At 52.3% G+C, this 57,413-nt stretch overlaps 15 non-coding genes across 15 annotated transcripts; 12 read left to right on the top strand and 3 right to left on the bottom strand.

The window, feature by feature from the left end:
• The first annotated feature begins 1,159 nt into the window (after window positions 1-1,159).
• On the top strand, window positions 1,160-1,230 carry TRNAG-GCC (transfer RNA glycine (anticodon GCC)). Its single transcript has one exon. It is a non-coding gene; the product is annotated as a tRNA-Gly (tRNA).
• Window positions 1,231-3,552: 2,322 nt separating this feature from the next.
• On the top strand, window positions 3,553-3,623 carry TRNAG-GCC (transfer RNA glycine (anticodon GCC)). Its single transcript has one exon. It is a non-coding gene; the product is annotated as a tRNA-Gly (tRNA).
• A 4,569-nt stretch (window positions 3,624-8,192) lies between these two features.
• On the top strand, window positions 8,193-8,263 carry TRNAV-GAC (transfer RNA valine (anticodon GAC)). Its single transcript has one exon. It is a non-coding gene; the product is annotated as a tRNA-Val (tRNA).
• Window positions 8,264-10,568: 2,305 nt separating this feature from the next.
• On the top strand, window positions 10,569-10,639 carry TRNAG-GCC (transfer RNA glycine (anticodon GCC)). The gene has a single exon. It is a non-coding gene; the product is annotated as a tRNA-Gly (tRNA).
• Window positions 10,640-22,415: 11,776 nt separating this feature from the next.
• TRNAN-GUU (transfer RNA asparagine (anticodon GUU)) lies at window positions 22,416-22,489 on the bottom strand. Its single transcript has one exon. It is a non-coding gene; the product is annotated as a tRNA-Asn (tRNA).
• Window positions 22,490-26,588: 4,099 nt separating this feature from the next.
• Window positions 26,589-26,659, top strand: TRNAG-GCC (transfer RNA glycine (anticodon GCC)). The gene has a single exon. It is a non-coding gene; the product is annotated as a tRNA-Gly (tRNA).
• Window positions 26,660-28,980: 2,321 nt separating this feature from the next.
• Window positions 28,981-29,051, top strand: TRNAG-GCC (transfer RNA glycine (anticodon GCC)). The gene has a single exon. It is a non-coding gene; the product is annotated as a tRNA-Gly (tRNA).
• A 5,319-nt stretch (window positions 29,052-34,370) lies between these two features.
• Window positions 34,371-34,444, bottom strand: TRNAN-GUU (transfer RNA asparagine (anticodon GUU)). The gene has a single exon. It is a non-coding gene; the product is annotated as a tRNA-Asn (tRNA).
• A 1,686-nt stretch (window positions 34,445-36,130) lies between these two features.
• On the top strand, window positions 36,131-36,201 carry TRNAG-GCC (transfer RNA glycine (anticodon GCC)). The gene has a single exon. It is a non-coding gene; the product is annotated as a tRNA-Gly (tRNA).
• Window positions 36,202-43,287: 7,086 nt separating this feature from the next.
• Window positions 43,288-43,358, top strand: TRNAG-GCC (transfer RNA glycine (anticodon GCC)). The gene has a single exon. It is a non-coding gene; the product is annotated as a tRNA-Gly (tRNA).
• Window positions 43,359-45,679: 2,321 nt separating this feature from the next.
• On the top strand, window positions 45,680-45,750 carry TRNAG-GCC (transfer RNA glycine (anticodon GCC)). The gene has a single exon. It is a non-coding gene; the product is annotated as a tRNA-Gly (tRNA).
• Window positions 45,751-45,821: 71 nt separating this feature from the next.
• Window positions 45,822-45,893, bottom strand: TRNAW-CCA (transfer RNA tryptophan (anticodon CCA)). The gene has a single exon. It is a non-coding gene; the product is annotated as a tRNA-Trp (tRNA).
• Window positions 45,894-50,443: 4,550 nt separating this feature from the next.
• TRNAG-GCC (transfer RNA glycine (anticodon GCC)) lies at window positions 50,444-50,514 on the top strand. Its single transcript has one exon. It is a non-coding gene; the product is annotated as a tRNA-Gly (tRNA).
• Window positions 50,515-52,835: 2,321 nt separating this feature from the next.
• TRNAG-GCC (transfer RNA glycine (anticodon GCC)) lies at window positions 52,836-52,906 on the top strand. The gene has a single exon. It is a non-coding gene; the product is annotated as a tRNA-Gly (tRNA).
• A 2,321-nt stretch (window positions 52,907-55,227) lies between these two features.
• On the top strand, window positions 55,228-55,298 carry TRNAD-GUC (transfer RNA aspartic acid (anticodon GUC)). Its single transcript has one exon. It is a non-coding gene; the product is annotated as a tRNA-Asp (tRNA).
• Window positions 55,299-57,413: the final 2,115 nt, after the last annotated feature.

The raw sequence follows: 57,413 nt of genomic DNA, 5'->3' as shown, positions 1-57,413 counted from the left end.
GGTTCGGTGGCTCTGATACTTGCTGCTTCTGCTGCGCGATCATCCCCATGATCTGGGCCTTTGTACGAAATGTCATGTAAGATGACTTTATTCAGCACGGCGTTTGTCATTTGCTTGGTTGTCCTGTCACTGTTGGATGTTTTCTTGCGCAGACTACTGTCTAATGGTGGGAAGGCCACGAGACACGTGACTTTTCTCTTTCCTTGTTAGCATAGTTTCCTGCCACTGTCTTGCTGTGCTGCCAGCCTGTGAGACACGTGTCTTGCCCATCTCAGCTCCACTGTGGCATGTTAGATATGTCTTTGAGCAGAGTCCCGGTCCCAGAGTTGCTGCCTTCTCTGCACTCTGGCTTGTAAGACTGCAGGCAAAGGCCCTCCCTGGCCCCTCAGCTAGATAGATACATTTACCTGCAGGGCTCAGCTTTGGTGAAAGATATTGGCGAGAGAGAGGAAAGGGGACGGCCCGTGGTGCACCCCCTATTTTGCATAGAACCACAGCCTCCTGGGAGGGCAGAGACATGAGGGTTCTCAGGGAAAGCCCTCCCAGGAGTGTTGAAGGGCAGGACGTGAAACACAGCAATCCTGGAATGGCCTGGTCTAAGATGCCTGTGCAATAGGCCTGGCCCTAGGCTTCCGGGGCTCTTCCTCGGCAGAGGCCCCAGTGGTATGAGCCTGACCAGCGCTGTGCCCGACCAGGGCTGTAGGGCGCGTTGGGAGCGCGTTAGGGACGCGAAAGAGGGCGCAGGGCGCACAACTCTGCCCGTTTCTCCCCAGGATTTTGGGGAGGACAGGGAATCTGGCCAGGTCAGTGACTAGGCTTTCCCAGAAGGAAAGTCCAGTGACAGTGGCATGTTGTGAAACACAAGATTGCTGGTGGTCTGAAGGGTGCTTTCTGTCAGCCACTTCTCCCGGGAGCAGCCAGAGAGCAGGCTGATGTCGTGCTCTGTCAAGCACAACACTGGCCCCAAACCACTGTCCTTAGCAAAAGCAGAAACATTCATAGTTTCAGTCTCCTGCATCTGATTCCTGCCATCAGCATGTGAACGTTTGGCAGTCCAAGGCTTGCCATGCAAACTTTGTTCATAGGTGTCCCATGCGAATGCATGGGCCTCATCACTACTGTCTACGGCAGGGCTCTCTGCTCAGCCTATGTAAGTGAAGCATTGGTGGTTCAGTGGTAGAATTCTCGCCTGCCACGCGGGAGGCCCGGGTTCGATTCCCGGCCAATGCAAAGCGCCCTTCTTTTGGCTTCGCTTTAGAAGTCAGATATATAGACTTGGTGGGGAAAAAAATGTCAAAGAGTGACCCCGACGTGATTTGAACACGCAACCTTCTGATCTGGAGTCAGACGCGCTACCGTTGCGCCACAAGGTCCCTGTGCATGCAGTTCTCAGCCCCGGATCAAGAAATGCTTCTGTGCCTTTTATTGGCCCTCAGTACGCCTGTGGTTAAAGTAGAAGGCTTGGTGTCCCGTTTCCAGTCCTATTGGTGGAAATGACTAGAGGTGAAGAGATGAGAGAAGATAGAAATGTTGAGATAGAGCATGTCACGCAGGCAAAGCGAGAGCTCTAAGAGCAAAGCCAGACAGCTGTGTTTTAATTCAGGACTTGATGTCCCGTTTCCAGTCCTATTGGTGGAAATGACTAGAGGTGAAGAGATGAGAGAAGATAGAAATGTTGAGATAGAGCATGTCACGCAGGCAAAGCGAGAGCTCTAAGAGCAAAGCCAGACAGCTGTGTTTTAATTCAGGACTTGATGTAGGCAAAAAGCATACGTCCCTGGGTGGGCTTGAACCACCAACCTTTCAGTTAACAGCCGAACGCGCTAACCGATTGCGCCACAGAGACCAACCACCGCAGTGAGCGTGTTGGGACTCAATATATGTTTTTACCTATGGGCTCCTGCCTGCAGCTCTAATGTCCTGGCATAAGACAGGTAGGCTTAGACTCCATTGTGACATGTCTTACTTCTCTTAGAAGAAGGTTCTGAGTTGCCAGGCAGCTTATCTTCTGCCGGGCACACTTTCCTTTGCAGGCTTTCAGGTTGTGAATCCAGCACTGCTTAGGTGTCCATGTCAGACATGAGCAGCTCATTGAGCCCCACTGTGTGTTTTTTGTGGAGATACAACTCTCAGACTAGAGGGAGCAGGCGGGAAGTGGGTGAGACTCACACAGGGTGGGTGGGGCAGTTAAAGGATGTTATCTAATAGTGTAATCGAGGAGTTGGGTTTTTTGTGCACTACACTTTAACCAGCGATTCTTTCTAAAAGGAAATCCCAGGGCAGTACCCGCAATGAGTGGCATCCCCACACCCGAGGTTGCATTGTGGTAGCTGTTCCCTGAGCCCATAGCCCCTGTCCCCATGTCGCCCTTTCTCCTCGTGTAACTCACCCCAGGTTCGGTGGCTCTGATACTTGCTGCTTCTGCTGCGCGATCATCCCCATGATCTGGGCCTTTGTACGAAATGTCATGTAAGATGACTTTATTCAGCACGGCGTTTGTCATTTGCTTGGTTGTCCTGTCACTGTTGGATGTTTTCTTGCGCAGACTACTGTCTAATGGTGGGAAGGCCACGAGACACGTGACTTTTCTCTTTCCTTGTTAGCATAGTTTCCTGCCACTGTCTTGCTGTGCTGCCAGCCTGTGAGACACGTGTCTTGCCCATCTCAGCTCCACTGTGGCATGTTAGATATGTCTTTGAGCAGAGTCCCGGTCCCAGAGTTGCTGCCTTCTCTGCACTCTGGCTTGTAAGACTGCAGGCAAAGGCCCTCCCTGGCCCCTCAGCTAGATAGATACATTTACCTGCAGGGCTCAGCTTTGGTGAAAGATATTGGCGAGAGAGAGGAAAGGGGACGGCCCGTGGTGCACCCCCTATTTTGCATAGAACCACAGCCTCCTGGGAGGGCAGAGACATGAGGGTTCTCAGGGAAAGCCCTCCCAGGAGTGTTGAAGGGCAGGACGTGAAACACAGCAATCCCGGAATGGCCTGGTCTAAGATGCCTGTGCAATAGGCCTGGCCCTAGGCTTCCGGGGCTCTTCCTCGGCAGAGGCCCCAGTGGTATGAGCCTGACCAGCGCTGTGCCCGACCAGGGCTGTAGGGCGCGTTGGGAGCGCGTTAGGGACGCGAAAGAGGGCGCAGGGCGCAGAACTCTGCCCGTTTCTCCCCAGGATTTTGGGGAGGACAGGGAATCTGGCCAGGTCAGTGACTAGGCTTTCCCAGAAGGAAAGTCCAGTGACAGTGGCATGTTGTGAAACACAAGATTGCTGGTGGTCTGAAGGGTGCTTTCTGTCAGCCACTTCTCCCGGGAGCAGCCAGAGAGCAGGCTGATGTCGTGCTCTGTCAAGCACAACACTGGCCCCAAACCACTGTCCTTAGCAAAAGCAGAAACATTCATAGTTTCAGTCTCCTGCATCTGATTCCTGCCATCAGCATGTGAACGTTTGGCAGTCCAAGGCTTGCCATGCAAACTTTGTTCATAGGTGTCCCATGCGAATGCATGGGCCTCATCACTACTGTCTACGGCAGGGCTCTCTGCTCAGCCTATGTAAGTGAAGCATTGGTGGTTCAGTGGTAGAATTCTCGCCTGCCACGCGGGAGGCCCGGGTTCGATTCCCGGCCAATGCAAAGCGCCCTTCTTTTGGCTTCGCTTTAGAAGTCAGAGATATAGACTTGGTGGGGAAAAAAATGTCAAAGAGTGACCCCGACGTGATTTGAACACGCAACCTTCTGATCTGGAGTCAGACGCGCTACCGTTGCGCCACAAGGTCCCTGTGCATGCAGTTCTCAGCCCCGGATCAAGAAATGCTTCTGTGCCTTTTATTGGCCCTCAGTACGCCTGTGGTTAAAGTAGAAGGCTTGGTGTCCCGTTTCCAGTCCTATTGGTGGAAATGACTAGAGGTGAAGAGATGAGAGAAGATAGAAATGTTGAGATAGAGCATGTCACGCAGGCAAAGCGAGAGCTCTAAGAGCAAAGCCAGACAGCTGTGTTTTAATTCAGGACTTGATGTCCCGTTTCCAGTCCTATTGGTGGAAATGACTAGAGGTGAAGAGATGAGAGAAGATAGAAATGTTGAGATAGAGCATGTCACGCAGGCAAAGCGAGAGCTCTAAGAGCAAAGCCAGACAGCTGTGTTTTAATTCAGGACTTGATGTAGGCAAAAAGCATACGTCCCTGGGTGGGCTTGAACCACCAACCTTTCAGTTAACAGCCGAACGCGCTAACCGATTGCGCCACAGAGACCAACCACCGCAGTGAGCGTGTTGGGACTCAATATATGTTTTTACCTTTGTGCTCCTGCCTGCAGCTCTAAGGTCCTGGCATAAGACAGGTAGGCTTAGACTCCATTGTGACATGTCTTACTTCTCTTAGAAGAAGGTTCTGAGTTGCCAGGCAGCTTATCTTCTGCCGGGCACTCTTTCCTTTGCAGGCTTTCAGGTTGTGAATCCAGCACTGCTTAGGTGTCCATGTCAGACATGAGCAGCTCATTGAGCCCCACTGTGTGTTTTTTGTGGAGATACAACTCTCAGACTAGAGGGAGCAGGCGGGAAGTGGGTGAGACTCACACAGGGTGGGTGGGGCAGTTAAAGGATGTTATCTAATAGTGTAATCGAGGAGTTGGGTTTTTTGTGCTCTACACTTTAACCAGCGATTCTTTCTAAAAGGAAATCCCAGGGCAGTACCCGCAATGAGTGGCATCCCCACACCCGAGGTTGCATTGCGGTAGCTGTTCCCTGAGCCCATAGCCCCTGTCCCCATGTCGCCCTTTCTCCTCGTGTAACTCACCCCAGGTTCGGTGGCTCTGATACTTGCTGCTTCTGCTGCGCGATCATCCCCATGATCTGGGCCTTTGTACGAAATGTCATGTAAGATGACTTTATTCAGCACGGCGTTTGTCATTTGCTTGGTTGTCCTGTCACTGTTGGATGTTTTCTTGCGCAGACTACTGTCTAATGGTGGGAAGGCCACGAGACACGTGACTTTTCTCTTTCCTTGTTAGCATAGTTTACTGCCACTGTCTTGGTGTGCTGCCAGCCTGTGAGACACGTGTCTTGCCCATCTCAGCTCCACTGTGGCATGTTAGATATGTCTTTGAGCAGAGTCCCGGTCCCAGAGCTGCTGCCTTCTCTGCACTCTGGCTTGTAAGACTGCAGGCAAAGGCCCTCCCTGGCCCCTCAGCCAGATAGATACATTTACCTGCAGGGCTCAGCTTTGGTGAAAGATATTGGCGAGAGAGAGGAAAGGGGACGGCCCGTGGTGCACCCCCTATTTTGCATAGAACCACAGCCTCCTGGGAGGGCAGAGACATGAGGGTTCTCAGGGAAAGCCCTCCCAGGAGTGTTGAAGGGCAGGACGTGAAACACAGCAATCCCGGAATGGCCTGGTCTAAGATGCCTGTGCAATAGGCCTGGCCCTAGGCTTCCGGGGCTCTTCCTCGGCAGAGGCCCCAGTGGTATGAGCCCGACCAGCGCTGTGCCCGACCAGGGCTGTAGGGCGCGTTGGGAGCGCGTTAGAGACGTGAAAGAGGGCGCATGGCGCAGAACTCTGCCCGTTTCTCCCCAGGATTTTGGGGAGGACAGGGAATCTGGCCAGGTCAGTGACTAAGCTTTCCCAGAAGGAAAGTCCAGTGACAGTGGCATGTTGTGAAACACAAGATTGCTGGTGGTCTGGAGGGTGCTTTCTGTCAGCCACTTCTCCCGGGAGCAGCCAGAGAGCAGGCTGATGTCGTGCTCTGTCAAGCACAACACTGGCCCCAAACCACTGTCCTTAGCAAAAGCAGAAACATTCATAGTTTCAGTCTCCTGCATCTGATTCCTGCCATCAGCATGTGAACGTTTGGCAGTCCAAGGCTTGCCATGCAAACTTTGTTCATAGGTGTCCCATGCGAATGCATGGGCCTCATCACTACTGTCTACGGCAGGGCTCTCTGCTCAGCCTATGTAAGTGAAGCATTGGTGGTTCAGTGGTAGAATTCTCGCCTGCCACGTGGGAGGCCCGGGTTCGATTCCGGCCAATGCAAAGCGCCCTTCTTTTGGCTTTGCTTTAGAAGTCAGAGATATAGACTTGGTGGGGAAAAAAATGTCAAAGAGTGACCCCGACGTGATTTGAACACGCAACCTTCTGATCTGGAGTCAGCCGCGCTACCGCTGCGCCACGAGGTCTCTGTGCATGCAGTTCTCAGCCCCGGATCAAGAAATGCTTCTGTGCCTTTTATTGGCCCTCAGTACGCCTGTGGTTAAAGTAGAAGGCTTGGTGTCCCGTTTCCAGTCCTATTGGTGGAAATGACTAGAGGTGAAGAGATGAGAGAAGATAGAAATGTTGAGATAGAGCATGTCACGCAGGCAAAGCGAGAGCTCTAAGAGCAAAGCCAGACAGCTGTGTTTTAATTCAGGACTTGATGTAGGCAAAAGCATACGTCCCTGGGTGGGCTTGAACCACCAACCTTTCGGTTAACAGCCGAACACGCTAACCGATTGCGCCACAGAGACCAACCACCGCAGTGAGCGTGTTGGGACTCAATATATGTTTTTACCTTTGTGCTCCTGCCTGCAGCTCTAAGGTCCTGGCATAAGACAGGTAGGCTTAGACTCCATTGTGACATGTCTTACTTCTCTTAGAAGAAGGTTCTGAGTTGCCAGGCAGCTTATCTTCTGCCGGGCACACTTTCCTTTTGGAGGCTTTCAGGTTGTGAATCCAGCACTGCTTAGGTGTCCATGTCAGACATGAGCAGCTCATTGAGCCCCACTGTATGTTTTTTGTGGAGATACAACTCTCAGACTAGAGGGAGCAGGCGGGAAGTGGGTGAGACTCACACAGGGTGGGTGGGGCAGTTAAAGGATGTTATCTAATAGTGTAATCGAGGAGTTGGTTTTTTTGTGCACTACACTTTAACCAGCGATTCTTTCTAAAAGGAAATCCCAGGGCAGTACCCGCAATGAGTGGCATCCCCACACCCGAGGTTGCATTGTGGTAGCTGTTCCCTGAGCCCATAGCCCCTGTCCCCATGTCGCCCTTTCTCCTCGTGTAACTCACCCCAGGTTCGGTGGCTCTGATACTTGCTGCTTCTGCTGCGCGATCATCCCCATGATCTGGGCCTTTGTACGAAATGTCATGTAAGATGACTTTATTCAGCACGGCGTTTGTCATTTGCTTGGTTGTCCTGTCACTGTTGGATGTTTTCTTGCGCAGACTACTGTCTAATGGTGGGAAGGCCACGAGACACGTGACTTTTCTCTTTCCTTGTTAGCATAGTTTCCTGCCACTGTCTTGGTGTGCTGCCAGCCTGTGAGACACGTGTCTTGCCCATCTCAGCTCCACTGTCGCATGTTAGATATGTCTTTGAGCAGAGTCCCGGTCCCAGAGTTGCTGCCTTCTCTGCACTCTGGCTTGTAAGACTGCAGGCAAAGGCCCTCCCTGGCCCCTCAGCCAGATAGATACATTTACCTGCAGGGCTCAGCTTTGGTGAAAGATATTGGCGAGAGAGAGGAAAGGGGACGGCCCGTGGTGCACCCCCTATTTTGCATAGAACCACAGCCTCCTGGGAGGGCAGAGACATGAGGGTTCTCAGGGAAAGCCCTCCCAGGAGTGTTGAAGGGCAGGACGTGAAACACAGCAATCCCGGAATGGCCTGGTCTAAGATGCCTGTGCAATAGGCCTGGCCCTAGGCTTCCGGGGCTCTTCCTCGGCAGAGGCCCCAGTGGTATGAGCCCGACCAGGGCTGTGCCCGACCAGGGCTGTAGGGCGCGTTGGGAGCGCGTTAGGGACGCGAAAGAGGGCGCAGGGCGCAGAACTCTGCCCGTTTCTCCCCAGGATTTTGGGGAGGACAGGGAATCTGGCCAGGTCAGTGACTAGGCTTTCCCAGAAGGAAAGTCCAGTGACAGTGGCATGTTGTGAAACGCAAGATTGCTGGTGGTCTGGAGGGTGCTTTCTGTCAGCCACTTCTCCCGGGAGCAGCCAGAGAGCAGGCTGATGTCGTGCTCTGTCAAGCACAACACTGGCCCCAAACCACTGTCCTTAGCAAAAGCAGAAACATTCATAGTTTCAGTCCCCTGCATCTGATTCCTGCCATCAGCATGTGAACGTTTGGCAGTCCAAGGCTTGCCATGCAAACTTTGTTCATAGGTGTCCCATGCGAATGCATGGGCCTCATCACTACTGTCTACGGCAGGGCTCTCTGCTCAGCCTATGTAAGTGAAGCATTGGTGGTTCAGTGGTAGAATTCTCGCCTGACACGCGGGAGGCCCGGGTTCGATTCCCGGCCAATGCAAAGCGCCCTTCTTTTGGCTTTGCTTTAGAAGTCAGAGATATAGACTTGGTGGGGAAAAAAATGTCAAAGAGTGACCCCGACGTGATTTGAACACGCAACCTTCTGAACTGGAGTCAGACGCGCTACCGTTGCGCCACGAGGTCCCTGTGCTTGCAGTTCTCATCCCCGGATCAAGAAATGCTTCTGTGCCTTTTATTGGCCCTCAGTACGCCTGTGGTTAAAGTAGAAGGCTTGGTGTCCCGTTTCCAGTCCTATTGGTGGAAATGACTAGAGGTGAAGAGATGGTAGAAGATAGAAATGTTGAGATAGAGCATGTCACGCAGGCAAAGCGAGAGCTCTAAGAGCAAAGCTAGACAGCTGTGTTTTAATTCAGGACTTGATGTCCCGTTTCCAGTCCTATTGGTGGAAATGACTAGAGGTGAAGAGATGAGAGAAGATAGAAATGTTGAGATAGAGCATGTCACGCAGGCAAAGCGAGAGCTCTAAGAGCAAAGCCAGACAGCTGTGTTTTAATTCAGGACTTGATGTAGGCAAAAGCATACGTCCGTGGGTGGGCTTGAGCCACCTACCTTTCAGTTAACAGCCAAACGCGCTAACCGATTGCGCCACAGAGACCAACCACCACAGTGAGCGTGTTGGGACTCAATATATGTTTTTACCTATGTGCTCCTGCCTGCAGCTCTAAGGTCCTGGCATAAGACAGGTAGGCTTAGACTCCATTGTGACATGTCTTACTTCTCTTAGAACAAGGTTCTGAATTGCCTGGCAGCTTATCTTCTGCCGGGCACACTTTCCTTTGCAGGCTTTCAGGTTGTGAATCCAGCACTGCTTAGGTGTCCATGTCAGACATGAGCAGCTCATTGAGCCCCACTGTGTGTTTTTTGTGGAGATACAACTCTCAGACTAGAGGGAGCAGGCGGGAAGTGGGTGAGACTCACACAGGGTGGGTGGGGCAGTTAAAGGATGTTATCTAATAGTGTAATCGAGGAGTTGGGTTTTTTGTGCTCTACACTTTAACCAGCGATTCTTTCTAAAAGGAAATCCCAGGGCAGTACCCGCAATGAGTGGCATCCCCACACCCGAGGTTGCATTGTGGTAGCTGTTCCCTGAGCCCATAGCCCCTGTCCCCATGTCGCCCTTTCTCCTCGTGTAACTCACCCCAGGTTCGGTGGCTCTGATACTTGCTGCTTCTGCTGCGCGATCATCCCCATGATCTGGGCCTTTGTACGAAATGTCATGTAAGATGACTTTATTCAGCACGGCGTTTGTCATTTGCTTGGTTGTCCTGTCACTGTTGGATGTTTTCTTGCGCAGACTACTGTCTAATGGTGGGAAGGCCACGAGACACGTGACTTTTCTCTTTCCTTGTTAGCATAGTTTCCTGCCACTGTCTTGGTGTGCTGCCAGCCTGTGAGACACGTGTCTTGCCCATCTCAGCTCCACTGTGGCATGTTAGATATGTCTTTGAGCAGAGTCCCGGTCCCAGAGTTGCTGCCTTCTCTGCACTCTGGCTTGTAAGACTGCAGGCAAAGGCCCTCCCTGGCCCCTCAGCAAGATAGATACATTTACCTGCAGGGCTCAGCTTTGGTGAAAGATATTGGCGAGAGAGAGGAAAGGGGACGGCCCGTGGTGCACCCCCTATTTTGCATAGAACCACAGCCTCCTGGGAGGGCAGAGACATGAGGGTTCTCAGGGAAAGCCCTCCCAGGAGTGTTGAAGGGCAGGACGTGAAACACAGCAATCCCGGAATGGCCTGGTCTAAGATGCCTGTGCAATAGGCCTGGCCCTAGGCTTCCGGGGCTCTTCCTCGGCAGAGGCCCCAGTGGTATGAGCCTGACCAGGGCTGTAGGGCGCGTTGGGAGCGCGTTAGGGACGCGAAAGAGGGCGCAGGGCGCAGAACTCTGCCCGTTTCTCCCCAGGATTTTGGGGAGGACAGGGAATCTGGCCAGGTCAGTGACTAGGCTTTCCCAGAAGGAAAGTCCAGTGACAGTGGCATGTTGTGAAACACAAGATTGCTGGTGGTCTGGAGGGTGCTTTCTGTCAGCCACTTCTCCCGGGAGCAGCCAGAGAGCAGGCTGATGTCGTGCTCTGTCAAGCACAACACTGGCCCCAAACCACTGTCCTTAGTAAAAGCAGAAACATTCATAGTTTCAGTCTCCTGCATCTGATTCCTGCCATCAGCATGTGAACGTTTGGCAGTCCAAGGCTTGCCATGCAAACTTTGTTCATAGGTGTCCCATGCGAATGCATGGGCCTCATCACTACTGTCTACGGCAGGGGTCTCTGCTCAGCCTATGTAAGTGAAGCATTGGTGGTTCAGTGGTAGAATTCTCGCCTGCCACGCGGGAGGCCCGGGTTCGATTCCCGGCCAATGCAAAGCGCCCTTCTTTTGGCTTTGCTTTAGAAGTCAGAGATATAGACTTGGTGGGGAAAAAAATGTCAAAGAGTGACCCCGACGTGATTTGAACACGCAACCTTCTGATCTGGAGTCAGACGTGCTACCGTTGCGCCACGAGGTCCCTGTGCATGCAGTTCTCAGCCCCGGATCAAGAAATGCTTCTGTGCCTTTTATTGGCCCTCAGTACGCCTGTGGTTAAAGTAGAAGGCTTGGTGTCCCGTTTCCAGTCCTATTGGTGGAAATGACTAGAGGTGAAGAGATGAGAGAAGATAGAAATGTTGAGATAGAGCATGTCACGCAGGCAAAGCGAGAGCTCTAAGAGCAAAGCCAGACAGCTGTGTTTTAATTCAGGACTTGATGTAGGCAAAAGCATACGTCCCTGGGTGGGCTTGAGCCACCAACCTTTCAGTTAACAGCCAAACGCGCTAACCGATTGCGCCACAGAGACCAACCACCACAGTGAGCGTGTTGGGACTCAATATATGTTTTTACCTATGTGCTCCTGCCTGCAGCTCTAAGGTCCTGGCATAAGACAGGTAGGCTTAGACTCCATTGTGACATGTCTTACTTCTCTTAGAAGAAGGTTCTGAGTTGCCAGGCAGCTTATCTTCTGCCGGGCACACTTTCCTTTGCAGGCTTTCAGGTTGTGAGTCCAGCACTGCTTAGGTGTCCATGTCAGACATGAGCAGCTCATTGAGCCCCACTGTGTGTTTTTTGTGGAGATACAACTCTCAGACTAGAGGGAGCAGGCGGGAAGTGGGTGAGACTCACACAGGGTGGGTGGGGCAGTTAAAGGATGTTATCTAATAGTGTAATCGAGGAGTTGGGTTTTTTGTGCTCTACACTTTAACCAGCGATTCTTTCTAAAAGGAAATCCCAGGGCAGTACCCGCAATGAGTGGCATCCCCACACCCGAGGTTGCATTGTGGTAGGTGTTCCCTGAGCCCATAGCCCCTGTCCCCATGTCGCCCTTTCTCCTCGTGTAACTCACCCCAGGTTCGGTGGCTCTGATACTTGCTGCTTCTGCTGCGCGATCATCCCCATGATCTGGGCCTTTGTACGAAATGTCATGTAAGATGACTTTATTCAGCACGGCGTTTGTCATTTGCTTGGTTGTCCTGTCACTGTTGGATGTTTTCTTGCGCAGACTACTGTCTAATGGTGGGAAGGCCACGAGACACGTGACTTTTCTCTTTCCTTGTTAGCATAGTTTCCTGCCACTGTCTTGGTGTTCTGCCAGCCTGTGAGACACGTGTCTTGCCCATCTCAGCTCCACTGTGGCATGTTAGATATGTCTTTGAGCAGAGTCCCGGTCCCAGAGTTGCTGCCTTCTCTGCACTCTGGCTTGTAAGACTGCAGGCAAAGGCCCTCCCTGGCCCCTCAGCCAGATAGATACATTTACCTGCAGGGCTCAGCTTTGGTGAAAGATATTGGCGAGAGAGAGGAAAGGGGACGGCCCGTGGTGCACCCCCTATTTTGCATAGAACCACAGCCTCCTGGGAGGGCAGAGACATGAGGGTTCTCAGGGAAAGCCCTCCCAGGAGTGTTGAAGGGCAGGACGTGAAACACAGCAATCCCGGAATGGCCTGGTCTAAGATGCCTGTGCAATAGGCCTGGCCCTAGGCTTCCGGGGCTCTTCCTCGGCAGAGGCCCCAGTGGTATGAGCCCGACCAGCGCTGTGCCCGACCAGGGCTGTAGGGCGCGTTGGGAGCGCGTTAGGGACGCGAAAGAGGGCGCAGGGCGCAGAACTCTGCCCGTTTCTCCCCAGGATTTTGGGGAGGACAGGGAATCTGGCCAGGTCAGTGACTAGGCTTTCCCAGAAGGAAAGTCCAGTGACAGTGGCATGTTGTGAAACACAAGATTGCTGGTGGTCTGGAGGGTGCTTTCTGTCAGCCACTTCTCCCGGGAGCAGCCAGAGAGCAGGCTGATGTCGTGCTCTGTCAAGCACAACACTGGCCCCAAACCACTGTCCTTAGCAAAAGCAGAAACATTCATAGTTTCAGTCTCCTGCATCTGATTCCTGCCATCAGCATGTGAACGTTTGGCAGTCCAAGGCTTGCCATGCAAACTTTGTTCATAGGTGTCCCATGTGAATGCATGGGCCTCATCACTACTGTCTACGGCAGGGCTCTCTGCTCAGCCTATGTAAGTGAAGCATTGGTGGTTCAGTGGTAGAATTCTCGCCTGCCACACGGGAGGCCCGGGTTCGATTCCCGGCCAATGCAAAGCGCCCTTCTTTTGGCTTTGCTTTAGAAGTCTGAGGTATAGACTTGGTGGGGAAAAAAATGACAAAGAGTGACCCCGACGTGATTTGAACACGCAACCTTCTGATCTGGAGTCAGCCGCGCTACCGTTGCGCCACGAGGTCCCTGTGCATGCAGTTCTCAGCCCCGGATCAAGAAATGCTTCTGTGCCTTGTATTGGCCCTCAGTACGCCTGTGGTTAAAGTAGAAGGCTTGGTGTCCCGTTTCCAGTCCTATTGGTGGAAATGACTAGAGGTGAAGAGATGAGAGAAGATAGAAATGTTGAGATAGAGCATGTCACGCAGGCAAAGCGAGAGCTCTAAGAGCAAAGCCAGACAGCTGTGTTTTAATTCAGGACTTGATGTAGGCAAAAGCATACGTCCCTGGGTGGGCTTGAGCCACCAACCTTTCAGTTAACAGCCAAACGCGCTAACCGATTGCGCCACAGAGACCAACCACCACAGTGAGCGTGTTGGGACTCAATATATGTTTTTACCTATGTGCTCCTGCCTGCAGCTCTAAGGTCCTGGCATAAGACAGGTAGGCTTAGACTCCATTGTGACATGTCTTACTTCTCTTAGAAGAAGGTTCTGAGTTGCCAGGCAGCTTATCTTCTGCCGGGCACACTTTCCTTTGCAGGCTTTCAGGTTGTGAATCCAGCACTGCTTAGGTGTCCATGTCAGACATGAGCAGCTCATTGAGCCCCACTGTGTGTTTTTTGTGGAGATACAACTCTCAGACTAGAGGGAGCAGGCGGGAAGTGGGTGAGACTCACACAGGGTGGGTGGGGCAGTTAAAGGATGTTATCTAATAGTGTAATCGAGGAGTTGGTTTTTTTGTGCACTACACTTTAACCAGCGATTCTTTCTAAAAGGAAATCCCAGGGCAGTACCCGCAATGAGTGGCATCCCCACACCCGAGGTTGCATTGTGGTAGCTGTTCCCTGAGCCCATAGACCCTGTCCCCATGTCGCCCTTTCTCCTCGTGTAACTCACCCCAGGTTCGGTGGCTCTGATACTTGCTGCTTCTGCTGCGCGATCATCCCCATGATCTGGGCCTTTGTACGAAATGTCATGTAAGATGACTTTATTCAGCACAGCGTTTGTCATTTGCTTGGTTGTCCTGTCACTGTTGGATGTTTTCTTGCGCAGACTACTGTCTAATGGTGGGAAGGCCACGAGACACGTGACTTTTCTCTTTCCTTGTTAGCATAGTTTCCTGCCACTGTCTTGGTGTGCTGCCAGCCTGTGAGACACGTGTCTTGCCCATCTCAGCTCCACTGTGGCATGTTAGATATGTCTTTGAGCAGAGTCCCGGTCCCAGAGTTGCTGCCTTCTCTGCACTCTGGCTTGTAAGACTGCAGGCAAAGGCCCTCCCTGGCCCCTCAGCCAGATAGATACATTTACCTGCAGGGCTCAGCTTTGGTGAAAGATATTGGCGAGAGAGAGGAAAGGGGACGGCCCGTGGTGCACCCCCTATTTTGCATAGAACCACAGCCTCCTGGGAGGGCAGAGACATGAGGGTTCTCAGGGAAAGCCCTCCCAGGAGTGTTGAAGGGCAGGACGTGAAACACAGCAATCCCGGAATGGCCTGGTCTAAGATGCCTGTGCAATAGGCCTGGCCCTAGGCTTCCGGGGCTCTTCCTCGGCAGAGGCCCCAGTGGTATGAGCCCGACCAGCGCTGTGCCCGACCAGGGCTGTAGGGCGCGTTGGGAGCGCGTTAGGGACGCGAAAGAGGGCGCAGGGCGCAGAACTCTGCCCGTTTCTCCCCAGGATTTTGGGGAGGACAGGGAATCTGGCCAGGTCAGTGACTAGGCTTTCCCAGAAGGAAAGTCCAGTGACAGTGGCATGTTGTGAAACACAAGATTGCTGGTGGTCTGGAGGGTGCTTTCTGTCAGCCACTTCTCCCGGGAGCAGCCAGAGAGCAGGCTGATGTCGTGCTCTGTCAAGCACAACACTGGCCCCAAACCACTGTCCTTAGCAAAAGCAGAATCATTCATAGTTTCAGTCTCCTGCATCTGATTCCTGCCATCAGCATGTGAACGTTTGGCAGTCCAAGGCTTGCATGCAAACTTTGTTCATAGGTGTCCCATGCGAATGCATGGGCCTCATCACTACTGTCTACGGCAGGGCTCTCTGCTCAGCCTATGTAAGTGAAGCATTGGTGGTTCAGTGGTAGAATTCTTGCCTGCCACGCGGGAGGCCCGGGTTCGATTCCCGGCCAATGCAAAGCGCCCTTCTTTTGGCTTTGCTTTAGAAGTCAGAGGTATAGACTTGGTTGGGAAAAAAATGTCAAAGAGTGACCCCGCCGTGATTTGAACACGCAATCTTCTGATCTAGAGTCAGCCGCGCTACCGTTGCGCCACGAGGTCCCTGTACATGCAGTTCTCAGCCCTGAATCAAGAAATGCTTCTGTGCCTTGTATTGGCCCTCAGTACGCCTGTGGTTAAAGTAGAAGGCTTGGTGTCCCATTTCCAGTCCTATTGGTGGAAATGACTAGAGGTGAAGAGATGAGAGAAGATAGAAATGTTGAGATAGAGCATGTCACGCAGGCAAAGCGAGAGCTCTAAGAGCAAAGCCAGACAGCTGTGTTTTAATTCAGGACTTGATGTCCCGTTTCCAGTCCTATTGGTGGAAATGACTAGAGGTGAAGAGATGAGAGAAGATAGAAATGTTGAGATAGAGCATGTCACGCAGGCAAAGCGAGAGCTCTAAGAGCAAAGCCAGACAGCTGTGTTTTAATTCAGGACTTGATGTAGGCAAAAGCATACGTCCCTGGGTGGGCTTGAACCACCAACCTTTCAGTTAACAGCCAAAACGCGCTAGCCGATTGCGCCACAGAGACCAACCACTGCAGTGAGTGTGTTGGGACTCAATATATGTTTTTACCTTTGTGCTCCTGCCTGCAGCTCTAAGGTCCTGGCATAAGACAGGTAGGCTTAGACTCCATTGTGACATGTCTTACTTCTCTTAGAAGAAGGTTCTGAGTTGCCAGGCAGCTTATCTTCTGCCGGGCACACTTTCCTTTGCAGGCTTTCAGGTTGTGAATCCAGCACGGCTTAGGTGTCCATGTCAGACATGAGCAGCTCATTGAGCCCCATTGTGTGTTTTTTGTGGAGATACAACTCTCAGACTAGAGGGAGCAAGCGGGAAGTGGGTGAGACTCACACAGGGTGGGTGGGGCAGTTAAAGGATGTTATCTAATAGTGTAATCGAGGAGTAGGGTTTTTTGTGCTCTACACTTTAACCAGCGATTCTTTCTAAAAGGAAATCCCAGGGCAGTACCCGCAATGAGTGGCATCCCCACACCCGAGGTTGCATTGTGGTAGCTGTTCCCTGAGCCCATAGCCCCTGTCCCCATGTCGCCCTTTCTCCTCGTGTAACTCACCCCAGGTTCGGTGGCTCTGATACTTGCTGCTTCTGCTGCGCGATCATCCCCATGATCTGGGCCTTTGTACGAAATGTCATGTAAGATGACTTTATTCAGCACGGCGTTTGTCATTTGCTTGGTTGTCCTGTCACTGTTGGATGTTTTCTTGCGCAGACTACTGTCTAATGGTGGGAAGGCCACGAGACACGTGACTTTTCTCTTTCCTTGTTAGCATAGTTTCCTGCCACTGTCTTGGTGTGCTGCCAGCCTGTGAGACACGTGTCTTGCCCATCTCAGCTCCACTGTGGCATGTTAGATATGTCTTTGAGCAGAGTCCCGGTCCCAGAGTTGCTGCCTTCTCTGCACTCTGGCTTGTAAGACTGCAGGCAAAGGCCCTCCCTGGCCCCTCAGCCAGATAGATACATTTACCTGCAGGGCTCAGCTTTGGTGAAAGATATTGGCGAGAGAGAGGAAAGGGGACGGCCCGTGGTGCACCCCCTATTTTGCATAGAACCACAGCCTCCTGGGAGGGCAGAGACATGAGGGTTCTCAGGGAAAGCCCTCCCAGGAGTGTTGAAGGGCAGGACGTGAAACACAGCAATCCCGGAATGGCCTGGTCTAAGATGCCTGTGCAATAGGCCTGGCCCTAGGCTTCCGGGGCTCTTCCTCGGCAGAGGCCCCAGTGGTATGAGCCCGACCAGGGCTGTGCCCGACCAGGGCTGTAGGGCGCGTTGGGAGCGCGTTAGGGACGCGAAAGAGGGCGCAGGGCGCAGAACTCTGCCCGTTTCTCCCCAGGATTTTGGGGAGGACAGGGAATCTGGCCAGGTCAGTGACTAGGCTTTCCCAGAAGGAAAGTCCAGTGACAGTGGCATGTTGTGAAACACAAGATTGCTGGTGGTCTGGAGGGTGCTTTCTGTCAGCCACTTCTCCCGGGAGCAGCCAGAGAGCAGGCTGATGTCGTGCTCTGTCAAGCACTACACTGGCCCCAAACCACTGTCCTTAGCAAAAGCAGAAACATTCATAGTTTCAGTCTCCTGCATCTGATTCCTGCCATCAGCATGTGAACGTTTGGCAGTCCAAGGCTTGCCATGCAAACTTTGTTCATAGGTGTCCCATGCGAATGCATGGGCCTCATCACTACTGTCTACGGCAGGGCTCTCTGCTCAGCCTATGTAAGTGAAGCATTGGTGGTTCAGTGGTAGAATTCTCGCCTGCCACGCGGGAGGCCTGGGTTCGATTCCCGGCCAATGCAAAGCGCCCTTCTTTTGGCTTTGCTTTAGAAGTCAGAGATATAGACTTGGTGGGGAAAAAAATGTCAAAGAGTGACCTCGACGTTATTTGAACACGCAAACTTCTGATCTGGAGTCAGACGCGCTACCGTTGCGCCACGAGGTCCCTGTGCATGCAGTTCTCAGCCCCGGATCAAGAAATGCTTCTGTGCCTTTTATTGGCCCTCAGTACGCCTGTGGTTAAAGTAGAAGGCTTGGTGTCCCGTTTCCAGTCCTATTGGTGGAAATGACTAGAGGTGAAGAGATGAGAGAAGATAGAAATGTTGAGATAGAGCATGTCACGCAGGCAAAGCGAGAGCTCTAAGAGCAAAGCCAGACAGCTGTGTTTTAATTCAGGACTTGATGTAGGCAAAAGCATACGTCGCTGGGTGGGCTTGAACCACCAACCTTTCGGTTAACAGCCAAACACGCTAACCAATTGCGCCACAGACACCAACCTCCGCAGTGAGCGTGTTGGGACTCAATATATGTTTTTACCTTTGTGCTCCTGCCTGCAGCTCTAAGGTCCTGGCATAAGACAGGTAGGCTTAGACTCCATTGTGACATGTCTTACTTCTCTTAGAAGAAGGTTCTGAGTTGCCAGGCAGCTTATCTTCTGCCGGGCACACTTTCCTTTGCAGGCTTTCAGGTTGTGAGTCCAGCACTGCTTAGGTGTCCATGTCAGACATGAGCAGCTCATTGAGCCCCACTGTGTGTTTTTTGTGGAGATACAACTCTCAGACTAGAGGGAGCAGGCGGGAAGTGGGTGAGACTCACACAGGGTGGGTGGGGCAGTTAAAGGATGTTATCTAATAGTGTAATCGAGGAGTTGGGTTTTTTGTGCTCTACACTTTAACCAGCGATTCTTTCTAAAAGGAAATCCCAGGGCAGTACCCGCAATGAGTGGCATCCCCACACCCGAGGTTGCATTGTGGTAGCTGTTCCCTGAGCCCATAGCCCCTGTCCCCATGTCGCCCTTTCTCCTCGTGTAACTCACCCCAGGTTCGGTGGCTCTGATACTTGCTGCTTCTGCTGCGCGATCATCCCCATGATCTGGGCCTTTGTACGAAATGTCATGTAAGATGACTTTATTCAGCACGGCGTTTGTCATTTGCTTGGTTGTCCTGTCACTGTTGGATGTTTTCTTGCGCAGACTACTGTCTAATGGTGGGAAGGCCACGAGACACGTGACTTTTCTCTTTCCTTGTTAGCATAGTTTCCTGCCACTGTCTTGGTGTGCTGCCAGCCTGTGAGACACGTGTCTTGCCCATCTCAGCTCCACTGTGGCATGTTAGATATGTCTTTGAGCAGAGTCCCGGTCCCAGAGTTGCTGCCTTCTCTGCACTCTGGCTTGTAAGACTGCAGGCAAAGGCCCTCCCTGGCCCCTCAGCCAGATAGATACATTTACCTGCAGGGCTCAGCTTTGGTGAAAGATATTGGCGAGAGAGAGGAAAGGGGACGGCCCGTGGTGCACCCCCTATTTTGCATAGAACCACAGCCTCCTGGGAGGGCAGAGACATGAGGGTTCTCAGGGAAAGCCCTCCCAGGAGTGTTGAAGGGCAGGACGTGAAACACAGCAATCCCGGAATGGCCTGGTCTAAGATGCCTGTGCAATAGGCCTGGCCCTAGGCTTCCGGGGCTCTTCCTCGGCAGAGGCCCCAGTGGTATGAGCCCGACCAGGGCTGTGCCCGACCAGGGCTGTAGGGCGCGTTGGGAGCGCGTTAGGGACGCGAAAGAGGGCGCAGGGCGCAGAACTCTGCCCGTTTCTCCCCAGGATTTTGGGGAGGACAGGGAATCTGGCCAGGTCAGTGACTAGGCTTTCCCAGAAGGAAAGTCCAGTGACAGTGGCATGTTGTGAAACACAAGATTGCTGGTGGTCTGGAGGGTGCTTTCTGTCAGCCACTTCTCCCGGGAGCAGCCAGAGAGCAGGCTGATGTCGTGCTCTGTCAAGCACTACACTGGCCCCAAACCACTGTCCTTAGCAAAAGCAGAAACATTCATAGTTTCAGTCTCCTGCATCTGATTCCTGCCATCAGCATGTGAACGTTTGGCAGTCCAAGGCTTGCCATGCAAACTTTGTTCATAGGTGTCCCATGCGAATGCGTGGGCCTCATCACTACTGTCTACGGCAGGGCTCTCTGCTCAGCCTATGTAAGTGAAGCATTGGTGGTTCAGTGGTAGAATTCTCGCCTGCCACGCGGGAGGCCTGGGTTCGATTCCCGGCCAATGCAAAGCGCCCTTCTTTTGGCTTTGCTTTAGAAGTCAGAGATATAGACTTGGTGGGGAAAAAAATGTCAAAGAGTGACCTCGACGTTATTTGAACACGCAAACTTCTGATCTGGAGTCAGACGCGCTACCGTTGCGCCACGAGGTCCCTGTGCATGCAGTTCTCAGCCCCGGATCAAGAAATGCTTCTGTGCCTTTTATTGGCCCTCAGTACGCCTGTGGTTAAAGTAGAAGGCTTGGTGTCCCGTTTCCAGTCCTATTGGTGGAAATGACTAGAGGTGAAGAGATGAGAGAAGATAGAAATGTTGAGATAGAGCATGTCACGCAGGCAAAGCGAGAGCTCTAAGAGCAAAGCCAGACAGCTGTGTTTTAATTCAGGACTTGATGTAGGCAAAAGCATACGTCGCTGGGTGGGCTTGAACCACCAACCTTTCGGTTAACAGCCAAACACGCTAACCGATTGCGCCACAGACACCAACCTCCGCAGTGAGCGTGTTGGGACTCAATATATGTTTTTACCTTTGTGCTCCTGCCTGCAGCTCTAAGGTCCTGGCATAAGACAGGTAGGCTTAGACTCCATTGTGACATGTCTTACTTCTCTTAGAAGAAGGTTCTGAGTTGCCAGGCAGCTTATCTTCTGCCGGGCACACTTTCCTTTGCAGGCTTTCAGGTTGTGAGTCCAGCACTGCTTAGGTGTCCATGTCAGACATGAGCAGCTCATTGAGCCCCACTGTGTGTTTTTTGTGGAGATACAACTCTCAGACTAGAGGGAGCAGGCGGGAAGTGGGTGAGACTCACACAGGGTGGGTGGGGCAGTTAAAGGATGTTATCTAATAGTGTAATCGAGGAGTTTGGTTTTTTGTGCTCTACACTTTAACCAGCGATTCTTTCTAAAAGGAAATCCCAGGGCAGTACCCGCAATGAGTGGCATCCCCACACCCGAGGTTGCATTGTGGTAGCTGTTCCCTGAGCCCATAGCCCCTGTCCCCATGTCGCCCTTTCTCCTCGTGTAACTCACCCCAGGTTCGGTGGCTCTGATACTTGCTGCTTCTGCTGCGCGATCATCCCCATGATCTGGGCCTTTGTACGAAATGTCATGTAAGATGACTTTATTCAGCACGGCGTTTGTCATTTGCTTGGTTGTCCTGTCACTGTTGGATGTTTTCTTGCGCAGACTACTGTCTAATGGTGGGAAGGCCACGAGACACGTGACTTTTCTCTTTCCTTGTTAGCATAGTTTCCTGCCACTGTCTTGGTGTGCTGCCAGCCTGTGAGACACGTGTCTTGCCCATCTCAGCTCCACTGTTGCATGTTAGATATGTCTTTGAGCAGAGTCCCGGTCCCAGAGTTGCTGCCTTCTCTGCACTCTGGCTTGTAAGACTGCAGGCAAAGGCCCTCCCTGGCCCCTCAGCCAGATAGATACATTTACCTGCAGGGCTCAGCTTTGGTGAAAGATATTGGCGAGAGAGAGGAAAGGGGACGGCCCGTGGTGCACCCCCTATTTTGCATAGAACCACAGCCTCCTGGGAGGGCAGAGACATGAGGGTTCTCAGGGAAAGCCCTCCCAGGAGTGTTGAAGGGCAGGACGTGAAACACAGCAATCCCGGAATGGCCTGGTCTAAGATGCCTGTGCAATAGGCCTGGCCCTAGGCTTCCGGGGCTCTTCCTCGGCAGAGGCCCCAGTGGTATGAGCCCGACCAGCGCTGTGCCCGACCAGGGCTGTAGGGCGCGTTGGGAGCGCATTAGGGACGCGAAAGAGGGCGCAGGGCGCAGAACTCTGCCCGTTTCTCCCCAGGATTTTGGGGAGGACAGGGAATCTGGCCAGGTCAGTGACTAGGCTTTCCCAGAAGGAAAGTCCAGTGACAGTGGCATGTTGTGAAACACAAGATTGCTGGTGGTCTGGAGGGTGCTTTCTGTCAGCCACTTCTCCCGGGAGCAGCCAGAGAGCAGGCTGATGTCGTGCTCTGTCAAGCACTACACTGGCCCCAAACCACTGTCCTTAGCAAAAGCAGAAACATTCATAGTTTCAGTCTCCTGCATCTGATTCCTGCCATCAGCATGTGAACGTTTGGCAGTCCAAGGCTTGCCATGCAAACTTTGTTCATAGGTGTCCCATGCGAATGCATGGGCCTCATCACTACTGTCTACGGCAGGGCTCTCTGCTCAGCCTATGTAAGTGAAGCATTGGTGGTTCAGTGGTAGAATTCTCGCCTGCCACACGGGAGGCCCGGGTTCGATTCCCGGCCAATGCAAAGCGCCCTTCTTTTGGCTTTGCTTTAGAAGTCTGAGGTATAGACTTGGTGGGGAAAAAAATGTCAAAGAGTGACCCCGACGTGATTTGAACACGAAACCTTCAGATCTGGAGTCAGCCGCGCTACCGTTGCGCCACGAGGTCCCTGTGCATGCAGTTCTCAGCCCCGGATCAAGAAATGCTTCTGTGCCTTGTATTGGCCCTCAGTACGCCTGTGGTTAAAGTAGAAGGCTTGGTGTCCCGTTTCCAGTCCTATTGGTGGAAATGACTAGAGGTGAAGAGATGAGAGAAGATAGAAATGTTGAGATAGAGCATGTCACGCAGGCAAAGTGAGAGCTCTAAGAGCAAAGCCAGACAGCTGTGTTTTAATTCAGGACTTGATGTAGGCAAAAGCATACGTCCCTGGGTGGGCTTGAACCACCAACCTTTCGGTTAACAGCCGAACGCGCTAACCGATTGCGCCACAGAGACCAACCACCGCAATGAGCGTGTTGGGACTCAATATATGTTTTTACCTTTGTGCTCCTGCCTACAGCTCTAAGGTCCTGGCATAAGACAGGTAGGCTTAGACTCCATTGTGACATGTCTTACTTCTCTTAGAAGAAGGTTCTGAGTTGCCAGGCAGCTTATCTTCTGCCGGGCACACTTTCCTTTGCAGGCTTTCAGGTTGTGAGTCCAGCACTGCTTAGGTGTCCATGTCAGACATGAGCAGCTCATTGAGCCCCACTGTGTGTTTTTTGTGGAGATACAACTCTCAGACTAGAGGGAGCAGGCGGGAAGTGGGTGAGACTCACACAGGGTGGGTGGGGCAGTTAAAGGATGTTATCTAATAGTGTAATCGAGGAGTTGGGTTTTTTGTGCTCTACACTTTAACCAGCGATTCTTTCTAAAAGGAAATCCCAGGGCAGTACCCGCAATGAGTGGCATCCCCACACCCGAGGTTGCATTGTGGTAGGTGTTCCCTGAGCCCATAGCCCCTGTCCCCATGTCGCCCTTTCTCCTCGTGTAACTCACCCCAGGTTCGGTGGCTCTGATACTTGCTGCTTCTGCTGCGCGATCATCCCCATGATCTGGGCCTTTGTACGAAATGTCATGTAAGATGACTTTATTCAGCACGGCGTTTGTCATTTGCTTGGTTGTCCTGTCACTGTTGGATGTTTTCTTGCGCAGACTACTGTCTAATGGTGGGAAGGCCACGAGACACGTGACTTTTCTCTTTCCTTGTTAGCATAGTTTCCTGCCACTGTCTTGGTGTTCTGCCAGCCTGTGAGACACGTGTCTTGCCCATCTCAGCTCCACTGTGGCATGTTAGATATGTCTTTGAGCAGAGTCCCGGTCCCAGAGTTGCTGCCTTCTCTGCACTCTGGCTTGTAAGACTGCAGGCAAAGGCCCTCCCTGGCCCCTCAGCCAGATAGATACATTTACCTGCAGGGCTCAGCTTTGGTGAAAGATATTGGCGAGAGAGAGGAAAGGGGACGGCCCGTGGTGCACCCCCTATTTTGCATAGAACCACAGCCTCCTGGGAGGGCAGAGACATGAGGGTTCTCAGGGAAAGCCCTCCCAGGAGTGTTGAAGGGCAGGACGTGAAACACAGCAATCCCGGAATGGCCTGGTCTAAGATGCCTGTGCAATAGGCCTGGCCCTAGGCTTCCGGGGCTCTTCCTCGGCAGAGGCCCCAGTGGTATGAGCCCGACCAACGCTGTGCCCGACCAGGGCTGTAGGGCGCGTTGGGAGCGCGTTAGGGACGCGAAAGAGGGCGCAGGGCGCAGAACTCTGCCCGTTTCTCCCCAGGATTTTGGGGAGGACAGGGAATCTGGCCAGGTCAGTGACTAGGCTTTCCCAGAAGGAAAGTCCAGTGACAGTGGCATGTTGTGAAACACAAGATTGCTGGTGGTCTGGAGGGTGCTTTCTGTCAGCCACTTCTCCCGGGAGCAGCCAGAGAGCAGGCTGATGTCGTGCTCTGTCAAGCACAACACTGGCCCCAAACCACTGTCCTTAGCAAAAGCAGAAACATTCATAGTTTCAGTCTCCTGCATCTGATTCCTGCCATCAGCATGTGAACGTTTGGCAGTCCAAGGCTTGCCATGCAAACTTTGTTCATAGGTGTCCCATGTGAATGCATGGGCCTCATCACTACTGTCTACGGCAGGGCTCTCTGCTCAGCCTATGTAAGTGAAGCATTGGTGGTTCAGTGGTAGAATTCTCGCCTGCCACACGGGAGGCCCGGGTTCGATTCCCGGCCAATGCAAAGCGCCCTTCTTTTGGCTTTGCTTTAGAAGTCTGATTTATAGACTTGGTGGGGAAAAAAATGACAAAGAGTGACCCCGACGTGATTTGAACACGCAACCTTCTGATCTGGAGTCAGCCGCGCTACCGTTGCGCCACGAGGTCCCTGTGCATGCAGTTCTCAGCCCCGGATCAAGAAATGCTTCTGTGCCTTGTATTGGCCCTCAGTACGCCTGTGGTTAAAGTAGAAGGCTTGGTGTCCCGTTTCCAGTCCTATTGGTGGAAATGACTAGAGGTGAAGAGATGAGAGAAGATAGAAATGTTGAGATAGAGCATGTCACGCAGGCAAAGCGAGAGCTCTAAGAGCAAAGCCAGACAGCTGTGTTTTAATTCAGGACTTGATGTCCCGTTTCCAGTCCTATTGGTGGAAATGACTAGAGGTGAAGAGATGAGAGAAGATAGAAATGTTGAGATAGAGCATGTCACGCAGGCAAAGCGAGAGCTCTAAGAGCAAAGCCAGACAGCTGTGTTTTAATTCAGGACTTGATGTAGGCAAAAGCATACGTCCCTGGGTGGGCTTGAACCACCAACCTTTCAGTTAACAGCCAAAACGCGCTAGCCGATTGCGCCACAGAGACCAACCACTGCAGTGAGTGTGTTGGGACTCAATATATGTTTTTACCTTTGTGCTCCTGCCTGCAGCTCTAAGGTCCTGGCATAAGACAGGTAGGCTTAGACTCCATTGTGACATGTCTTACTTCTCTTAGAAGAAGGTTCTGAGTTGCCAGGCAGCTTATCTTCTGCCGGGCACACTTTCCTTTGCAGGCTTTCAGGTTGTGAATCCAGCACGGCTTAGGTGTCCATGTCAGACATGAGCAGCTCATTGAGCCCCATTGTGTGTTTTTTGTGGAGATACAACTCTCAGACTAGAGGGAGCAAGCGGGAAGTGGGTGAGACTCACACAGGGTGGGTGGGGCAGTTAAAGGATGTTATCTAATAGTGTAATCGAGGAGTAGGGTTTTTTGTGCTCTACACTTTAACCAGCGATTCTTTCTAAAAGGAAATCCCAGGGCAGTACCCGCAATGAGTGGCATCCCCACACCCGAGGTTGCATTGTGGTAGCTGTTCCCTGAGCCCATAGACCCTGTCCCCATGTCGCCCTTTCTCCTCGTGTAACTCACCCCAGGTTCGGTGGCTCTGATACTTGCTGCTTCTGCTGCGCGATCATCCCCATGATCTGGGCCTTTGTACGAAATGTCATGTAAGATGACTTTATTCAGCACGGCGTTTGTCATTTGCTTGGTTGTCCTGTCACTGTTGGATGTTTTCTTGCGCAGACTACTGTCTAATGGTGGGAAGGCCACGAGACACGTGACTTTTCTCTTTCCTTGTTAGCATAGTTTCCTGCCACTGTCTTGGTGTGCTGCCAGCCTGTGAGACACGTGTCTTGCCCATCTCAGCTCCACTGTGGCATGTTAGATATGTCTTTGAGCAGAGTCCCGGTCCCAGAGTTGCTGCCTTCTCTGCACTCTGGCTTGTAAGACTGCAGGCAAAGGCCCTCCCTGGCCCCTCAGCCAGATAGATACATTTACCTGCAGGGCTCAGCTTTGGTGAAAGATATTGGCGAGAGAGAGGAAAGCGGACGGCCCGTGGTGCACCCCGTATTTTGCATAGAACCACAGCCTCCTGGGAGGGCAGAGACATGAGGGTTCTCAGGGAAAGCCCTCCCAGGAGTGTTGAAGGGCAGGACGTGAAACACAGCAATCCCGGAATGGCCTGGTCTAAGATGCCTGTGCAATAGGCCTGGCCCTAGGCTTCCGGGGCTCTTCCTCGGCAGAGGCCCCAGTGGTATGAGCCCGACCAGGGCTGTGCCCGACCAGGGCTGTAGGGCGCGTTGGGAGCGCGTTAGGGACGCGAAAGTGGGCGCAGGGCGCAGAACTCTGCCCGTTTCTCCCCAGGATTTTGGGGAGGACAGGGAATCTGGCCAGGTCAGTGACTAGGCTTTCCCAGAAGGAAAGTCCAGTGACAGTGGCATGTTGTGAAACACAAGATTGCTGGTGGTCTGGAGGGTGCTTTCTGTCGGCCACTTCTCCCGGGAGCAGCCAGAGAGCAGGCTGATGTCGTGCTCTGTCAAGCACAACACTGGCCCCAAACCACTGTCCTTAGCAAAAGCAGAAACATTCATAGTTTCAGTCTCCTGCATCTGATTCCTGCCATCAGCATGTGAACGTTTGGCAGTCCAAGGCTTGCCATGCAAACTTTGTTCATAGGTGTCCCATGCGAATGCATGGGCCTCATCACTACTGTCTACGGCAGGGCTCTCTGCTCAGCCTATGTAAGTGAAGCATTGGTGGTTCAGTGGTAGAATTCTCGCCTGCCACGCGGGAGGCCCGGGTTCGATTCCCGGCCAATGCAAAGCGCCCTTCTTTTGGCTTTGCTTTAGAAGTCAGAGATATAGACTTGGTGGGGAAAAAAATTTCAAAGAGTGACCCCGACGTGATTTGAACACGCAACCTTCTGATCTGGAGTCAGACGCACTACCGTTGCGCCACGAGGTCCCTGTGCATGCAGTTCTCAGCCCCGGATCAAGAAATGCTTCTGTGCCTTTTATTGGCCCTCAGTACGCCTGTGGTTAAAGTAGAAGGCTTGGTGTCCCGTTTCCAGTCCTATTGGTGGAAATGACTAGAGGTGAAGAGATGAGAGAAGATAGAAATGTTGAGATAGAGCATGTCACGCAGGCAAAGCGAGAGCTCTAAGAGCAAAGCCAGACAGCTGTGTTTTAATTCAGGACTTGATGTCCCGTTTCCAGTCCTATTGGTGGAAATGACTAGAGGTGAAGAGATGAGAGAAGATAGAAATGTTGAGATAGAGCATGTCACGCAGGCAAAGCGAGAGCTCTAAGAGCAAAGCCAGACAGCTGTGTTTTAATTCAGGACTTGATGTAGGCAAAAGCATACGTCCTTGGGTGGGCTTGAGCCACCAACCTTTCAGTTAACAGCCAAAAGCGCTAACCGATTGCGCCACAGAGACCAACCACCACAGTGAGCGTGTTGGGACTCAATATATGTTTTTACCTATGTGCTCCTGCCTGCAGCTCTAAGGTCCTGGCATAAGACAGGTAGGCTTAGACTTCATTGTGACATGTCTTACTTCTCTTAGAAGAAGGTTCTGAGTTGCCAGGCAGCTTATCTTTTGCCGGGCACACTTTCCTTTGCAGGCTTTCAGGTTGTGAATCCAGCACTGCTTAGGTGTCCATGTCAGACATGAGCAGCTCATTGAGCCCCACTGTGTGTTTTTTGTGGAGATACAACTCTCAGACTAGAGGGAGCAGGCGGGAAGTGGGTGAGACTCACACAGGGTGGGTGGGGCAGTTAAAGGATGTTATCTAATAGTGTAATCGAGGAGTTGGGTTTTTTGTGCTCTACACTTTAACCAGCGATTCTTTCTAAAAGGAAATCCCAGGGCAGTACCCGCAATGAGTGGCATCCCCACACCCGAGGTTGCATTGTGGTAGCTGTTCCCTGAGCCCATAGCCCCTGTCCCCATGTCGCCCTTTCTCCTCGTGTAACTCACCCCAGGTTCGGTGGCTCTGATACTTGCTGCTTCTGCTGCGCGATCATCCCCATGATCTGGGCCTTTGTACGAAATGTCATGTAAGATGACTTTATTCAGCACAGCGTTTGTCATTTGCTTGGTTGTCCTGTCACTGTTGGATGTTTTCTTGCGCAGACTACTGTCTAATGGTGGGAAGGCCACGAGACACGTGACTTTTCTCTTTCCTTGTTAGCATAGTTTCCTGCCACTGTCTTGGTGTGCTGCCAGCCTGTGAGACACGTGTCTTGCCCATCTCAGCTCCACTGTGGCATGTTAGATATGTCTTTGAGCAGAGTCCCGGTCCCAGAGTTGCTGCCTTCTCTGCACTCTGGCTTGTAAGACTGCAGGCAAAGGCCCTCCCTGGCCCCTCAGCCAGATAGATACATTTACCTGCAGGGCTCAGCTTTGGTGAAAGATATTGGCGAGAGAGAGGAAAGCGGACGGCCCGTGGTGCACCCCCTATTTTGCATAGAACCACAGCCTCCTGGGAGGGCAGAGACATGAGGGTTCTCAGGGAAAGCCCTCCCAGGAGTGTTGAAGGGCAGGACGTGAAACACAGCAATCCCGGAATGGCCTGGTCTAAGATGCCTGTGCAATAGGCCTGGCCCTAGGCTTCCGGGGCTCTTCCTCTGCAGAGGCCCCAGTGGTATGAGCCCGACCAGGGCTGTGCCCGACCAGGGCTGTAGGGCGCGTTGGGATCGCGTTAGGGACGCGAAAGTGGGCGCAGGGCGCAGAACTCTGCCCGTTTCTCCCCAGGATTTTGGGGAGGACAGGGAATCTGGCCAGGTCAGTGACTAGGCTTTCCCAGAAGGAAAGTCCAGTGACAGTGGCATGTTGTGAAACACAAGATTGCTGGTGGTCAGGAGGGTGCTTTCTGTCGGCTACTTCTCCCGGGAGCAGCCAGAGAGCAGGCTGATGTCGTGCTCTGTCAAGCACAACACTGGCCCCAAACCACTGTCCTTAGCAAAAGCAGAAACATTCATAGTTTCAGTCTCCTGCATCTGATTCCTGCCATCAGCATGTGAACGTTTGGCAGTCCAAGGCTTGCCATGCAAACTTTGTTCATAGGTGTCCCATGCGAATGCATGGGCCTCATCACTACTGTCTACGGCAGGGCTCTCTGCTCAGCCTATGTAAGTGAAGCATTGGTGGTTCAGTGGTAGAATTCTCGCCTGCCACGCGGGAGGCCCGGGTTCGATTCCCGGCCAATGCAAAGCGCCCTTCTTTTGGCTTTGCTTTAGAAGTCAGAGATATAGACTTGGTGGGGAAAAAAATTTCAAAGAGTGACCCCGACGTGATTTGAACACGCAACCTTCTGATCTGGAGTCAGACGCACTACCGTTGCGCCACGAGGTCCCTGTGCATGCAGTTCTCAGCCCCGGATCAAGAAATGCTTCTGTGCCTTTTATTGGCCCTCAGTACGCCTGTGGTTAAAGTAGAAGGCTTGGTGTCCCGTTTCCAGTCCTATTGGTGGAAATGACTAGAGGTGAAGAGATGAGAGAAGATAGAAATGTTGAGATAGAGCATGTCACGCAGGCAAAGCGAGAGCTCTAAGAGCAAAGCCAGACAGCTGTGTTTTAATTCAGGACTTGATGTCCCGTTTCCAGTCCTATTGGTGGAAATGACTAGAGGTGAAGAGATGAGAGAAGATAGAAATGTTGAGATAGAGCATGTCACGCAGGCAAAGCGAGAGCTCTAAGAGCAAAGCCAGACAGCTGTGTTTTAATTCAGGACTTGATGTAGGCAAAAGCATACGTCCTTGGGTGGGCTTGAGCCACCAACCTTTCAGTTAACAGCCAAACGCGCTAACCGATTGCGCCACAGAGACCAACCACTACAGTGAGCGTGTTGGGACTCAATATATGTTTTTACCTATGTGCTCCTGCCTGCAGCTCTAAGGTCCTGGCATAAGACAGGTAGGCTTAGACTTCATTGTGACATGTCTTACTTCTCTTAGAAGAAGGTTCTGAGTTGCCAGGCAGCTTATCTTCTGCCGGGCACACTTTCCTTTGCAGGCTTTCAGGTTGTGAATCCAGCACTGCTTAGGTGTCCATGTCAGACATGAGCAGCTCATTGAGCCCCACTGTGTGTTTTTTTGTGGAGATACAACTCTCAGACTAGAGGGAGCAGGCGGGAAGTGGGTGAGACTCACACAGGGTGGGTGGGGCAGTTAAAGGATGTTATCTAATAGTGTAATCGAGGAGTTGGGTTTTTTGTGCACTACACTTTAACCAGCGATTCTTTCTAAAAGGAAATCCCAGGGCAGTACCCGCAATGAGTGGCATCCCCACACCCGAGGTTGCATTGTGGTAGCTGTTCCCTGAGCCCATAGCCCCTGTCCCCATGTCGCCCTTTCTCCTCGTGTAACTCACCCCAGGTTCAGTGGCTCTGATACTTGCTGCTTCTGCTGCGCGATCATCCCCATGATCTGGGCCTTTGTACGAAATGTCATGTAAGATGACTTTATTCAGCACGGCGTTTGTCATTTGCTTGGTTGTCCTGTCACTGTTGGATGTTTTCTTGCGAAGACTACTGTCTAATGGTGGGAAGGCCACGAGACACGTGACTTTTCTCTTTCCTTGTTAGCATAGTTTCCTGCCACTGTCTTGGTGTGCTGCCAGCCTGTGAGACACGTGTCTTGCCCATCTCAGCTCCACTGTGGCATGTTAGATATGTCTTTGAGCAGAGTCCCGGTCCCAGAGCTGCTGCCTTCTGTGCACTCTGGCTTGTAAGACTGCAGGCAAAGGCCCTCCCTGGCCCCTCAGCCAGATAGATACATTTACCTGCAGGGCTCAGCTTTGGTGAAAGATATTGGCGAGAGAGAGGAAAGGGGACGGCCCGTGGTGCACCCCATATTTTGCATAGAACCACAGCCTCCTGGGAGGGCAGAGACATGAGGGTTCTCAGGGAAAGCCCTCCCAGGAGTGTTGAAGGGCAGGACGTGAAACACAGCAATCCCGGAATGGCCTGGTCTAAGATGCCTGTGCAATAGGCCTGGCCCTAGGCTTCCGGGGCTCTTCCTCGGCAGAGGCCCCAGTGGTATGAGCCCGACCAGGGCTGTGCCCGACCAGGGCTGTAGGGCGCGTTGGGAGCGCGTTAGGGACGCGAAAGAGGGCGCAGAACTCTGCCCGTTTCTCCCCAGGATTTTGGGGAGGACAGGGAATCTGGCCAGGTCAGTGACTAGGCTTTCCCAGAAGGAAAGTCCATTGACAGTGGCATGTTGTGAAACACAAGATTGCTGGTGGTCTGGAGGGTGCTTTCTGTCAGCCACTTCTCCCGGGAGCAGCCAGAGAGCAGGCTGATGTCGTGCTCTGTCAAGCACAACACTGGCCCCAAACCACTGTCCTTAGCAAAAGCAGAAACATTCATAGTTTCAGTCTCCTGCATCTGATTCCTGCCATCAGCATGTGAACGTTTGGCAGTCCAAGGCTTGCCATGCAAACTTTGTTCATAGGTGTCCCATGCGAATACATGGGCCTCGTCACTACTGTCTACGGCAGGGCTCTCTGCTCAGGCTATGTAAGTGAAGCATTGGTGGTTCAGTGGTAGAATTCTCGCCTGCCACGCGGGAGGCCCGGGTTTGATTCCCGGCCAATGCAAAGTGCCCTTGTTTTGGCTTTGCTTTAGAAGTCAGAGATATAGACTTGGTGGGGAAAAAAATGTCAAAGAGTGACCCCGACGTGATTTGAACACACAACCTTCTGATCTGGAGTCAGACGCGCTACCGTTGCGCCACGATGTCCCTGTGCATGCAGTTCTCATCCCCGGATCAAGAAATGCTTCTGTGCCTTTTATTGGCCCTCAGTACGCCTGTGGTTAAAGTAGAAGGCTTGGTGTCCCGTTTCCAGTCCTATTGGTGGAAATGACTAGAGGTGAAGAGATGAGAGAAGATAGAAATGTTGAGATAGAGCATGTCACGCAGGCAAAGCGAGAGCTCTAAGAGCAAAGCCAGACAGCTGTGTTTTAATTCAGGACTTGATGTCCCGTTTCCAGTCCTATTGGTGGAAATGACTAGAGGTGAAGAGATGAGAGAAGATAGAAATGTTGAGATAGAGCATGTCACGCAGGCAAAGCGAGAGCTCTAAGAGCAAAGCCAGACAGCTGTGTTTTAATTCAGGACTTGATGTAGGCAAAAGCATACATCCCTGGGTGGGCTTGAACCACCAACCTTTCGGTTAACAGCCGAACGTGCTAACCGATTGCGCCACAAAGACCAACCACCGAAGTGAGCGTGTTGGGACTCAATATATGTTTTTACCTTTGTGCTCCTGCCTGCAGCTCTAAGGTCCTGGCATAAGACAGGTAGGCTTAGACTCCATTGTGACATGTCTTACTTCTCTTAGAAGAAGGTTCTGAGTTGCCAGGCAGCTTATCTTCTGCCGGGCACACTTTCCTTTGCAGGCTTTCAGGTTGTGAATCCAGCACTGCTTAGGTGTCCATGTCAGACATGAGCAGCTCATTGAGCCCCACTGTGTGTTTTTTGTGGAGATACAACTCTCAGACTAGAGGGAGCAGGCGGGAAGTGGGTGAGACTCACACAGGGTGGGTGGGGCAGTTAAAGGATGTTATCTAATAGTGTAATCGAGGAGTTGGGTTTTTTGTGCTCTACACTTTAACCAGCGATTCTTTCGAAAAGGAAATCCCAGGGCAGTACCTGCAATGAGTGGCATCCCCACACCCGAGGTTGCATTGTGGTAGCTGTTCCCTGAGCCCATAGCCCCTGTCCCCATGTCGCCCTTTCTCCTCGTGTAACTCACCCCAGGTTCGGTGGCTCTGATACTTGCTGCTTCTGCTGCGCGATCATCCCCATGATCTGGGCCTTTGTACGAAATGTCATGTAAGATGACTTTATTCAGCACGGCGTTTGTCATTTGCTTGGTTGTCCTGTCACTGTTGGATGTTTTCTTGCGCAGACTACTGTCTAATGGTGGGAAGGCCACGAGACACGTGACTTTTCTCTTTCCTTGTTAGCATAGTTTCCTGCCACTGTCTTGGTGTGCTGCCAGCCTGTGAGACACGTGTCTTGCCCATCTCAGCTCCACTGTGGCATGTTAGATATGTCTTTGAGCAGAGTCCCGGTCCCAGAGTTGCTGCCTTCTCTGCACTCTGGCTTGTAAGACTGCAGGCAAAGGCCCTCCCTGGCCCCTCAGCCAGATAGATACATTTACCTGCAGGGCTCAGCTTTGGTGAAAGATATTGGCGAGAGAGAGGAAAGGGGACGGCCCGTGGTGCACCCCCTATTTTGCATAGAACCACAGCCTCCTGGGAGGGCAGAGACATGAGGGTTCTCAGGGAAAGCCCTCCCAGGAGTGTTGAAGGGCAGGACGTGAAACACAGCAATCCCGGAATGGCCTGGTCTAAGATGCCTGTGCAATAGGCCTGGCCCTAGGCTTCCGGGGCTCTTCCTCGGCAGAGGCCCCAGTGGTATGAGCCCGACCAGCGCTGTGCCCGACCAGGGCTGTAGGGCGCGTTGGGAGCGCGTTAGGGACGCGAAAGAGGGCGCAGGGCGCAGAACTCTGCCCGTTTCTCCCCAGGATTTTGGGGAGGACAGGGAATCTGGCCAGGTCAGTGACTAGGCTTTCCCAGAAGGAAAGTCCAGTGACAGTGGCATGTTGTGAAACACAAGATTGCTGGTGGTCTGGAGGGTGCTTTCTGTCAGCCACTTCTCCCGGGAGCAGCCAGAGAGCAGGCTGATGTCGTGCTCTGTCAAGCACAACACTGGCCCCAAACCACTGCCCTTAGCAAAAGCAGAAACATTCATAGTTTCAGTCTCCTGCATCTGATTCCTGCCATCAGCATGTGAACGTTTGGCAGTCCAAGGCTTGCCATGCAAACTTTGTTCATAGGTGTCCCATGCGAATGCATGGGCCTCGTCACTACTGTCTACGGCAGGGCTCTCTGCTCAGGCCAGGTAAGTGAAGCATTGGTGGTTCAGTGGAAGAATTCTCGCCTGCCATGCGGGAGGCCCGGGTTCGATTCCCGGCCAATGCAAAGCACCCTTCTTTTGGCTTTGCTTTAGAAGTCAGAGATATAGACTTGGTGGGGAAAAAAATGTCAAAGAGTGACCCCGACGTGATTTGAACACACAACCTTCTGATCTGGAGTCAGACGCGCTACCGTTGCGCCACAAGGTCCCTGTGCATGCAGTTCTCAGCCCCGGATCAAGAAATGCTTCTGTGCCTTTTATTGGCCCTCAGTACGCCTGTGGTTAAAGTAGAAGGCTTGGTGTCCCGTTTCCAGTCCTATTGGTGGAAATGACTAGAGGTGAAGAGATGAGAGAAGATAGAAATGTTGAGATAGAGCATGTCACGCAGGCAAAGCGAGAGCTCTAAGAGCAAAGCCAGACAGCTGTGTTTTAATTCAGGACTTGATGTCCTGTTTCCAGTCCTATTGGTGGAAATGACTAGAGGTGAAGAGATGAGAGAAGATAGAAATGTTGAGATAGAGCATGTCACGCAGGCAAAGCGAGAGCTCTAAGAGCAAAGCCAGACAGCTGTGTTTTAATTCAGGACTTGATGTAGGCAAAAGCATACGTCCCTGGGTGGGCTTGAACCACCAACCTTTCGGTTAACAGCCGAACGCGCTAACCGATTGCGCCACAGAGACCAACCACCACAGTGAGCGTGTTGGGACTCAATATATGTTTTTACCTTTGTGCTCCTGTCTGCAGCTCTAAGGTCCTGGCATAAGACAGGTAGGCTTAGACTCCATTGTGACATGTCTTACTTCTCTTAGAAGAAGGTTCTGAGTTGCCAGGCAGCTTATCTTCTGCCGGGCACACTTTCCTTTGCAGGCTTTCAGGTTGTGAATCCAGCACTGCTTAGGTGTCCATGTCAGACATGAGCAGCTCATTGAGCCCCACTGTGTGTTTTTTGTGGAGATACAACTCTCAGACTAGAGGGAGCAGGCGGGAAGTGGGTGAGACTCACACAGGGTGGGTGGGGCAGTTAAAGGATGTTATCTAATAGTGTAATCGAGGAGTTGGGTTTTTTGTGCTCTACACTTTAACCAGCGATTTTTTCTAAAAGGAAATCCCAGGGCAGTACCCGCAATGAGTGGCATCCCCACACCCGAGGTTGCATTGTGGTAGCTGTTCCCTGAGCCCCTAGCCCCTGTCCCCATGTCGCCCTTTCTCCTCGTGTAACTCACCTCAGGTTCGGTGGCTCTGATACTTACTGCTTCTGCGCGATCATCCCCATGATCTGGGCCTTTGTACGAAATGTCATGTAAGATGACTTTATTCAGCACAGCGTTTGTCATTTGCTTGGTTGTCCTGTCACTGTTGGATGTTTTCTTGCGCAGGCTACTGTCTAATGGTGGGAAGGCCACGAGACACATGACTTTTCTCTTTCCTTGTTAGCATAGTTTCCTGCCACTGTCTTGTTGTGCTGCCTGCCTGTGAGACACGTGTCTTGCCCATCTCAGCTCCACTGTGGCATGTTAGATATGTCTTTGAGCAGAGTCCCGGTCCCAGAGCTGCTGCCTTCTCTGCACTCTGGCTTGTAAGACTGCAGGCAAAGGCCCTCCCTGGCTCCTCAGCCAGATAGATACATTTACCTGCAGGGCTCAGCTTTGGTGAAAGATATTGGCGAGAGAGAGGAAAGGGGACGGCCCGTGGTGCACCCCCTATTTTGCATAGAACCACAGCCTCCTGGGAGGGCAGAGACATGAGGGTTCTCAGGGAAAGCCCTCCCAGGAGTGTTGAAGGGCAGGACGTGAAACACAGCAATCCCGGAATGGCCTGGTCTAAGATGCCTGTGCAATAGGCCTGGCCCTAGGCTTCCGGGGCTCTTCCTCGGCAGAGGCCCCGTGGTATGAGCCCGACCAGGGCTGTAGGGCGCGTTGGGAGCGCGTCAGGGACGCGAAAGAGGGCGCAGGGCGCAGAACTCTGCCCGTTTCTCCCCAGGATTTTGGGGAGGACAGGGAATCTGGCCAGGTCAGTGACTAGGCTTTCCCAGAAGAAAAGTCCAGTGACAGTGGCATGTTGTGAAACACAAGATTGCTGGTGGTCTGGAGGGTGCTTTCTGTCAGCCACTTCTCCCGGGAGCAGCCAGAGAGCAGGCTGATGTCGTGCTCTGTCAAGCACAACACTGGCCCCAAACCACTGTCCTTAGCAAAAGCAGAAACATTCATAGTTTCAGTCTCCTGCATCTGATTCCTGCCATCAGCATGTGAACGTTTGGCAGTCCAAGGCTTGCCATGCAAACTGAGTTCATAGGTGTCCCATGCGAATGCATGGGCCTCATCACTACTGTCTACTGCAGGGCTCTCTGCTCAGCTTATGTAAGTGAAGCATTGGTGGTTCAGTGGTAGAATTCTCGCCTGCCACGCGGGAGGCCCGGGTTCGATTCCCGGCCAATGCAAAGCGCCCTTCTTTTGGCTTTGCTATAGAAGTCAGAGATATAGACTTGGTGGGGAAAAAAATGTCAAAGAGTGACCCCGAAGTGATTTGAACACGCAACCTTCTGATCGGGAGTCAGACTCCCTACCGTTGCGCCACGAGGTCCCTGTGCATGCAGTTCTCAGCCCCGGATCAAGAAATGCTTCTGTGCCTTTTATTGGCCCTCAGTACGCCTGTGGTTAAAGTAGAAGGCTTGGTGTCCCGTTTCCAGTCCTATTGGTGGAAATGACTAGAGGTGAAGAGATGAGAGAAGATAGAAATGTTGAGATAGAGCATGTCACGCAGGCAAAGCGAGAGCTCTAAGAGCAAAGCCAGACAGCTGTGTTTTAATTCAGGACTTGATGTCCCGTTTCCAGTCCTATTGGTGGAAATGACTAGAGGTGAAGAGATGAGAGAAGATAGAAATGTTGAGATAGAGCATGTCACGCAGGCAAAGCGAGAGCTCTAAGAGCAAAGCCAGACAGCTGTGTTTTAATTCAGGACTTGATGTAGGCAAAAGCATACGTCCCTGGGTGGGCTTGAGCCACCAACCTTTCAGTTAACAGCCAAACGCGCTAACCGATTGCGCCACAGAGACCAACCACCACAGTGAGCGTGTTGGGACTCAATATATGTTTTTACCTATGTGCTCCTGCCTGCAGCTCTAAGGTCCTGGCATAAGACAGGTAGGCTTAGACTCCATTGTGACATGTCTTACTTCTCTTAGAAGAAGGTTCTGAGTTGCCAGGCAGCTTATCTTCTGCCGGGCACACTTTCGTTTGCAGGCTTTCAGGTTGTGAATCCAGCACTGCTTAGGTGTCCATGTCAGACATGAGCAGCTCATTGAGCCCCACTGTGTGTTTTTTGTGGAGATACAACTCTCAGACTAGAGGGAGCAGGCGGGAAATGGGTGAGACTCACACAGGGTGGGTGGGGCAGTTAAAGGATGTTATCTAATAGTGTAATCGAGGAGTTGGGTTTTTTGTGCTCTACACTTTAACCAGCGATTCTTTCTAAAAGGAAATCCCAGGGCAGTACCCGCAATGAGTGGCATCCCCACACCCGAGGTTGCATTGTGGTAGCTGTTCCCTGAGCCCATAGCCCCTGTCCCCATGTCGCCCTTTCTCGTCGTGTAACTCACCCCAGGTTCAGTGGCTCTGATACTTGCTGCTTCTGCTGCGTGATCATCCCCATGATCTGGGCCTTTGTACGAAATGTCATGTAAGATGACTTTATTCAGCACGGCGTTTGTCATTTGCTTGGTTGTCCTGTCACTGTTGGATGTTTTCTTGCGCAGACTACTGTCTAATGGTGGGAAGGCCACGAGACACGTGACTTTTCTCTTTCCTTGTTAGCATAGTTTCCTGCCACTGTCTTGGTGTGCTGCCAGCCTGTGAGACACGTGTCTTGCCCATCTCAGCTCCACTGTGGCATGTTAGATATGTCTTTGAGCAGAGTCCCGGTCCCAGAGTTGCTGCCTTCTCTGCACTCTGGCTTGTAAGACTGCAGGCAAAGGCCCTCCCTGGCCCCTCAGCCAGATAGATACATTTACCTGCAGGGCTCAGCTTTGGTGAAAGATATTGGCGAGAGAGAGGAAAGGGGACGGCCCGTGGTGCACCCCCTATTTTGCATAGAACCACAGCCTCCTGGGAGGGCAGAGACATGAGGGTTCTCAGGGAAAGCCCTCCCAGGAGTGTTGAAGGGCAGGACGTGAAACACAGCAATCCCCGAATGGCCTGGTCTAAGATGCCTGTGCAATAGGCCTGGCCCTAGGCTTCCGGGGCTCTTCCTCGGCAGAGGCCCCAGTGGTATGAGCCCGACCAGCGCTGTGCCCGACCAGGGCTGTAGGGCGCGTTGGGAGCGCGTTAGGGACGCGAAAGAGGGCGCAGGGCGCAGAACTCTGCCCGTTTCTCCCCAGGATTTTGGGGAGGACAGGGAATCTTGCCAGGTCAGTGACTAGGCTTTCCCAGAAGGAAAGTCCAGTGACAGTGGCATGTTGTGAAACACAAGATTGCTGGTGGTCTGGAGGGTGCTTTCTGTCGGCCACTTCTCCCGGGAGCAGCCAGAGAGCAGGCTGATGTCGTGCTCTGTCAAGCACAACACTGGCCCCAAACCACTGTCCTTAGCAAAAGCAGAAACATTCATAGTTTCAGTCTCCTGCATCTGATTCCTGCCATCAGCATGTGAACGTTTGGCAGTCCAAGGCTTGCCATGCAAACTTTGTTCATAGGTGTCCCATGCGAATGCATGGGCCTCATCACTACTGTCTACGGCAGGGCTCTCTGCTCAGCCTATGTAAGTGAAGCATTGGCGGTTCAGTGGTAGAATTCTCGCCTGCCACGCGGGAGGCCCGGGTTCGATTCCCGGCCAATGCAAAGCGCCCTTCTTTTGGCTTTGCTTTAGAAGTCAGAGATATAGACTTGGTGGGGAAAAAAATGTCAAAGAGTGACCCCGACGTGATTTGAACACGCAACCTTCTGATCTGGAGTCAGACGCACTACCGTTGCGCCACGAGGTCCCTGCGCATGCAGTTCTCAGCCCCGGATCAAGAAATGCTTCTGTGCCTTTTATTGGCCCTCAGTACGCCTGTGGTTAAAGTAGAAGGCTTGGTGTCCCGTTTCCAGTCCTATTGGTGGAAATGACTAGAGGTGAAGAGATGAGAGAAGATAGAAATGTTGAGATAGAGCATGTCACGCAGGCAAAGCGAGAGCTCTAAGAGCAAAGCCAGACAGCTGTGTTTTAATTCAGGACTTGATGTCCTGTTTCCAGTCCTATTGGTGGAAATGACTAGAGGTGAAGAGATGAGAGAAGATAGAAATGTTGAGATAGAGCATGTCACGCAGGCAAAGCGAGAGCTCTAAGAGCAAAGCCAGACAGCTGTGTTTTAATTCAGGACTTGATGTAGGCAAAAGCATACGTCCCTGGGTGGGCTTGAACCAACCAACCTTTCGGTTAACAGCCGAACGCGCTAACCGATTGCGCCACAAAGACCAACCACCGCAGTGAGCGTGTTGGGACTCAATATATGTTTTTACCTTTGTGCTCCTGCCTGCAGCTCTAAGGTCCTGGCATAAGACAGGTAGGCTTAGACTCCATTGTGACATGTCTTACTTCTCTTAGAAGAAGGTTCTGAGTTGCCAGGCAGCTTATCTTCTGCCGGGCACACTTTCCTTTGCAGGCTTTCAGGTTGTGAATCCAGCACTGCTTAGGTGTCCATGTCAGACATGAGCAGCTCATTGAGCCCCACTGTGTGTTTTTTGTGGAGATACAACTCTCAGACTAGAGGGAGCAGGCGGGAAGTGGGTGAGACTCACACAGGGTGGGTGGGGCAGTTAAAGGATGTTATCTAATAGTGTAATCGAGGAGTTGGGTTTTTTGTGCTCTACACTTTAACCAGCGATTCTTTCTAAAAGGAAATCCCAGGGCAGTACCCGCAATGAGTGGCATCCCCACACCCGAGGTTGCATTGTGGTAGCTGTTCCCTGAGCCCATAGCCCCTGTCCCCATGTCGCCCTTTCTCCTCGTGTAACTCACCCCAGGTTCGGTGGCTCTGATACTTGCTGCTTCTGCTGCGCGATCATCCCCATGATCTGGGCCTTTGTACGAAATGTCATGTAAGATGACTTTATTCAGCACGGCGTTTGTCATTTGCTTGGTTGTCCTGTCACTGTTGGATGTTTTCTTGCGCAGACTACTGTCTAATGGTGGGAAGGCCACGAGACACGTGACTTTTCTCTTTCCTTGTTAGCATAGTTTCCTGCCACTGTCTTGGTGTGCTGCCAGCCTGTGAGACACGTGTCTTGCCCATCTCAGCTCCACTGTGGCATGTTAGATATGTCTTTGAGCAGAGTCCCGGTCCCAGAGTTGCTGCCTTCTCTGCACTCTGGCTTGTAAGACTGCAGGCAAAGGCCCTCCCTGGCCCCTCAGCCAGATAGATACATTTACCTGCAGGGCTCAGCTTTGGTGAAAGATATTGGCGAGAGAGAGGAAAGGGGACGGCCCGTGGTGCACCCCCTATTTTGCATAGAACCACAGCCTCCTGGGAGGGCAGAGACATGAGGGTTCTCAGGGAAAGCCCTCCCAGGAGTGTTGAAGGGCAGGACGTGAAACACAGCAATCCCGGAATGGCCTGGTCTAAGATGCCTGTGCAATAGGCCTGGCCCTAGGCTTCCGGGGCTCTTCCTCGGCAGAGGCCCCAGTGGTATGAGCCCGACCAGCGCTGTGCCCGACCAGGGCTGTAGGGCGCGTTGGGAGCGCGTTAGGTACGCGAAAGAGGGCGCAGGGCGCAGAACTCTGCCCGTTTCTCCCCAGGATTTTGGGGAGGACAGGGAATCTGGCCAGGTCAGTGACTAGGCTTTCCCAGAAGGAAAGTCCAGTGACAGTGGCATGTTGTGAAACACAAGATTGCTGGTGGTCTGGAGGGTGCTTTCTGTCAGCCACTTCTCCCGGGAGCAGCCAGAGAGCAGGCTGATGTCGTGCTCTGTCAAGCACAACACTGGCCCCAAACCACTGCCCTTAGCAAAAGCAGAAACATTCATAGTTTCAGTCTCCTGCATCTGATTCCTGCCATCAGCATGTGAACGTTTGGCAGTCCAAGGCTTGCCATGCAAACTTTGTTCATAGGTGTCCCATGCGAATGCATGGGCCTCGTCACTACTGTCTACGGCAGGGCTCTCTGCTCAGGCCAGGTAAGTGAAGCATTGGTGGTTCAGTGGAAGAATTCTCGCCTGCCATGCGGGAGGCCCGGGTTCGATTCCCGGCCAATGCAAAGCACCCTTCTTTTGGCTTTGCTTTAGAAGTCAGAGATATAGACTTGGTGGGGAAAAAAATGTCAAAGAGTGACCCCGACGTGATTTGAACACACAACCTTCTGATCTGGAGTCAGACGCGCTACCGTTGCGCCACGAGGTCCCTGTGCATGCAGTTCTCAGCCCCGGATCAAGAAATGCTTCTGTGCCTTTTATTGGCCCTCAGTACGCCTGTGGTTAAAGTAGAAGGCTTGGTGTCCCGTTTCCAGTCCTATTGGTGGAAATGACTAGAGGTGAAGAGATGAGAGAAGATAGAAATGTTGAGATAGAGCATGTCACGCAGGCAAAGCGAGAGCTCTAAGAGCAAAGCCAGACAGCTGTGTTTTAATTCAGGACTTGATGTCCTGTTTCCAGTCCTATTGGTGGAAATGACTAGAGGTGAAGAGATGAGAGAAGATAGAAATGTTGAGATAGAGCATGTCACGCAGGCAAAGCGAGAGCTCTAAGAGCAAAGCCAGACAGCTGTGTTTTAATTCAGGACTTGATGTAGGCAAAAGAATACGTCCCTGGGTGGGCTTGAACCACCAACCTTTCGGTTAACAGCCGAACGCGCTAACCGATTGCGCCACAAAGACCAACCACCGCAGTGAGCGTGTTGGGACTCAATATATGTTTTTACCTTTGTGCTCCTGCCTGCAGCTCTAAGGTCCTGGCATAAGACAGGTAGGCTTAGACTCCATTGTGACATGTCTTACTTCTCTTAGAAGAAGGTTCTGAGTTGCCAGGCAGCTTATCTTCTGCCGGGCACACTTTCCTTTGCAGGCTTTCAGGTTGTGAATCCAGCACTGCTTAGGTGTCCATGTCAGACATGAGCAGCTCATTGAGCCCCACTGTGTGTTTTTTGTGGAGATACAACTCTCAGACTAGAGGGAGCAGGCGGGAAGTGGGTGAGACTCACACAGGGTGGGTGGGGCAGTTAAAGGATGTTATCTAATAGTGTAATCGAGGAGTTGGGTTTTTTGTGCTCTACACTTTAACCAGCGATTCTTTCTAAAAGGAAATCCCAGGGCAGTACCCGCAATGAGTGGCATCCCCACACCCGAGGTTGCATTGTGGTAGCTGTTCCCTGAGCCCCTAGCCCCTGTCCCCATGTCGCCCTTTCTCCTCGTGTAACTCACCTCAGGTTCGGTGGCTCTGATACTTACTGCTTCTGCGCGATCATCCCCATGATCTGGGCCTTTGTACGAAATGTCATGTAAGATGACTTTATTCAGCACAGCGTTTGTCATTTGCTTGGTTGTCCTGTCACTGTTGGATGTTTTCTTGCGCAGGCTACTGTCTAATGGTGGGAAGGCCACGAGACACGTGACTTTTCTCTTTCCTTGTTAGCATAGTTTCCTGCCACTGTCTTGTTGTGCTGCCTGCCTGTGAGACACGTGTCTTGCCCATCTCAGCTCCACTGTGGCATGTTAGATATGTCTTTGAGCAGAGTCCCGGTCCCAGAGCTGCTGCCTTCTCTGCACTCTGGCTTGTAAGACTGCAGGCAAAGGCCCTCCCTGGCTCCTCAGCCAGATAGATACATTTACCTGCAGGGCTCAGCTTTGGTGAAAGATATTGGCGAGAGAGAGGAAAGGGGACGGCCCGTGGTGCACCCCCTATTTTGCATAGAACCACAGCCTCCTGGGAGGGCAGAGACATGAGGGTTCTCAGGGAAAGCCCTCCCAGGAGTGTTGAAGGGCAGGACGTGAAACACAGCAATCCCGGAATGGCCTGGTCTAAGATGCCTGTGCAATAGGCCTGGCCCTAGGCTTCCGGGGCTCTTCCTCGGCAGAGGCCCCGTGGTATGAGCCCGACCAGGGCTGTAGGGCGCGTTGGGAGCGCGTCAGGGACGCGAAAGAGGGCGCAGGGCGCAGAACTCTGCCCGTTTCTCCCCAGGATTTTGGGGAGGACAGGGAATCTGGCCAGGTCAGTGACTAGGCTTTCCCAGAAGGAAAGTCCAGTGACAGTGGCATGTTGTGAAACACAAGATTGCTGGTGGTCTGGAGGGTGCTTTCTGTCAGCCACTTCTCCCGGGAGCAGCCAGAGAGCAGGCTGATGTCGTGCTCTGTCAAGCACAACACTGGCCCCAAACCACTGTCCTTAGCAAAAGCAGAAACATTCATAGTTTCAGTCTCCTGCATCTGATTCCTGCCATCAGCATGTGAACGTTTGGCAGTCCAAGGCTTGCCATGCAAACTTTGTTCATAGGTGTCCCATGCGAATGCATGGGCCTCATCACTACTGTCTACGGCAGGGCTCTCTGCTCAGCTTATGTAAGTGAAGCATTGGTGGTTCAGTGGTAGAATTCTCGCCTGCCACGCGGGAGGCCCGGGTTCGATTCCCGGCCAATGCAAAGCGCCCTTCTTTTGGCTTTGCTTTAGAAGTCAGAGATATAGACTTGGTGGGGAAAAAAATGTCAAAGAGTGACCCCGACGTGATTTGAACACGCAACCTTCTGATCTGGAGTCAGACTCCCTACCGTTGCGCCACGAGGTCCCTGTGCATGCAGTTCTCAGCCCCGGATCAAGAAATGCTTCTGTGCCTTTTATTGGCCCTCAGTACGCCTGTGGTTAAAGTAGAAGGCTTGGTGTCCCGTTTCCAGTCCTATTGGTGGAAATGACTAGAGGTGAAGAGATGAGAGAAGATAGAAATGTTGAGATAGAGCATGTCACGCAGGCAAAGCGAGAGCTCTAAGAGCAAAGCCAGACAGCTGTGTTTTAATTCAGGACTTGATGTCCCGTTTCCAGTCCTATTGGTGGAAATGACTAGAGGTGAAGAGATGAGAGAAGATAGAAATGTTGAGATAGAGCATGTCACGCAGGCAAAGCGAGAGCTCTAAGAGCAAAGCCAGACAGCTGTGTTTTAATTCAGGACTTGATGTAGGCAAAAGCATACGTCCCTGGGTGGGCTTGAGCCACCAACCTTTCAGTTAACAGCCAAACGCGCTAACCGATTGCGCCACAGAGACCAACCACCACAGTGAGCGTGTTGGGACTCAATATATGTTTTTACCTATGTGCTCCTGCCTGCAGCTCTAAGGTCCTGGCATAAGACAGGTAGGCTTAGACTCCATTGTGACATGTCTTACTTCTCTTAGAAGAAGGTTCTGAGTTGCCAGGCAGCTTATCTTCTGCCGGGCACACTTTCCTTTGCAGGCTTTCAGGTTGTGAATCCAGCACTGCTTAGGTGTCCATGTCAGACATGAGCAGCTCATTGAGCCCCACTGTGTGTTTTTTGTGGAGATACAACTCTCAGACTAGAGGGAGCAGGCGGGAAATGGGTGAGACTCACACAGGGTGGGTGGGGCAGTTAAAGGATGTTATCTAATAGTGTAATCGAGGAGTTGGGTTTTTTGTGCTCTACACTTTAACCAGCGATTCTTTCTAAAAGGAAATCCCAGGGCAGTACCCGCAATGAGTGGCATCCCCACACCCGAGGTTGCATTGTGGTAGCTGTTCCCTGAGCCCATAGCCCCTGTCCCCATGTCGCCCTTTCTCGTCGTGTAACTCACCCCAGGTTCAGTGGCTCTGATACTTGCTGCTTCTGCTGCGTGATCATCCCCATGATCTGGGCCTTTGTACGAAATGTCATGTAAGATGACTTTATTCAGCACGGTGTTTGTCATTTGCTTGGTTGTCCTGTCACTGTTGGATGTTTTCTTGCGCAGACTACTGTCTAATGGTGGGAAGGCCACGAGACACGTGACTTTTCTCTTTCCTTGTTAGCATAGTTTCCTGCCACTGTCTTGGTGTGCTGCCAGCCTGTGAGACACGTGTCTTGCCCATCTCAGCTCCACTGTGGCATGTTAGATATGTCTTTGAGCAGAGTCCCGGTCCCAGAGTTGCTGCCTTCTCTGCACTCTGGCTTGTAAGACTGCAGGCAAAGGCCCTCCCTGGCCCCTCAGCCAGATAGATACATTTACCTGCAGGGCTCAGCTTTGGTGAAAGATATTGGCGAGAGAGAGGAAAGGGGACGGCCCGTGGTGCACCCCCTATTTTGCATAGAACCACAGCCTCCTGGGAGGGCAGAGACATGAGGGTTCTCAGGGAAAGCCCTCCCAGGAGTGTTGAAGGGCAGGACGTGAAACACAGCAATCCCCAAATGGCCTGGTCTAAGATGCCTGTGCAATAGGCCTGGCCCTAGGCTTCCGGGGCTCTTCCTCGGCAGAGGCCCCAGTGGTATGAGCCCGACCAGCGCTGTGCCCGACCAGGGCTGTAGGGCGCGTTGGGAGCGCGTCAGGGACGCGAAAGAGGGCGCAGGGCGCAGAACTCTGCCCGTTTCTCCCCAGGATTTTGGGGAGAACAGGGAATCTGGCCAGGTCAGTGACTAGGCTTTCCCAGAAGGAAAGTCCAGTGACAGTGGCATGTTGTGAAACACAAGATTGCTGGTGGTCTGGAGGGTGCTTTCTGTCGGCCACTTCTCCCGGGAGCAGCCAGAGAGCAGGCTGATGTCGTGCTCTGTCAAGCACAACACTGGCCCCAAACCACTGTCCTTAGCAAAAGCAGAAACATTCATAGTTTCAGTCTCTTGCATCTGATTCCTGCCATCAGCATGTGAACGTTTGGCAGTCCAAGGCTTGCCATGCAAACTTTGTTCATAGGTGTCCCATGCGAATGCATGGGCCTCATCACTACTGTCTACGGCAGGGCTCTCTGCTAAGCCTATGTAAGTGAAGCATTGGTGGTTCAGTGGTAGAATTCTCGCCTGCCACGCGGGAGGCCCGGGTTCGATTCCCGGCCAATGCAAAGCGCCCTTCTTTTGGCTTTGCTTTAGAAGTCAGAGATATAGACTTGGTGTGGAAAAAAATGTCAAAGAGTGACCCCGACGTGATTTGAACACGTAACCTTCTGATCTGGAGTCAGACGCGCTACCGTTGCGCCACGAGGTCCCTGCGCATGCAGTTCTCAGCCCCGCATCAAGAAATGCTTCTGTGCCTTTTATTGGCCCTCAGTACGCCTGTGGTTAAAGTAGAAGGCTTGGTGTCCCGTTTCCAGTCCTATTGGTGGAAATGACTAGAGGTGAAGAGATGAGAGAAGATAGAAATGTTGAGATAGAGCATGTCACGCAGGCAAAGCGAGAGCTCTAAGAGCAAAGCCAGACAGCTGTGTTTTAATTCAGGACTTGATGTCCTGTTTCCAGTCCTATTGGTGGAAATGACTAGAGGTGAAGAGATGAGAGAAGATAGAAATGTTGAGATAGAGCATGTCACGCAGGCAAAGCGAGAGCTCTAAGAGCAAAGCCAGACAGCTGTGTTTTAATTCAGGACTTGATGTAGGCAAAAGCATACGTCCCTGGGTGGGCTTGAACCACCAACCTTTCGGTTAACAGCCGAACGCGCTAACCGATTGCGCCACAAAGACCAACCACCGCAGTGAGCGTGTTGGGACTCAATATATGTTTTTACCTTTGTGCTCCTGCCTGCAGCTCTAAGGTCCTGGCATAAGACAGGTAGGCTTAGACTCCATTGTGACATGTCTTACTTCTCTTAGAAGAAGGTTCTGAGTTGCCAGGCAGCTTATCTTCTGCCGGGCACACTTTCCTTTGCAGGCTTTCAGGTTGTGAATCCAGCACTGCTTAGGTGTCCATGTCAGACATGAGCAGCTCATTGAGCCCCACTGTGTGTTTTTTGTGGAGATACAACTCTCAGACTAGAGGGAGCAGGCGGGAAGTGGGTGAGACTCACACAGGGTGGGTGGGGCAGTTAAAGGATGTTATCTAATAGTGTAATCGAGGAGTTGGGTTTTTTGTGCTCTACACTTTAACCAGCGATTCTTTCTAAAAGGAAATCCCAGGGCAGTACCCGCAATGAGTGGCATCCCCACACCCGAGGTTGCATTGTGGTAGCTGTTCCCTGAGCCCATAGCCCCTGTCCCCATGTCGCCCTTTCTCCTCGTGTAACTCACCCCAGGTTCGGTGGCTCTGATACTTGCTGCTTCTGCTGCGCGATCATCCCCATGATCTGGGCCTTTGTACGAAATGTCATGTAAGATGACTTTATTCAGCACGGCGTTTGTCATTTGCTTGGTTGTCCTGTCACTGTTGGATGTTTTCTTGCGCAGACTACTGTCTAATGGTGGGAAGGCCACGAGACACGTGACTTTTCTCTTTCCTTGTTAGCATAGTTTCCTGCCACTGTCTTGGTGTGCTGCCAGCCTGTGAGACACGTGTCTTGCCCATCTCAGCTCCACTGTGGCATGTTAGATATGTCTTTGAGCAGAGTCCCGGTCCCAGAGTTGCTGCCTTCTCTGCACTCTGGCTTGTAAGACTGCAGGCAAAGGCCCTCCCTGGCCCCTCAGCCAGATAGATACATTTACCTGCAGGGCTCAGCTTTGGTGAAAGATATTGGCGAGAGAGAGGAAAGGGGACGGCCCGTGGTGCACCCCCTATTTTGCATAGAACCACAGCCTCCTGGGAGGGCAGAGACATGAGGGTTCTCAGGGAAAGCCCTCCCAGGAGTGTTGAAGGGCAGGACGTGAAACACAGCAATCCCGGAATGGCCTGGTCTAAGATGCCTGTGCAATAGGCCTGGCCCTAGGCTTCCGGGGCTCTTCCTCGGCAGAGGCCCCAGTGGTATGAGCCCGACCAGCGCAGTGCCCGACCAGGGCTGTAGGGCGCGTTGGGAGCGCGTTAGGGACGCGAAAGAGGGCGCAGGGCGCAGAACTCTGCCCGTTTCTCCCCAGGATTTTGGGGAGGACAGGGAATCTGGCCAGGTCAGTGACTAGGCTTTCCCAGAAGGAAAGTCCAGTGACAGTGGCATGTTGTGAAACACAAGATTGCTGGTGGTCTGGAGGGTGCTTTCTGTCAGCCACTTCTCCCGGGAGCAGCCAGAGAGCAGGCTGATGTCGTGCTCTGTCAAGCACAACACTGGCCCCAAACCACTGCCCTTAGCAAAAGCAGAAACATTCATAGTTTCAGTCTCCTGCATCTGATTCCTGCCATCAGCATGTGAACGTTTGGCAGTCCAAGGCTTGCCATGCAAACTTTGTTCATAGGTGTCCCATGCGAATGCATGGGCCTCGTCACTACTGTCTACGGCAGGGCTCTCTGCTCAGGCCAGGTAAGTGAAGCATTGGTGGTTCAGTGGAAGAATTCTCGCCTGCCATGCGGGAGGCCCGGGTTCGATTCCCGGCCAATGCAAAGCACCCTTCTTTTGGCTTTGCTTTAGAAGTCAGAGATATAGACTTGGTGGGGAAAAAAATGTCAAAGAGTGACCCCGACGTGATTTGAACACACAACCTTCTGATCTGGAGTCAGACGCGCTACCGTTGCGCCACGAGGTCCCTGTGCATGCAGTTCTCAGCCCCGGATCAAGAAATGCTTCTGTGCCTTTTATTGGCCCTCAGTACGCCTGTGGTTAAAGTAGAAGGCTTGGTGTCCCGTTTCCAGTCCTATTGGTGGAAATGACTAGAGGTGAAGAGATGAGAGAAGATAGAAATGTTGAGATAGAGCATGTCACGCAGGCAAAGCGAGAGCTCTAAGAGCAAAGCCAGACAGCTGTGTTTTAATTCAGGACTTGATGTCCTGTTTCCAGTCCTATTGGTGGAAATGACTAGAGGTGAAGAGATGAGAGAAGATAGAAATGTTGAGATAGAGGATGTCACGCAGGCAAAGCGAGAGCTCTAAGAGCAAAGCCAGACACCTGTGTTTTAATTCAGGACTTGATGTAGGCAAAAGCATACGTCCCTGGGTGGGCTTGAACCACCAACCTTTCGGTTAACAGCCGAACGCGCTAACCGATTGCGCCACAAAGACCAACCACCGCAGTGAGCGTGTTGGGACTCAATATATGTTTTTACCTTTGTGCTCCTGCCTGCAGCTCTAAGGTCCTGGCATAAGACAGGTAGGCTTAGACTCCATTGTGACATGTCTTACTTCTCTTAGAAGAAGGTTCTGAGTTGCCAGGCAGCTTATCTTCTGCCGGGCACACTTTCCTTTGCAGGCTTTCAGGTTGTGAATCCAGCACTGCTTAGGTGTCCATGTCAGACATGAGCAGCTCATTGAGCCCCACTGTGTGTTTTTTGTGGAGATACAACTCTCAGACTAGAGGGAGCAGGCGGGAAGTGGGTGAGACTCACACAGGGTGGGTGGGGCAGTTAAAGGATGTTATCTAATAGTGTAATCGAGGAGTTGGGTTTTTTGTGCTCTACACTTTAACCAGCGATTCTTTCTAAAAGGAAATCCCAGGGCAGTACCCGCAATGAGTGGCATCCCCACACCCGAGGTTGCATTGTGGTAGCTGTTCCCTGAGCCCCCAGCCCCTGTCCCCATGTCGCCCTTTCTCCTCGTGTAACTCACCTCAGGTTCGGTGGCTCTGATACTTACTGCTTCTGCGCGATCATCCCCATGATCTGGGCCTTTGTACGAAATGTCATGTAAGATGACTTTATTCAGCACAGCGTTTGTCATATGCTTGGTTGTCCTGTCACTGTTGGATGTTTTCTTGCGCAGGCTACTGTCTAATGGTGGGAAGGCCACGAGACACGTGACTTTTCTCTTTCCTTGTTAGCATAGTTTCCTGCCACTGTCTTGTTGTGCTGCCTGCCTGTGAGACACGTGTCTTGCCCATCTCAGCTCCACTGTGGCATGTTAGATATGTCTTTGAGCAGAGTCCCGGTCCCAGAGCTGCTGCCTTCTCTGCACTCTGGCTTGTAAGACTGCAGGCAAAGGCCCTCCCTGGCTCCTCAGCCAGATAGATACATTTACCTGCAGGGCTCAGCTTTGGTGAAAGATATTGGCGAGAGAGAGGAAAGGGGACGGCCCGTGGTGCACCCCCTATTTTGCATAGAACCACAGCCTCCTGGGAGGGCAGAGACATGAGGGTTCTCAGGGAAAGCCCTCCCAGGAGTGTTGAAGGGCAGGACGTGAAACACAGCAATCCCGGAATGGCCTGGTCTAAGATGCCTGTGCAATAGGCCTGGCCCTAGGCTTCCGGGGCTCTTCCTCGGCAGAGGCCCCGTGGTATGAGCCCGACCAGGGCTGTAGGGCGCGTTGGGAGCGCGTCAGGGACGCGAAAGAGGGCGCAGGGCGCAGAACTCTGCCCGTTTCTCCCCAGGATTTTGGGGAGGACAGGGAATCTGGCCAGGTCAGTGACTAGGCTTTCCCAGAAGGAAAGTCCAGTGACAGTGGCATGTTGTGAAACACAAGATTGCTGGTGGTCTGGAGGGTGCTTTCTGTCAGCCACTTCTCCCGGGAGCAGCCAGAGAGCAGGCTGATGTCGTGCTCTGTCAAGCACAACACTGGCCCCAAACCACTGTCCTTAGCAAAAGCAGAAACATTCATAGTTTCAGTCTCCTGCATCTGATTCCTGCCATCAGCATGTGAACGTTTGGCAGTCCAAGGCTTGCCATGCAAACTTTGTTCATAGGTGTCCCATGCGAATGCATGGGCCTCATCACTACTGTCTACGGCAGGGCTCTCTGCTCAGCTTATGTAAGTGAAGCATTGGTGGTTCAGTGGTAGAATTCTCGCCTGCCACGCGGGAGGCCCGGGTTCGATTCCCGGCCAATGCAAAGCGCCCTTCTTTTGGCTTTGCTTTAGAAGTCAGAGATATAGACTTGGTGGGGAAAAAAATGTCAAAGAGTGACCCCGACGTGATTTGAACACGCAACCTTCTGATCTGGAGTTAGACTCCCTACCGTTGCGCCACGAGGTCCCTGTGCATGCAGTTCTCAGCCCCGGATCAAGAAATGCTTCTGTGCCTTTTATTGGCCCTCAGTACGCCTGTGGTTAAAGTAGAAGGCTTGGTGTCCCGTTTCCAGTCCTATTGGTGGAAATGACTAGAGGTGAAGAGATGAGAGAAGATAGAAATGTTGAGATAGAGCATGTCACGCAGGCAAAGCGAGAGCTCTAAGAGCAAAGCCAGACAGCTGTGTTTTAATTCAGGACTTGATGTCCCGTTTCCAGTCCTATTGGTGGAAATGACTAGAGGTGAAGAGATGAGAGAAGATAGAAATGTTGAGATAGAGCATGTCACGCAGGCAAAGCGAGAGCTCTAAGAGCAAAGCCAGACAGCTGTGTTTTAATTCAGGACTTGATGTAGGCAAAAGCATACGTCCCTGGGTGGGCTTGAGCCACCAACCTTTCAGTTAACAGCCAAACGCGCTAACCGATTGCGCCACAGAGACCAACCACCACAGTGAGCGTGTTGGGACTCAATATATGTTTTTACCTATGTGCTCCTGCCTGCAGCTCTAAGGTCCTGGCATAAGACAGGTAGGCTTAGACTCCATTGTGACATGTCTTACTTCTCTTAGAAGAAGGTTCTGAGTTGCCAGGCAGCTTATCTTCTGCCGGGCACACTTTCCTTTGCAGGCTTTCAGGTTGTGAATCCAGCACTGCTTAGGTGTCCATGTCAGACATGAGCAGCTCATTGAGCCCCACTGTGTGTTTTTTGTGGAGATACAACTCTCAGACTAGAGGGAGCAGGCGGGAAATGGGTGAGACTCACACAGGGTGGGTGGGGCAGTTAAAGGATGTTATCTAATAGTGTAATCGAGGAGTTGGGTTTTTTGTGCTCTACACTTTAACCAGCGATTCTTTCTAAAAGGAAATCCCAGGGCAGTACCCGCAATGAGTGGCATCCCCACACCCGAGGTTGCATTGTGGTAGCTGTTCCCTGAGCCCATAGCCCCTGTCCCCATGTCGCCCTTTCTCGTCGTGTAACTCACCCCAGGTTCAGTGGCTCTGATACTTGCTGCTTCTGCTGCGTGATCATCCCCATGATCTGGGCCGTTGTACGAAATGTCATGTAAGATGACTTTATTCAGCACGGCGTTTGTCATTTGCTTGGTTGTCCTGTCACTGTTGGATGTTTTCTTGCGCAGACTACTGTCTAATGGTGGGAAGGCCACGAGACACGTGACTTTTCTCTTTCCTTGTTAGCATAGTTTCCTGCCACTGTCTTGGTGTGCTGCCAGCCTGTGAGACACGTGTCTTGCCCATCTCAGCTCCACTGTGGCATGTTAGATATGTCTTTGAGCAGAGTCCCGGTCCCAGAGTTGCTGCCTTCTCTGCACTCTGGCTTGTAAGACTGCAGGCAAAGGCCCTCCCTGGCCCCTCAGCCAGATAGATACATTTACCTGCAGGGCTCAGCTTTGGTGAAAGATATTGGCGAGAGAGAGGAAAGGGGACGGCCCGTGGTGCACCCCCTATTTTGCATAGAACCACAGCCTCCTGGGAGGGCAGAGACATGAGGGTTCTCAGGGAAAGCCCTCCCAGGAGTGTTGAAGGGCAGGACGTGAAACACAGCAATCCCCGAATGGCCTGGTCTAAGATGCCTGTGCAATAGGCCTGGCCCTAGGCTTCCGGGGCTCTTCCTCGGCAGAGGCCCCAGTGGTATGAGCCCGACCAGGGCTGTGCCCGACCAGGGCTGTAGGGCGCGTTGGGAGCGCGTTAGGGACGCAAAAGAGGGCGCAGGGCGCAGAACTCTGCCCGTTTCTCCCCAGGATTTTGGGGAGGACAGGGAATCTGGCCAGGTCAGTGACTAGGCTTTCCCAGAAGGAAAGTCCAGTGACAGTGGCATGTTGTGAAACACAAGATTGCTGGTGGTCTGGAGGGTGCTTTCTGTCGGCCACTTCTCCCGGGAGCAGCCAGAGAGCAGGCTGATGTCGTGCTCTGTCAAGCACAACACTGGCCCCAAACCACTGTCCTTAGCAAAAGCAGAAACATTCATAGTTTCAGTCTCCTGCATCTGATTCCTGCCATCAGCATGTGAACGTTTGGCAGTCCAAGGCTTGCCATGCAAACTTTGTTCATAGGTGTCCCATGCGAATGCATGGGCCTCATCACTACTGTCTACGGCAGGGCTCTCTGCTCAGCCTATGTAAGTGAAGCATTGGTGGTTCAGTGGTAGAATTCTCGCCTGCCACGCGGGAGGCCCGGGTTCGATTCCCGGCCAATGCAAAGCGCCCTTCTTTTGGCTTTGCTTTAGAAGTCAGAGATATAGACTTGGTGGGGAAAAAAATGTCAAAGAGTGACCCCGACGTGATTTGAACACGCAACCTTCTGATCTGGAGTCAGATGCGCTACCGTTGCGCCACGAGGTCCCTGCGCATGCAGTTCTCAGCCCCGGATCAAGAAATGCTTCTGTGCCTTTTATTGGCCCTCAGTACGCCTGTGGTTAAAGTAGAAGGCTTGGTGTCCCGTTTCCAGTCCTATTGGTGGAAATGACTAGAGGTGAAGAGATGAGAGAAGATAGAAATGTTGAGATAGAGCATGTCACACAGGCAAAGCGAGAGCTCTAAGAGCAAAGCCAGACAGCTGTGTTTTAATTCAGGACTTGATGTCCTGTTTCCAGTCCTATTGGTGGAAATGACTAGAGGTGAAGAGATGAGAGAAGATAGAAATGTTGAGATAGAGCATGTCACGCAGGCAAAGCGAGAGCTCTAAGAGCAAAGCCAGACAGCTGTGTTTTAATTCAGGACTTGATGTAGGCAAAAGCATACGTTCCTGGGTGGGCTTGAACCACCAACCTTTCGGTTAACAGCCGAACGCGCTAACCGATTGCGCCACAAAGACCAACCACCGCAGTGAGCGTGTTGGGACTCAATATATGTTTTTACCTTTGTGCTCCTGCCTGCAGCTCTAAGGTCCTGGCATAAGACAGGTAGGCTTAGACTCCATTGTGACATGTCTTACTTCTCTTAGAAGAAGGTTCTGAGTTGCCAGGCAGCTTATCTTCTGCCGGGCACACTTTCCTTTGCAGGCTTTCAGGTTGTGAATCCAGCACTGCTTAGGTGTCCATGTCAGACATGAGCAGCTCATTGAGCCCCACTGTGTGTTTTTTGTGGAGATACAACTCTCAGACTAGAGGGAGCAGGCGGGAAGTGGGTGAGACTCACACAGGGTGGGTGGGGCAGTTAAAGGATGTTATCTAATAGTGTAATCGAGGAGTTGGGTTTTTTGTGCTCTACACTTTAACCAGCGATTCTTTCTAAAAGGAAATCCCAGGGCAGTACCCGCAATGAGTGGCATCCCCACACCCGAGGTTGCATTGTGGTAGCTGTTCCCTGAGCCCATAGCCCCTGTCCCCATGTCGCCCTTTCTCCTCGTGTAACTCACCCCAGGTTCGGTGGCTCTGATACTTGCTGCTTCTGCTGCGCGATCATCCCCATGATCTGGGCCTTTGTACGAAATGTCATGTAAGATGACTTTATTCAGCACGGCGTTTGTCATTTGCTTGGTTGTCCTGTCACTGTTGGATGTTTTCTTGCGCAGACTACTGTCTAATGGTGGGAAGGCCACGAGACACGTGACTTTTCTCTTTCCTTGTTAGCATAGTTTCCTGCCACTGTCTTGGTGTGCTGCCAGCCTGTGAGACACGTGTCTTGCCCATCTCAGCTCCACTGTGGCATGTTAGATATGTCTTTGAGCAGAGTCCCGGTCCCAGAGTTGCTGCCTTCTCTGCACTCTGGCTTGTAAGACTGCAGGCAAAGGCCCTCCCTGGCCCCTCAGCCGGATAGATACATTTACCTGCAGGGCTCAGCTTTGGTGAAAGATATTGGCGAGAGAGAGGAAAGGGGACGGCCCGTGGTGCACCCCCTATTTTGCATAGAACCACAGCCTCCTGGGAGGGCAGAGACATGAGGGTTCTCAGGGAAAGCCCTCCCAGGAGTGTTGAAGGGCAGGACGTGAAACACAGCAATCCCGGAATGGCCTGGTCTAAGATGCCTGTGCAATAGGCCTGGCCCTAGGCTTCCGGGGCTCTTCCTCGGCAGAGGCCCCAGTGGTATGAGCCCGACCAGGGCTGTGCCCGACCAGGGCTGTAGGGCGCGTTGGGAGCGCGTTAGGGACGCGAAAGAGGGCGCAGGGCGCAGAACTCTGCCCGTTTCTCCCCAGGATTTTGGGGAGGACAGGGAATCTGGCCAGGTCAGTGACTAGGCTTTCCCAGAAGGAAAGTCCAGTGACAGTGGCATGTTGTGAAACACAAGATTGCTGGTGGTCTGGAGGGTGCTTTCTGTCGGCCACTTCTCCCGGGAGCAGCCAGAGAGCAGGCTGATGTCGTGCTCTGTCAAGCACAACACTGGCCCCAAACCACTGTCCTTAGCAAAAGCAGAAACATTCATAGTTTCAGTCTCCTGCATCTGATTCCTGCCATCAGCATGTGAACGTTTGGCAGTCCAAGGCTTGCCATGCAAACTTTGTTCATAGGTGTCCCATGCGAATGCATGGGCCTCATCACTACTGTCTATGGCAGGGCTCTCTGCTCAGCCTATGTAAGTGAAGCATTGGTGGTTCAGTGGTAGAATTCTCGCCTGTCACGCGGGAGGCCCGGGTTCGATTCCCGGCCAATGCAAAGCGCCCTTCTTTTGGCTTTGCTTTAGAAGTCAGAGATATAGACTTGGTGGGGAAAAAAATGTCAAAGAGTGACCCCGACGTGATTTGAACACGCAACCTTCTGATCTGGAGTCAGACGCGCTACCGTTGCGCCACGAGGTCCCTGTGCATGCAGTTCTCAGCCCCGGATCAAGAAATGCTTCTGTGCCTTTTATTGGCCCTCAGTACGCCTGTGGTTAAAGTAGAAGGCTTGGTGTCCCGTTTCCAGTCCTATTGGTGGAAATGACTAGAGGTGAAGAGATGAGAGAAGATAGAAATGTTGAGATAGAGCATGTCACGCAGGCAAAGCGAGAGCTCTAAGAGCAAAGCCAGACAGCTGTGTTTTAATTCAGGACTTGATGTCCCGTTTCCAGTCCTATTGGTGGAAATGACTAGAGGTGAAGAGATGAGAGAAGATAGAAATGTTGAGATAGAGCATGTCACGCAGGCAAAGCGAGAGCTCTAAGAGCAAAGCCAGACAGCTGTGTTTTAATTCAGGACTTGATGTAGGCAAAAGCATACGTCCCTGGGTGGGCTTGAGCCACCAACCTTTCAGTTAACAGCCAAACGCGCTAACCGATTGCGCCACAGAGACCAACCACCGCAGTGAGCGTGTTGGGACTCAATATATGTTTTTACCTTTGTGCTCCTGCCTGCAGCTCTAAGGTCCTGGCATAAGACAGGTAGGCTTAGACTCCATTGTGACATGTCTTACTTCTCTTAGAAGAAGGTTCTGAGTTGCCAGGCAGCTTATCTTCTGCCGGGCACACTTTCCTTTGCAGGCTTTCAGGTTGTGAATCCAGCACTGCTTAGGTGTCAATGTCAGACATGAGCAGCTCATTGAGCCCCACTGTGTGTTTTTTTGTGGAGATACAACTCTCAGACTAGAGGGAGCAGGCGGGAAGTGGGTGAGACTCACACAGGGTGGGTGGGGCAGTTAAAGGATGTTATCTAATAGTGTAATCGAGGAGTTGGGTTTTTTGTGCACTACACTTTAACCAGCGATTCTTTCTAAAAGGAAATCCCAGGGCAGTACCCGCAATGAGTGGCATCCCCACACCCGAGGTTGCATTGTGGTAGCTGTTCCCTGAGCCCATAGCCCCTGTCCCCATGTCGCCCTTTCTCCTCGTGTAACTCACCCCAGGTTCAGTGGCTCTGATACTTGCTGCTTCTGCTGCGCGATCATCCCCATGATCTGGGCCTTTGTACGAAATGTCATGTAAGATGACTTTATTCAGCACGGCGTTTGTCATTTGCTTGGTTGTCCTGTCACTGTTGGATGTTTTCTTGCGCAGACTACTGTCTAATGGTGGGAAGGCCACGAGACACGTGACTTTTCTCTTTCCTTGTTAGCATAGTTTCCTGCCACTGTCTTGGTGTGCTGCCAGCCTGTGAGACACGTGTCTTGCCCATCTCAGCTCCACTGTGGCATGTTAGATATGTCTTTGAGCAGAGTCCCGGTCCCAGAGTTGCTGCCTTCTCTGCACTCTGGCTTGTAAGACTGCAGGCAAAGGCCCTCCCTGGCCCCTCAGCCAGATAGATACATTTACCTGCAGGGCTCAGCTTTGGTGAAAGATATTGGCGAGAGAGAGGAAAGGGGACGGCCCGTGGTGCACCCCCTATTTTGCATAGAACCACAGCCTCCTGGGAGGGCAAAGACATGAGGGTTCTCAGGGAAAGCCCTCCCAGGAGTGTTGAAGGGCAGGACGTGAAACACAGCAATCCCGGAATGGCCTGGTCTAAGATGCCTGTGCAATAGGCCTGGCCCTAGGCTTCCGGGGCTCTTCCTCGGCAGAGGCCCCAGTGGTATGAGCCCGACCAGCGCTGTGCCCGACCAGGGCTGTAGGGCGCGTTGGGAGCGCGTTAGGGACGCGAAAGAGGGCGCAGGGCGCAGAACTCTGCCCGTTTCTCCCCAGGATTTTGGGGAGGACAGGGAATCTGGCCAGGTCAGTGACTAGGCTTTCCCAGAAGGAAAGTCCAGTGACAGTGGCATGTTGTGAAACACAAGATTGCTGGTGGTCTGGAGGGTGCTTTCTGTCAGCCACTTCTCCCGGGAGCAGCCAGAGAGCAGGCTGATGTCGTGCTCTGTCAAGCA

Source organism: Pleurodeles waltl, chromosome 4_1 (assembly GCF_031143425.1).
Source record: "Pleurodeles waltl isolate 20211129_DDA chromosome 4_1, aPleWal1.hap1.20221129, whole genome shotgun sequence".
NCBI classification, from domain to species: Eukaryota; Metazoa; Chordata; class Amphibia; order Caudata; family Salamandridae; genus Pleurodeles; species Pleurodeles waltl.
This window is presented reverse-complemented; position numbering and strand designations above follow the sequence as displayed.